Here is a 71,202-nt window from a genome sequence, read left to right as displayed (position 1 = left end):
TTGTGGAGGGGAACAAAGATTCCATTTGTCGTTTTTATTTAGGTTTGAGGTATGAGATTCAAGACATTGTTGATTATAAAGAATTTTACACTGTCAACCAATTGTTTCAGTTGCTATGCTTGCAGAAAAGGAATTGCAGGGGCGTGAATAGTAGAGCAAGAGCAAGGTCAGCACCACTTACACGCCACGCTCGACACCATCTTCGGGGCTGACTAAGCCAACCACTTTTTGGGCTCCTCGATGTCGACACATAATTTTCGTCTCCGTGCCGAGGACACACGCAGCAAGCCAGAAGGGTCCGCTCGATGGAGCAGATCCGCCTAGCTTCAGCGCAAGGGTGGTCGATCCTGCGCAATCCTGTCGAGACGTGCTAGTCAATTTGACCCTGTAATTGACAAGGAGAGAAAGCTCATCAGTAAGTAAGGGCGGAACGTGCCGATGTTGCCAGATAGTCCCGAATGTGTGGCTCTAAGAGCCGATATGAGAGGAGATCAACTAAATAGTCGATTCCAGCATATCTATAAGAATAAATCGATTAAAGCTCATAGGGTTGTATAAGAAGAATCGGTTATCATTCAGGATAAATATTATTTAAGCAAATATTAATCAATGGCAATAAGATATCAATGATGATCGGTTTATACTGAGCCAATGATTACAAGTAACCGAACTTCTTTTTATATAAAGAAACAATTCAACACCACTTTACCATTTAATAAAGATAAATCTAATGAGCATGTTAGATCTCGTCTATCACCATAACCAGTGGGGCATGAGGCAGAATCATGCAGGCCATAGAAACAACAATAGACTCGACGACCCTAACTCATTACTAATATCAGTGGGGCATGAGGCAAAATCATGCAGGCCGTAATACAATAATAAGATCATGGGGCTAACATATCTTTCAACTTATCTCTACTTCAACGATCTCGTAATGTGAACTGTTCATGAAAGCACTCGATATCGGCTAAACAACCGATTCAGGCATAGCACACAGTTAAGGTCATGCCTTCTCAGGAACAAATCTACAAACTAACGATCCCCACTCCACGGTGCTAACAGTGGGGTGAGAGGCAGAATCCCATAGGCCGTGATAACAGGCCATGAAACGGTTCTCGCTAACCGATAGATCTACTCAAGATCGAACATGCCTTAACCGCATGCTATGCACGATTAAGATTGATATAAAATAGCCGATAAAGCATAACTCATCGTTTAAGGTGTAGATTAGGTCAACTTTAGATTAGGAAACGATGGGTTAAATAAGATATAAGCCCGATCTAGATCAATCTCAATTGGGTAGAGTGATATTGCTGTAATTAGATAAATAATGAAAGCAATACGCAATATCGATAACTTAATGAATCTACCAAAGACTGCCATCCTAAGGTAGAGCCGATAACTTGACCTTGATCTAATTTAAGCAGTGGGGTGTGAGGCAGAATCACATAGGCCATACTTGAATTAGACAAGAGTCAATAACTAGCCTATACCAGAGTCATAGTGGGGGTTGACCGGATCGATGCAGCCATACGAACAGAGGTGTAAACCATGACGGTACTTACAGACAGGCAGTGGAGGTCGACCGGATCGATGCAGCCATACTCGCTGAAGAACTCGCCGAGATTTATTCTACTCCTACTCCTAAGGGGTGGCCGGTGCTGAAAAAAGTAATTGACTTGTATTTGATTGATTGTTCCTTTACAATAGCCGGGGTTTGGTATTTATACCCGAAGCCTAAAAAGAATCTTACTCGAGTACGACTCAATACAATTTTTGGCATAATGAAAGCATTCCTAATTTAAGATAACTTGGACTCTAATCTTTCCCTTTTTGTAGAGTCTAGCATGTCTTGTCCCAGCACCGATTGTAGTCTCTATCGTTATCTACTGGCGCTATCTGAAGAAAGCCGATTCTAGTGCTGCGTCCGAATCAACTAGCTCCGATCTCTACGCAGCCGATTCCTTGATGACATGATTTTCGGGAGCTTCCAAATCCCTGCAACTCTTCTTCCAAATTCTGGTGTAAACACATGCCCCCCAATTTTGGAATAAAAGTAATTTTATTCCAAAATTATCATGTCTTCATCTTCGATGGGTCTACAGTCACGGGTAGAGAATCTTGATCTAGGGTCTACTGTTTGTCGCCGCCTATGTCAGCTCATGAGCCCATGCTTCACAACTTTTATGAGAGCATCATTGCTTCACGGGCACTTGGATTCATCCTTCCAGACCGGCTATAAAATGTCTACCTGCCCCTGGTGAGAGCAGCTTAACGATTCAGCTATGTTTCTCTTCTACCTGCCCTCTCGAACTCTGACTTCGCCGGACCCTCCATGGTCCATCTTTTTACTATGAAGATCTTGTGTGGCTAGAAGAATTCTTGTGTATAGGGTGATTGTGTCGCTCATTCTAGCGCCTTGTTGAGCAAGAGGATCAGCTATTGTGGCTAGAAGAAGTCTTGTGATACCACATGAGTCTTCTCTCCATGCTCGCAAAGCTGTTCTAGTGTTTGCAAGGGCTAAAATGTGTGGACACCTTCCCCTTGTTAGCTTCATCAAACGCATGCTGGGAGAGCCATAGGCTTCTTTCCCACAGTTCCTGATCACCGAGAAACTAGTTAGGCGTCTGCCAAGCGGGCGGTCTTTCCCCTTCTCCTAGTATAATTCCATTATCTGGCCGATGTGACCTGGTTCATGACGACCTTCGGTCTTGTGGGGGCCCGAACTCCCTTCAATCCAAAGAAGTCTTGGTGGGTTGATTTCTAGTTAATGTAAATTTTCGTATCCATCCCAGGACGTTTCATAATCTGGGGAAGCAATAAGTCCGAATATGTTTTCTCTTCGTTATCTCTCCCCTGAAATTCCGGAGTGCCGATCCGTTTCTGTATCTGTTTTCAGTTTTCATACCCTCGGCGAAATCCATCTCCTCGCCTCCTCGGGCTATATATGTGGGCCATGGCTGGGGTTCGGAAAACTACCCGTCTTGTCTCAAACCCTCTACGTCTTTAGCATAGTCCCTGCTTTTCTGTAGGTATGAAATCATGGAGAATAGCAAGAGGCCTGCTGAGGAAGTTCTTAACGGGTCCGCATCGTCGCGCCAGCGTCTTCATTGCCGGGAAGGTGCTACTCGGGATGTCTCCACCACCCCGGAGCACAGGGTCGACTTGGTTCAATCTTCGAGATCATCTTCAACACTGATTCGTCGCCAGCTTCCCAGTTGTCCGAGGAGGCAGATCGATAATGATGATATAATCGCTTCCATTGATCGGACTGATAAAGTTTAACCAACTATCTTTCCCTCATGGAGTCAGCTCTGGCCATGATTCAAATCCGATCATCTTCCGAGGCCGATATGAGGGAACGGTTGGCCAGGGTTGAAGCCAGAATCACCGGTAAGACGGCTACCACAATCTCCTTCGCTTTTCTTAACTTTGCCTTCAAGATCTTCTGATCAACCCTTTCTTTGAATTTTTTCAAATCTAACTGCTCAGTTGGAAAGCCTTCGATCAGCCGCAGATCACGCGGTGGGATTTGTCAATACCAAAGGCGCCGTTCCGGTAGTCCATTTACATGACATCCCAAACCATGTTAGGGAGGTTGCTCTCCATGGCGTTCGTCATGGTACTGCCACAATGTTGGCTACTGCACAAGCCCGCTGTGGTCACAATCTTCGGCTTCTTCCTCATGGTTTCCTGGATGTAGTGCCTCCCGAGGATCATGAGCGTTTGATTGAGGAATTCTTTAGCACCGCTATTTCTGTAGCTTTCAATACCTTGGCCGATGATGTAGTGAGCAAATTGTTTTTTGGCCCGTAGCTTGTAATAGATGATTTTTAGCAAACAATTCTCTCGTCTTCAATGATTTTCCTTTGTCTCGTATCTCATATTACATGTATCACTTCATCCATGTTTGCTTTCCCCCTATAGGCGATACGCATCGTACCGGCTTCTGTTCCATTGGGTTTATTTTTTGCACTAGAGGTGATACCTTTCTGATATCGGCTATTAGAGCTATTGACCGAATAAATCAACTACTTAAGTGTTAATCCAAATGCTAGGATAATATTTCTTTAGATATTTCCCATTGATTGCTCGACCGAACTCTTCTTCTCCTTCTAGTGTCTCCAAAATATAAGCATTACCGGGCGCACAACGTTTGATCCGATAAGGCCCTTCCCAATTGGATGACCATCTGTCGAACTTACTGTCCTTTGACCCGATCAATAATTTCACTTTCCACACCAAATCTCCTTCAAAAAATTGCTTATTCTTGACCCTTTTATTGTAATATTTTGCGACCCTCAGTTTATTGGCTTCAATATTTTCGAGAGCGCGCAGCCGAAGGCAACTTAAGTCTTCTAAGTCGTCCATCATAAGATTTTTGTAGGCTTCGGCTATCAAATCATTCTATAACATAACACGCCTCGATCTAGTCCAAACTTTCCAAGGAAGGACTGTGTTATGGCCATACACAAGCTCATAAGGTGATGTTTTAATTGATCCATGACATGCCATCCTGTATGCCCATAGTGCCTCATTAAGCGTCGAATGCCACTTCCTGGGCTGTTCCTCAATTTTCTTCTTGATCAACTTAATCATAATCTGATTGGACGCCTCTGCCTGACCATTAGCCTGAGCATAGTAAGGAGATGAATTTAGCAGCTTGATCCCCATACTAGTAGCAAAATCTCCGAATTCCTCTGATGTGAACATGGTCCCTTGATCGGTAATGATGGTTTGAGGAATCCCAAAATGATACACAATATGCTCCTTGACAAATCAATCATGTTTTTTGAAGTTACCATTTTCAAGGGGACTGCTTCAACCCACTTGGTGAAGTAATCTGTTGCTACCAATATGAACTTATGTCCTTTGCTCGAGGGTGGAAAGATCTGGCCAATTAAATCAATTCCCCAGCCCCGAAACGGCCATGGCTTGATTATTGGGTTCATGGCCGATGCAGGCGACTTCTGGATATTACCAAAACGTTGATAGTCTTGGCATCCCTTGTAATATTCAAAACAATTTTCTAATATTGTTGGCCAGAAATATCCAGTTCTGCGGATAATCCATTTCATCTTATAAGCCGATTGATGAGCTCCACATATCCCTTCATGCACTTCGCCCATCAACACCTTGGCCTCTTCTTGATTCAGACATTTGAGTAAGGCCCCATCGATCGTTTTGTAATACAGCTGATCATCCAGCAAACCGTATTTAGTCGATTTATACCTTAGCTTTCTGGTAACCTTTCGTGATGGATTTCTAAGGTAGTCGAGTATCTCAACTCTCCAATCATTATCCAAGGTTTCATTGCTCAAGATTTCTTGAATTACTCGATAACCTGATGCACTTTGAGCTAAACGGTTAGCTTCTTGATTTTGTGCCCTCGGAATGTGTTGAAATGAGACATGAGGAAACTCTTTGAGCAACCTCTGACACTCGTCATAATATCTCCTCAAAGTGTCTTCTTTGCACTCATATAGGCCGATCAACTGATTAATAATTAACAGTGAGTCTCCAAATATTTCAATTGCTTCGGCCTTTACCTCATGAAGAAGTTGAATCCCTCTTAGAACAGCCTCATATTCTGCTTGATTGTTGGTAACCATTGGCCCAGTTGGAAAGGCAAACTTAAAATTTGCCCCCCGAGGCGAAATAATAACAATACCAATGCCACCACCTTGCTTGCAAGATGATCCATCGAAGAATAACATCCAAGGTACCGGCTCTAAATAATTCATGCTTGGTTTATGATGTTGGGTGACAAAATCGGCTATTACCTATCCTTTGACTGCTTTAGCCGATTCGTACCTCAAGTCAAACTCTGATAACGCGAGAATCCATTTTCCCACTCTCCCATTTAGTATTGGCATCGATAACATGTGCTTGATTATATCAGCCTTGGAAACAACCGTACATTCGGCCGACAATAAGTAATGCCTCAACTTGGTGCAAGATAAATATAAGCACAAGCATAACTTTTCGGTGGGAGAATATCTTGTTTCTGGATCTAGAAGTCTCCTGCTTAGATAGAAAACCAATCGCTCCTTTCCTTCAAACTCTTGTATTAGGGCCAATCCAATTGTTTTGTCATTGGCCGATATGTACAGCTTGTAAGGCTTACCCTACTGAGGAGGAACTAGCATGGGTGGACGCTTCATATACTCTTTTATCTCTTCAAATGCCTTCTGTTGTACATCACCCCATCTGAATTCTTGATCGTTCTTTAATTTCAACAAGGGAGAACAGAAGAACCCTTTCCGACAAATTTGAAATAAACCTTCTGATGAAATTAATCTTGCCAAGCAAAGATTGCAACTCTGTCTTAGTAGTCGGGGGCACCGCATTGTCAATTGCTTTCATGCTCTTCTGACCGACCTCAATCCCTATCTCATGGACCATAAAATCCAAGAATTGCCCAGTTGATACCCCAAAGGCACACTTATTAGAATTCATCTTCAAACCATGTTTTCTCGTGCATTCTAGAGTCTCCCGCAAATTAGCTAGATGCTCTTTGTATCCTTTTGATTTTATCATTACATCATCAATGTAGATTTCAACAATCCTATCAATCAGCTTATGAAAAATATAATTCATTGCCCTTTGATAAGTGGCACCAGCATTCTTCAGACCGAAGGTCATCACAACCCACTCGAACAAGCCGATGGCGCCGAGGCACCTGAAAGCGGTCTTCGCTATGTCCTCTTTAGCCATGAAAATTTGGTTATACCCTGCATTGCCATCCATGAAGCTAATAACTTTGTGCCCAGCTGCTGCATCTACTAACATATCGGCTATCGGCATTGGATAACCATCCATGGGTGTGGCTTTGTTCAGATCCCTGAAATCAATGCAAACCCTTAATTTTCTATTCTTCTTGTATACAGGGACAACATTCGATATCCACTCTGCATATCGGCATGGTCGGATGAACTTCGCCTCTAGTAGCCTTTCAGTCTCTTTTTTAATATCATTAAGCACGTTCGGATTGAATCTCCTTGGAGCTTGCTTCAATGGCTGATATCCAGGTTTGATTGGCAACCGATACTCAATAATTGACCGGTCTAAACCAAGCATCTCGTAGTATTCCCAAGCAAAGCAGTCTTTAAATTCTTTCAATAAATTAATTAATTCTTGCTTATACTCCGGATCTAATTTAGCACTTACATACGTTGGCCTAGGTCTGTCTCCAGAACCAATATCCACTTCTTCCAATTCATCAGCCGATGTGAAACCGTGTCCTAGTTTACCATCTATACCATCTATTGGATTATCCATTAAAACAAATCTTCAAAGCTGACTGCTTGAATCGGCTGTGAGCTTTCACCATTGACTCTGAGTTCTGATGGCAATAGAAAAACCATTTGAATATTAGCCGATGGTTGCTTTCTATCGGCTATTTGCTTGGCACGCCATACTTGAGTTTTACCGGATGCCTAAGCCTGTCCCATCTCTTTATTCTTTAGGCGTGGCACCCTTCTCTTGTGGCTCCTTGTCAATCCCCCGGGGCACCAATGGCCTTCCTATCAGACATGTTCCCTCTAGTTGCTTCCTTCTTCATGATCAGCCCAGTCTCGGTCAATAACTCTTTTTTCCAGCCGATCATGAATACTTTTATTTTTTTAAGCGTCGATCCATGTTATCATGATGATATGCATCCTGGGTATGGATAGACCGGCGGTTGATTTGAGATTGCCTAAACTCCCAATATTGATTGCTGCATTCTAGACAGTTATATCTGGTAGGCAATTTTAAACCTTTGTTCCAGCAGTATCTGAAGAAAGGACAATTCCAGTATGATTCGGCTTGCTTCCTTTCATATCTTTATTCTTCCAGTTGACGCTGGTATTTTTGATTCTCTAACCATCGTTGATAATCTTTTTCCTTCTGCCACCGCCACTTATTCAACAAGATCTGAGATGTGACTCGCAGCTTTGTCGCTCCATCCTTTGATGTTTCCCCCTATTCATATCGGCTCTTCTGCTGATCACGATGTTTTTAACCTCTCTGTATTCATCAGCCGACATTTGCATCTTGGGATCAACTGTTCTAGCTTCTCTTGATCTGGCCGATGTTAGGACCTTAGTCTTTCCATTGAATGTCCCAACATCAACCATATTTTGATCTCCTAGGAAAGGATTATCATCAACTTTCATCTTCCGAGGAGTATCGAACTTGAGCCTCCCTTGTTGAATAGCCCTCTGTATGTGCTGCCAGAAAATTCTGCATTCATTGGTGGAATGAGAAGTAGCATTATGGAACTTGCAGAACTTCTTATTCTTCAACTGTTCAGGGGGCAACATAACATGATTGTCCCGCAATTTGATCTGGCCCTTCTCAAGTAAGAAGTCAAAGAGCTTGTCCAATTTTGTGACATCAAAGTCATAGCTCTCCTCAATTCCTCTTCCCCAAGGATTTGGCACCATTACTGTCTTCTTGCCCCAATTCCATTCAACTGCAGCAACCTCCTCTTCTTCATCTTCATAGCCATCATCTACTGAGTATGGATCATAAGCTTCGGCTATGGTGGTACTCTTCTAGAATCGGGTATCTCTACTCATACTCTGGAGTTGGCTATTGAACGCTGCTACTCGTTGAGCCAATTGACCCAAGTTGTCAAATTCTTGTCCTAGCAGTTTTTCTTTCCACATTGGCAGCATTCCTTGGACAGCTAAAGCAGCTAGCTGATCATCGGCCAAGCTCAATGAGAAGCACAAATTCCTAGTCTCTCAGAATCTCTAAAGAAACTTAGTGCTTGATTCATTAGTCCTCTGTCTCATGGTTGTCAAATCGGTTATCTTCTTTTCTCCAGTCCCAGTGTAAAAATATGTATGAAACTTCTTCTCTAGGTCAGCCCAATTAGCAATGGAGTTGACTGGTAGTGACAAGAACCAAGTGAAGGCTAGCTCTGACAGGGATAAGGAGAAGAAACGAACTCGATGGGCATCCTCAACTGATGCTTCGCCCAATTATGTAAGATATCGACTGACATGTTCTATTATGCTTGTACCGTCTTGACTAGTGAACTCGGCGAACTCTGGAAGCCTGTAATTCTGGATATGGGTGTTTGTACGAAAAGGTCAGCCCTTTTGGCTTCAGACCGAACTGATTCTTCATCATCTCGGTCACCTTCAACAACAACTCGTCAGCTTACGGATTTGGATTTCTCGGTACTTGCAGACCCATCTGTGGATTGAAATTCCACGTACCTTGATATCCTAGATTTGGCATCATGTGGAGGGTATTATAATCCGTGCCATAGTGATAACCTTGTGGAATCTCAATCTGTTGGGTCCTTTGCCGGCTTGTCGCTTGAAGTATCTGATTATAGACATAAGGATCTATATCTCTACGGATCCTCTAAATTGATAGTGCTATTTTTTGAGCCGACGACAGTATGTGACCTGATATGCCAAAATTGATCATTTGGTTCTGACTTTGCCCCGCTGGCTGTTGCACATGCTGTATTGACAGTCCAGGATTGTACTATATCTGATTCGTAGCAGTACCTAGAGTTTGTTCGGATGAACCTTGAAGTGTCTGGACGTCACCATTACCAGCTGGCAGTGTTTTCCTAAACGCTAAACGGTAAACAGTCGGTCACCTACCGTTTAGCTATTATTCGGGCTAAACGGTCAATTAAACGGGCTAAACGGTCAATTAAACGGGGTAAACGGACGATTAAACGGAAACGGACGGAAACGGCGCACCACCGTGTAGCGTGTACACGGCGTGTACACGGGCTACACGGCCGTGTAGGCGAACAGTGCCAGCTGGTGCTACTTTTTGATGACTGGTACCGACTTGATTAGTCCCTTGAGTCGACGGATCTAGAATGTTGTAACAAGTCGATCCAACCTGACCAACTAGAATTCCATAAATCGCCTCTTTTATGGCATTGTGAAATGCGTCAACGAAAGCTTCATTGCGGCTTGATATGGCATCACAAATAGATTTGTCTATGGCTTCCGTAAAGAAATGCCTATCTTCAGCTTTGACTGTATCTGTTTGCTCGTGTAGTAGAACTCTTGGTAGTGGAAATTTCTGAATAATTGTGCTATCACGTGTTTTGGTGTAGGACAACAAACACTTCTTCTGAAATTCTTCCGTAGCTTTGTTGATGGTATCCTTATCTTCATTAGGTAGGTCTTCATAATGTACCATAAGGATGCTATCGTTGTTGTGAACCGCCATGCCGATTGTGGGTTCGAGTCCTACCGAGCGTGCCAAAAACGTGAGTCGACACAGAATTTTCGTCTCCGTGCTGAGGACACACGCAGTAAGCCGGAAGGGTCCGCTCGATGGAGCAGATCCGCCTAGCTTCAGCGCAAGGGTGGTCGATCCTGTGCAATCCTCCCGAGACGTGCCTGTCAATTTGACCCTGTAATTGATAAGGAGAGAAAGCTCATCAGTAATTAAGGGCAGAACGTGCCGGTGTTGCCAGACAGACCCGAATGTGCGGCTCTGAGAGCCGATATGAGAGAAGATTGACTAAATAGTCAATTCCAGCATATCCATAAGAATAAATTGATTAAAGTTTATGGGGTTGTATAAGAAGAATCGGTTATCATTCATGATAAATATTATTTAAGCAAATATTAATCAATGGCAATAAGATATCAATGATGATCGGTTTATACTAAGCCAATGATTACAAGTAACCGAACTCCTTTTTACATAAAGAAACAATTTAACACCACTTGACCATTTAATAAAGATAAATCTAATGAACATGTTAGATCTCGTCTATCGCCATAACCAGTGGGGCATGAGGCAGAATCATGTAGGCCATAGAAACAACAATAGACTCGACGACCCTAACTCATTACTAATATCAGTGGGGCATGAGGCAGAATCATGTAGGCCGTAATACAATAATAAGATCATGGGGCTAACATATCTTTCAACTTATCTCTACTTCAATGATCTCGTAATGTGAACTATTTGTGAAAGCACTCGATATCGACTAAACAACCGATTCAGGCATAGCACACAGTTAAGGTCATGCCTTCTCAAGAACAGATCTACCAACTAACGATCCCCACTCCACCATGCTAACAGTGGGGTGAGAGGCAGAATCCCACAGGTCGTGATAACGGGCCATGAAACGGTTCTCACTAACCGATAGATCTACTCAAGATCAAACATGCCTTAACCGCACGCTATGCACGATTAAGATTGATATAAAACAGCCGATAAAGCATAACTCATCGTTTAAGGTGTAGATTAGGTCAACTTTAGATTAGCAAACGATGGGTTAAATAAGATATAAGGCCGATCCAGATCAATCTCAATCGGGTAGAGTAATATTGCTGTAATTAGATAAACAATGAAAGCAATAAGCAATATCGGTAACTTAATGAATCTACCAAAGACTGCCATCCTAAGGTAGAGCCGATAACTTGACCTTGATCTAATTCAAGCAGTGGGGTGTGAGGCAGAATCACACAGCCCATACTTGAATTAAACAAGAGTTGATAACTAGCCTATACCAAAGTTGCAGTGGGGGTCGACCGGATCGATGCAGCCATATGAACAGAGGTGTAAACCATGACGGTACTTACAGACATGCAGTGGAGGTCGACCGGATCGATGCAGCCGTACTCGCTGAAGAACTCGCCGAGATTTACTCTACTCCTATTCCTAAGGGGTGGCCGGAGCCAAAAAAAGTAATTGACTTGTATTTGATTGATTGTTCCTTTACAATAGCCGGGGTTTGGTATTTATACCCGAAGCCTAAAAACGAACCTTACTTGAGTACGACTCAATACAATTTTTGGCATAATGAAAGCATTCCTAATTTAAGATAACTTGGATTCTAATCTTTCCCTTTTTGTAGAGTCCAGCATGTCTTGTCCCAGCGCCGATCGTAGCCTCTATTGTTATCTGCTGGCACTATCTGAAGAAAGCTGATTCTAGTCTGCGTCCGAATCAACTAGCTCTGATCTCTATGCAGCCGATTCCTTGATGACATGATTTTCAGGAGCTTCCAAATCCCTACAACTCTTCTTCCAACTTCTAGTGTAAACACTCCACCAGCGAGCAAGCGACCAGCAACCTCTGGAGTTACCGCTACACCTAAGGCACCTCCAGCACGACCTTCAGATTCAGGTAAAAATTCTTTGCAGGTGCCTACCAAGAGTGCCTCATCCGTTGCATCGATGGGATGCACTTCGGGCATTCAGTGCCACCGCTTCCACAGAATTAGCCATGTGTAGAAGGACTGCCCAAGTTAGTGGGCATACATTCCTACAGAAGATGGTTACATCAGCACCTCTGACATTGAGGATAAAGAAGACCAAGATACAGATGAGGAGGGCGGCGAAGTCCTTGGTGACGAGGCCACAACAGCCTATAGGAGCATCATTGTACAGCGGGTGCTAAGCTCACAAGTACAGCAACCTGAGAAGCTACAACGCCATAACTTGTTTCAGATTTTCTTCGTCATCAGCAACCGTCGAGCACGTGTCATTATTGATGGAGGTAGCTGCAATAATTTGGTGAGTTTTGATTTGCTCAAGAAGCTTGGCTTGACCACATGCCCACACCCACGTCCATACCATATTCAGTGGCAAAATGATTTTGGAAAAGCAAAGGTAACATAAACTTGCAGAGTTTCATTTTCCATTGGTTCTTATGCTGATTCTGTTGATTGTGATGTGGTACCTATGCAAGCATGTTCACTCTTATTGGGTCATCCTTGGGAACATGACAGTGATGCTACACACTATGGTAGAAGTAATAAATACACTTTTGTGCATAAAGGAAAGAAAATTACTTTGGTACCTTTGACCCCTGCTCAAATTGTACAAGCTGACAGAGAACGCGTTGCTAGTTTAAATGATGTTCAATCTAAAAATCAGCAAGTTGCAAATTCTATTCTCCCACTGAAAAAGGATAAGTCTACATCTATTTCTAAGGCCGAGGGGATTAAATTGAAGGGTGGTGTTATGCTTGCAATTAAATGTGACTTTGCTGAAATTTTTGATGATGATATTTGCTATGCTTTAGTATGCAAACGGGCTATGTTTTTGCTTGATGATATTGTTAGCTTGGTGCCTCCTGCTGTCACTAATCTTTTGTAGGAGTATGAGGACATTTTTCCAGCTAAGATACCCTCGGGGCTGCCACCTATGAGAGGGATAGAGCATCAAATCAATTTAATTCCGGGAGCAACCTTGCCCAACCATGCTGCCTATTGAACCAATCCTAAGGAGACTAAGGAAATTCAGTGGCAAGTCCAAGACCTTTTGGACCATGGGTATGTATGTGAAAGCCTTAGTCCTTATGATGTTCCTGTACTTTTGGTTCCTAAGATGGTTGGAACTTGGCGTATGTGTGTTGATTGTAGAGCCATCAATAATATTACTATTCGGTATCGTCATCCTATTCCTAGGCTAGACGACATGCTTGATGAGTTGTGTGGTTCTATAATTTTTACCAAGATTGACTTGCGATGTGGCTACCACCAAATTAGAATGAAACTTAGAGATGAATGGAAAACTGCGTTTAAAACCAAATTCAGGTTGTATGAATGGTTAGTAATGCCTTTTGGTTTGACAAATGCACCTAGCACTTTCATGCGCTTAATGAATGAGGTTTTAAGAGCTTTTATTTGTCGTTTTGTGGTAGTTTACTTTGATGATATATTGATTTACAGCAAGTCTTTTGTTGAACATATGGATCACTTACGTGTTGTTTTTAATGCTTTACATGATGCACGATTATTTGGTAACCTTGAGAAGTGCATCTTTTGCACGGATTGAGTTTCTTTTCTTGGCTATGTTGTAACTCCATAGGGAATTGAGGTGGATGAGATAAAAATTGAAGCCATAAAGAGCTAGCCGGTTCCCCAAACCATCACACAGGTGAGGAGTTTTCTTGGTCTTGTAGGATTCTACCGTCGCTTCGTTAAAGATTTCAGCACCATTGCTGCCCCATTGCATGAGTTGATGAAGAAAGGGGTGGTGTTTCATTGGGGAAAGGCACATGAGCAGTCCTTTGACACTTTGAAGGACAAGCTCACACACGCACCATTGCTACAACTTCCAAACTTTGGTAAGACTTTTTGATCTAGAATGTAATGCTAGTGGAGTTGGCATTGGGGTGTTTTGATGCAAGATGATAAACCTATTGCTTACTTTAGTGAAAAATTACATGGCCCTGTTCTGAATTATTCCACGTATGATAAGGAATTGTATGCACTTGTCCATTCTTTAGAGACGTAGCGTCATTATTTGTGGCATAAAGAATTTGTTATTTATTCTGATCATAAATCGCTTAAGTATCTTCGCTCTCAACATAATCTGAATCATAGGCATGCTAAATGGGTTGAATTTATTGAATCTTTTCCTTATATTATCAAACACAAGAAAGAAAAGGATAATGTGATTACTGATGCTTTGTCTAGATGATATACATTGCTGTCTCAACTTGATTGTCGGATTTTTGGGCTTGAATCAGTAAAACAACAATATGCGCTTGATCCTAATTTTAAGGACGTGTTGCTGAATTGTAGAGAGGGATGAACATGAAATAAGTTTATAATCAATGATAGGTTTTATTTAGAGCTAACCGCCTATGCATTCTAGTTGGCTCCGTTCGTCTTTTGTTGTTGTAGGAGACACATGGAGGCGGATTGATGGGACATTTTGGAACCAAGAAGATGGAGGAGGTGCTGTCCACACATTTCTTTTGGCCTAGGATGAGACGAGATGTAGAACGGTACGTGGCTCGGTGCACCACATGTTATAAAGCTAAGTCGCGGTTGAACCCACATGGTTTGTATATGCCTCTTCCTGTTCCTTCTACTCCTTAGGCTGATATATCTATGAATTTTGTGTTGGGTTTACCAAGGACTAAGAGGGGCAGGGATAGTATTTTTGTGGTGGTTGACCATATTTCTAAGATGGCACATTTTATTCCTTGTCATAAGAGCGACGATGTTGTTCATATTGCTGACCTTTTCTTTCAAGAAATCGTTCGCTTGCATGGTATGCCTTCTACTATTATTTTAGATCGTGATGCAAAATTCTTGAGTCATTTTTGGCGCACTTTGTGGAATAAATAGGGGACCAAGCTGCTGTTTTCTACAACATGTCTCCCCAAACTGATGGGCAAACTGAGGTAGTGAATCGAACATTGTCCATCATGTTGAGAGCAATTTTGAAGCACAATTTGAAGATGTGGGAAGAGTGTTTGCCGCATATGGAGTTTGCATATAATAGGGCGGAACATTCCACCACCAAGGTAAGTCCCTTTCAGGTAGTGTATGGTTTTAACCCCCACGCTCCTATTGATCTTTTACCTTTACCTACCACTGAAAAAACACATAGTGATGCTAGAGAGCGTGCTGATTTCATTCGTAAGTTGCACGAAACAATTAAAACAAATATTAAAAGAATGAATGAAAAGTATAGAATTGCTGGTAGTAAAGGTAGACAAGAAATTAAACTTGAACCGGGTGATTTGGTTTGGTTAAATTTGAGAAAAGATAGATTTCCTGAGCTACGTAAGTCTAAATTAATGCCAAGAGCAGCTGGTCCTTATAAGATAATTGAGAAAATAAATGATAATGCCTATAAACTTGAGTTGTCACCCGAGTTCGGGGTTAGTCCCACCCTTAACATTGCAGATTTGAAACCTTATTTGGGAGAAGAAGATGAGCTTGAGTCAAGGACAACTTAGTTTCAAGAGGGGGAGGATGATGAGGACATCACTCCTTCGGATGTACCCGCTGATCCTCCAACTGTTATGCAAGGTCCAATGACCCGAGCTCGAATGCATCAACTCAATTTAGAGGTGAGCTCGTTCTTAAGCGATCCTTTTCATACTTTTGAGAATAGATTGCTACCTAATGATGTTATATTAATTAGGAACATTGGAGAGGGTCATGAGGGACTTAGAGGAAGAGGTGGAGGCAATGATGACTAGCAAGGACGTCCAACAGAAATCGGAGACCCGGTCCAATATGATTTCGAGTCTGCCTCGGCCTCTAGGACCAGTATGCCTTAAACTAGTCACCCAGGACGCATCCGGACTCTGTTTTCGACGATCCACATATGGTTGGAAAGCTAATTTGATAAGGAAGCCAATCCAAGTGGTCTCATGTCAATAGCTCTTCAGAATCCATGGAAATTATCAAAACAAGTCAGCATCCAGAATCTGTCTACGTGTTGCGTCACCATATCTGGTCCAATGGGCCATGTATCATCTTTGAGCCCGTTAGGGGGGTGCGTCTAGGGTAGGCGATAACCCTAAGACCTTTATAATCATACGCCGCCACCGTCATTAGGTCTTGGGTTTTGCTTAGATTAATCTGTCAAGAACAGTTTCACTGTTTATTTGTTTGTGAGACCACAACATCGTGAGATTAATCATTCATCTGCAATTTGGTTGTGTTCTTTCTTGTTCTTGCTTGTGTTCTTCATTGCACAGGTAGAGATTAGCCTTCTTAGCGAGGTCAACCAGATCCGTGTCTCGGTTGATAACCAGAGGAGTTATGGTGCTTAGATTGCTGGGTTCAATCTTTCGATCTGAAGCAGGATCGGTGTATCATTCTCTGCCACAACGATAGTTACCTCTACTTGACGGAAGATTAGGATCCCTGTCCCCATTACCTTCTTTCCAAACATACTCTTTCTCTCCATCATGACCGGCCCAATTCTGATCACATGCATGCTTACCTAGCCGATCATGAACTCCTTCATTTTTATGTGCCGATCCATGTTATTAGATTGATAACTTAAATGTTCATGGATGGACCGGCGGTTAGCTTGAGATTGCCTGAACTCTAAATATTGATTACTGCAATCTGGGCAATTACGTCTTATGGGTAATTTCAAGCCTTCGTTCCAGCAGTGTCAGAAGAAAGGACAATTCCAATGTAACTCTGCCTGTTCTCTTTCGTACTTTTCTTCCTTGCACCGACATTCATATTCTTCTTCTTTAAGCCAGTGCTGGTAGTCCTCCTTCTGGCATCTCCACTTGTTTAATAAGATCCTGGAAGTTACATGAGGACGCACATCACCAGCTCTGGATGTCTCACCTGGTTCATATCGGCCCTTTTGTTGATCGCGCTGTTTCTTAGCTTCTTCATACTCATTAACCGATATTTGAACCTTGGGGTCGACCAACACATCTTCCCTAGCCTTAGTCGATGTCAAAACCTTTGTCTTTCCTTTAGCCAACTAAAACTCTATCATATGCACCCCTAGGAAAGGATGCTTATCTATGTCCATTGTTGGTTTTTTGGTTGGCTCAAACTTGATCTTTCCTTGCTCGATGGCCTTCTGAATGTGAAAGTAGAAGATTTTGCACTCATTGGTACTATGGTTAGTAGCATTATGAAACTTGCAGTACTTCTTCCCTTTAAGTTCTTTAGCTGAAGGGATCACATGATTTGTAGGTAATCTCAACTGCTTCTTTTCTAGCAGCAAGTCAAAGATCTTATCAGTCTTCTTGACATTGAAGTCATAGGTATTTTCTAATTCCTTCACCTATGGACAAGATACAGGAGCCTTTCCCCATGTCCACTTGGTGATCGCAACTTCTAGATCATCCCTATCAGAATCTGCATCATAGGGGTCAATCATAGCAGCAGTACCCTTCAAATACTTCTCTTTGCATAGGGCCTAATGCTGATTCTCAAAGGCATACACTCTCTGGACTAAATGGGCCAAACTTTCAAACTCCTAGCCATGAAACTTCTCTTTGATTAATGGAGACATCACTTAAAGGGCCAATTCAGCCAATTGGCCATCAGACAGATTCAACGAGTAGCAATGGCTCCTTACTTCTCTGAATCTTTGAATGAACTCAGAGCCTAACTCATTGTTCCTCTGTCTCATGCTTGTCAAGTCTGTAATTTTCTTCTCACCTGTCCCACTATAAAAGTATGCGTGGAACTTGTTCTCTAGATCGGCCCATCCAGTGATTGAGTTTGGTTCTAATGATGAAAACTAACTGAAGGTTGGTCCAGACAGGGACAAGGGGAAGAATCTAACTTTATGTGCCTCCTCAATAGATGCTTCTCCGAGCTGAACGAGATAGCGACTGATATGTTCCATGGTTGTCATCTCATCTGGGACTCCATAGCGTGGTGAAAGTTGCACAATATCATACCAGGCCAGGTATGGGCGCTGGTTAAAGCCAACCTGTCCTTTAGGCTTCAGACCAAACTGGCTCTGCATCATAGCAGTGCTCCAATTGATAAATTCATTAGCATCCATGCCAGCGACTTCCTATCTCGGCTGCCCATGAGCCTGAGCCTGAGCCTGAGATCCATGTACTTGAGCTTGTTGACCTTGAGCCGGAGGCTGCTGGAGTTGTTGTGCATTATAATTATAAGGATTCTAATACCCAGGGTGTGGCATGAGCTCGTATGTGCTAGCATTAGAAACCAGGTGATATCCCTCTAGGTAGTCGATCCGAGCATTGTGAGTTACATACTCTTGTAATCGGCTATTGAAGTAATTAGGATCAACATTCTTGATGCTCCTCTATACTAATGGAGCAATTTTTTGGGCCGACTGAGGTGTTTGATAGGAAGTACTGAATCTTCCTTGAGCTGGCCGTTGTGCAACCTACTGAGTAGCCGGAGAGGTTGGCTGCTGGACTAAATAGGCTTGGTTTTGTCTAGTAGGTTGTTGATTCATCCACGTGATAGGGGCACTTGGCGATTGCTGTGCTGGTGGCTGCCCCCTGTCACCTAACCTTGCTCCCCTACCATTGGTAGGGCTTGACCTTGCCCCCCTGCGGTTGGCTGAGTTTGAAAATCTAGGGCTTGCCCTCCTTGAAGCTGCTGCGTTGGTGCCGATTTGAACTGTCCATCGTTCGACTACTGACTAGAGCCGGGTACATTGCTTCCCATAGCCAAAGGATTAAAGTTGTTGAAATACAATGACCCTACATGATCAACCGGTGCCCCAAAGAAAACTTCTTTCATGACGTTGCCAATCGTATTGGCTAGCACCTGATTGTGATTCGTGAAGGCTCCATGAATGGTCTTGTGGACCATCTGGGCGGCAATTCTGGCTTTAGCTTCTTCATTTGGATCGCTCTGCCCATGCAGGAGGACCCTTGGCAATGGAGTCTTCTGAACGACTGAATCACGCGTCCTACTGTAAGACAGCAGTCATTTTTCTCTGAATTCTTCTGCTGCCTTCTCAATGAGTACCTTCTAGTCATCAGGCAGGTCTTCCAGGTTGACTTTGAGGATCGTCTGATTATCCATGTTGACGATCATGGTCCCACCAGGCGTGCCAATCTATGTCGACAACGAAAAGTGAACGGGTCGATCCCCACCATTGGCACGTGAGCAAGCCGAGAGAAACCGCGTGGAGCAGATCTCGAGCTCTCCCTGGACCTAGGAGGTCATCGGACCAGATGGTCGTGATCGAGGGCGTGCCCGTCAATTTGACCCTACAATTGACAAGGAGAGAAAATTGATTAGCAATTTAAGGTGGAACATGCCGGTGTTTGTCCAGATAGTTCCAAATGTACGGCTAAGTAGCCGATGAAATAAGGGTATCGACTAGAGAGTCGATATCCAGCATATTCATGATGCATGATAAGGAAGAACGAATAAATTGGCAATTATCTTTTACTCAGGTATATAGATCTTGACTAGCCGATGAGCATGAAAACATGTAAAAGATGTAAGGATAGGCTTGTAAGCATTCATGTGAGAAACATACTAGCTTTTAAATAAGATGAAAACAAAAAAAAGCATGTAAATAGCCAGTGCATTCTCAACAGATCGAGTCAGCTGATGCAGCATTGATAGCGGAGTCATACCGGATACTGGCAATCAATGAACCTATCTCTTAATAGAGCGTGACTTCAAACACCCGCCATGTACGATCAGGATTGAGATAGATTAGTCATCAAACTGGATCTAACGTCAAGAATCAAATTCGACCATAAAGATGTTTAGCTGACGATAGATCAGAACAACGAGACTAATAAATCTCAATCTAGATCAGGCAATTAGTGATATTGTATCAAACAGTAAACTATTTAACATAATATCGATAACTTTGATTAATACTAGCGTTTACAAGAGATCAGTCGTCTGTTGCAGCCTTGTAAAGATTGATATGAATCGATAACTAATCTATACCGTGATTTGTAAGAGATCAGTCGTCTGTTGCAGCCTTACAAACAACAATATAGATCGATAACTAACTTATACCGTGACTTACAAGAGATCAGTCGTCTGTTGTAGCCTTGCAAGTAACAATACAAGTCGTGACGGATACTCACAAACAAGCCGGAGGTCAGGTCATCCGATGCAGCCCTGCTTGCCCAAAGAACTCGTCGAAATCTATTCTACTCCTACTCTTAAGGGGTGGCGTAAGCTGAAAAGTAAAGGTACTTGTTTGGTTGATCGATGAGAGATGTCTATTACAACAGCCAGGGTCCAATATTTATACCCGAGGCTTGACTATGAGTCCTGGTCGAACAAGACCGATCTCAAACTTGGAAAAGAAAATAAAGTTTCCTAAATTACGATAACTTGGACCTCAATCTTTCCCTTCTATGAAGTCCGACGTATCCTCTCGCTTTCTGTCTTGTCGCGCTTGTCAATGGGGCCCATTCCCCTGATATGATGGCGTCATCTTACTTATTTGACGACAACTTTGGTTAGCCGATCTTGTTTAATATTTCGGCTTTCCTTTGACAAATTTAGACCTCGGGGTCCTTTTCTCTTGAACCAAATTTTGATGTCAACAACACACACTTCATACCTTTAGCTCATCCATTTACTGCTCTCACGGTGGCCAAGTTATTCCTCTCCAATGTATACCGTCTCCATGGCCTGCCGACGTCCATTGTGTCTGACCGCGACAGAGTGTTCACTAGTTAGCTGTGACAAGAGCTCTTTCGTTTGGCTGGTACCACCCTCAAGATGTCCTCAGCTTATCATCCGCAAACGGATGGGCAGACAAAACGCGTGAACCAATGCATGGAAACGTTCTTGCAATGTTTTGTTAGTGCTTGTTTAGCTAAGTGGCTCGATTGGATCTACCTCGCCGAGTCTTCGCTGAGTTATTCCCCGTTCTATGTTCTGTATGGTCATCATCCTCAGCATTTCAGGATCTCTGAGGACAATGCAGCTCACTCTGTTCCTTTGGATGATTGGATGAAGGAGAAAGCCATGATAAACACACTAATTCAGCAGCATCTAGCTCGGTCTCAGAAGCGAATGAAGGCATAGGCGGACAAATTTCACTCTGAGCGCCAATTTGCAGTGGGCGACTGGGTGTATCTAAAGTTGCAGCCATATGTCCAGGCATCCCTGGCGCCACGCGCTAACCAAAAGCTCGCCTTCAAATTCTTTGGCCCCTTTCAGGTCATCTCCCGCGTGGGCGACGTCACGTACAAGCTCAGGCTCCCGGAGGACTCCGCGATCCACCCCGTCTTCCATGTGTCCCAGCTCAAGACGGCGGTACCTACATCTCGCTCTGTGGCTATCCTGCCCCCACACTCTCGACGGGCTATAGATTCATGTGAAGATCTTGCAGCGGCGCGTCCACACCTTCGACCACGACGTCGTGCCGCAGGTGCTCGTCCAGTGGTCTAACCTCCCGCGCTCGCTGGCCACCTAGGCGGACACTAAAGCGCTACGACAACGGTTCCCGCACGCCCCTGCTTGGGGACAAGCAGGTCTTCGTCGGAGAGGGGATGTCAGCATCGCCAAGGGGCCAGAACACGACGTGGTCACCAGCCAGGCGGACGTGGCGGGACCGGACCGTGACGCGATCACCGTGAACCAGGATGAACCAGGACTCAGGAGAAGCGACCGAGCAAAGCGCGCCAATGTGCGAATCGGTGGACACGAATGGGTGTGAACCATAGGCTAGACACAGCTGCGCCTGTGGATTCACGCCGAGACCGAGGCCTTGTATAAATACTGATCGAGAGATGAGGAAGGACAACAACTGTTATCACAAACAGATCAATACTAAGCCTTCCTCTGCCCTCTATCTTGCGTGTCTATGCTTCCTGCTCCTTTCTTCTTCTCCAATTATCCTCCAATTCTTCCCAATTTCTTCTCCTACGAACTTGCAGTTCGTTTGTTGATTTTAGCCAGGACTTATCAACTAGCCAACAGTATTTTTCTCTCACACCAAATCAGTATTAACCAGATTTATCAGTCAAAAATTAACCAGCGAATAGACCGTTAACATGCTCGTAGCTCGTATCAAAACCTGGTGGGCGGCGGCGCTAATAATCAAAGCCCCAGGACGTACACACGTCTCGGCACGAGTGAGCCACCCAGCGTCAAGTGGCACTGTCAAAGACTGCCACTACTACGCACGAGTGAGCCACCCAGCGTCAAGTGGCACTGTCAAAGACTGCCACTACTACGGGGTGTTTGATTCCTACAGAAAAATTTTTAGTTCCTGTTCCATCAGATATTTAATACATGCATGAAGTATTAAATATAGACGAAAAAAATAACTAATTGCATAGATTGTGGCTAATTTGCGAGACGAATTTTTTAAGCCTAATTAGTCCATGATTTGACAATGTGGTGCTACAGTAAATATGTGCTAATGGCGGATTAATTAGGCTTAATAAATTCGTCTCGTAAATTAGTCTCCATCTATGTAATTAGGGGGTGTTTGGTTTCCTGGACTAAATTTTAGTCCATGTCACATCGGACGTTCGGATGCTATTTAGGAGAACTAAATATGAGTTAATTATAAAACTAATTACATAGATGGAGGCTAATTTACGAGACGAATTTATTAAGCCTAATTAATCCACCATCAGCACATATTTACTGTAGCACAACATTGTCAAATCATGGACTAATTAGGCTTACAAAATTCGTCTCGCAAATTAGCCACAATCTGTACAATTAGTTATTTTTTTCGTCTATATTTAATACTTCATGCATGTGTCCAAACATCCGATGAGACAGGGACTAAAATTTTCCTGTATGAACCAAACACCCCCTTAGTTTTATAATTAACTCATATTTAGTTCTCTTAAATAGCATCTGAACATTCAATGTGACATGAACTAAAATTTAGTCCATAGAACCAAACACCCCGATCCTCGTGCACGTTAGCCACGTACCATCATATCGGTCGGGGTGGTGGCCATGACGATTGACGACAAGGGAGTTTCTTGGCGCGGAGTTCATGGACTAGCAGCGTGCAGCGCCCGACCTGCTCCACACCTCGCGTGCGACGGTCGCGTCAAGTTTACATCTACGTTCTAGTGATTTGGGATTTTGATTATCGATAAACACAAGTGTTATGAGTAATATCTATTTTATAACGGGATTTATATATGAGTTAGTTACAAGTTGCTTGCATTGGCTATGGCTACAAGTATTTTTGCCCCCCAAAATTTGGATTGATGCTTGGAGTACTGTGCAAATAATATTCGTGGAGACTAATTAGTGACAAATACTATAGAGCGAATGTAGGTTCAGGTTTGACGCTTAGAGATATTTATTTATTGTAGTGTGTATTAGGGGTTTTGTTTTTTCCTTTGGTCCATTGCTATACAAAGCTTATTATCGCTAGGTCTAAAATCCTTTTCATTGTCGGTTTTGCCTTTCCACGATGAAAATGGCCAAGGGTAATAAATTTCACCCCCTTCGGTTTTCAAACCGACGGTGAAAATGATGATCACCACCGGCTCTTTTATATCAACCGGCGATGTTGACTAGAAAAAAAATAACAAAAAATGTAGCTACTAGCAGGCTGAGCCCTCTTTCAGCTTGCTGCTGACTCCATAGCAGCAACATCATACGTCATCACTTGCTGAATCTGCATCGCCGTCTTCTCACCTTGGCCTGCCGCCACCGCCAGGTCTAGGAGAGTGGGAGAGAGACTAATATATGAGAGGGATAGTAAGATAGAGAGGATGCGGAACTTACCTCATGCCCGTGGTGGTGTGCTGGAAGAGGGGTGTTGCCGCCAAGACGCCAGCACCGATAAAGAGAGGGTGTGACCACGTGCTGGGGCGCCGCCGCCATGGTGCGCCGAGGAAGGGGTGCCTATTATATAAGTACTACTCCACAATCCATAATATATTTGTATAATTTTTACTATTTATCATACCGATTTAGAGGTTAGCAATTACTTCCTCCGTTTACCGAAGAATATAATTCTAGCACAATACCAGCTTAAAGTATCTCCAGTTTGACTAATCATATATAAAGCTATTAATATTTATGATATCAAATAAATAACATTAAATCTATCGCAAGATATATTTTTTATAATATGCATATCTAGTGTCGTAATATTAATATATTTACCTATATATTTATCAAACTTTAATTACTTTAACAAAGAATATATAGAATTGATTTTTTGACTGAGGTATAAAAAAAAACCGTCGATGAGTAGCGTAGTAAATCCAAAGGTGCCCTTACTACCACCCCATAAACGCAAGAGGCGGCAGGCAGGATAGACGAATGAAACCGGATGTGCCCTGCCGTGCCAAAGATCCCTTTCCTTCTTTCTCTCTCCTCACCGTGCCCGCTGCTGAGCAGAGCTGACTTTTGCTCCGCCTGCCTGCACTTGCCTTGCCCCCAGCCTCATATTTCTCCTTCTCCCCCCTCCTCCTTCCTGTAGCTGTAGCTGTAGCTTTCACCCCGCTCCCGTAGTCCCTCCACGGCACCGCGCCTCCCTCCCCCTAATCTCCTCCGCTCCCTCCCGAATTGGGCCAATAGCCTGCTTCCAGTTGCGGCGTCGGTCAGGGAAGAGGCCTCGCTCCCGTCCCGTCCCGGCCCGCAGATCGGGGGAGGAGCTCCCTGCTCCCCCCTCGCCGGCTCGGCCGCTTCCCCGCCGCCGGTCTCTCTCCCGCGGAGGCGTCAGCGTCGCCGATGAGCTGCTTCGTCTGCTTCGGGTCGGCGGCGCAGGACGGGGAGGCCAGGAAGCCCCCCGCCGCTGGCGCCGGCAATGACGCCCCGCCGGATCGCGCGGTGGCACGCGTCGGATCAGGTACGCTACGGCGGCTGGACCTGGACCTGGATCTCGGACCCGTCCCTCCCTCGCTCCGCTCTGCTCTCTCGGCTAGTCTAGGCTTGCTCCCCGTTGCTTGCTAGGCTAGGCTAGGCTAGGCTAGTCTACCTGCGCGTGCGCGTACGGCGTGCCACGAGCTCCGTGGGTAGAATCAGCTGCGATCGTTCCGGTGAGACACTAGTGGCGGCTGTGGATCGGGGGAACCCTGCCTTGTGCTTCGTTTGTTTGGTCGGGGAAACCACGGGAACCGGTGCTGGTGGTGTTGGGTTCTCATTTCCTTTGTGCCTCTTGGCATTTAACTCTACCTCCAGCGTTACTGCGTTACCAGTGCGCGTCGTCCGTGAAGGGTGTCTGAAACCGCGTTGGGCTGTCTGGATACAGACATATGGTGTCCGGACTCCGAAGTAGTAGGGTCTTGTTTAGATTACCTCCAAATTCTAAGTTTTTTCACTCTCTCCGTCACATCAATTTTTGGACGCATGTATGGAGCATTAAATGTAGGTAAAAAAAATAACTAATCGCACAGTTTGATTGTAAATCACGAGATGAATCTTTTGAGCCTAGTTAGTCCATGATCGGACAAAGTTTGTCAGATACAAACGAAACGTGCTACAGTATCTAGATTGCAAAAAATTGCAATCTAAACAAGGCCTGGGAGTATTTGTTTTCTGGGTATGGGTGCCACGAATCTCAGTACCTATTCAATATCGGTGACCTGGTACAAACTCATGGATACGTTGCTGCAGCCCTTGGAATTTGTTAATAGTCGATAGGATCTAGGTATTCTACTGTTTAGACTATTGGGATGTGCTTGGACTCTACACAAGAGTATTTTTTCCCCCACCTAGGCAGCTCCCTTCCTGGCTGTGTGTGTGCTGTGCAAATTGTGTAGTGATTTGGTGGTTTCATATTGAGAAATGCTGGATGGGTTATGGTGGTGGCCTTCTGCAGTGTAGGTAAAAGATCAGGGATGGGGGTGTATTATATAATAGCTATATAGGTTGTACTTGCTCCGCCTTGACATTTGATCCGTGTGATCTTGATGTCAAGCTTAGCTATTGATTCATGAACTGAACTTTCTTTTCTTGGGCCGACGCCATAGCTTCTTACACAACATTTTTGCTGCTGTGGGGAAGAGGAACATACGAGGATAAAACACCTATTTTTATGAGTCTATTTATACAACCAAATGTATCCTTCAAAGTGCAATGGACCATCTAGAATCGTAGGGGATGTGTTTGGACCCTACACCAAAGTTTTTTCCCCACCTAGACAGCTCTCAATGTGTGTGATGTGCAATTTGTCTGCAGTGATTTGGTGGTTTTATATTGTAAAATGTTGGATGGGTTATGGTGTCCTTCAGCACTGTACAAAAGAGATCAGTGATGGGGGTTTATAGTCATAGGTAGTACTTCCTTGCCCATTACATCCTTGTGATGATGCCTCGACCGAACTTTCTTGGGTTGGCTGCATAGCTTCTTACACGGTTTTATTGTTGCTGCAGGGATGAGGAACATACTAGGATAAAACAACTGCTATTATGAGTCTATGTACAAGTAAATGTATCCTTAAAAGTTAAAAGTGAAATGCACCATCTAAAGTTGCAGGGGATATTATATTCGTATTTTGCCTTTGTTCCACGCTAGGCTATTACTTAAGCGCTGAAGCGGTTAGGGGCCACGATAGAGGCAAAGCGTCGCCCTGTCGCCTTATGCGCATGCCGCCACCCACTCGATTGCGCCATCTCCCACTCGATGCTGCTCCTATCCCACTCGATTCTGCCTTCTCCTGCTCGATTCCGCTGCTGCTCGCTTGATTTCTTCCATCCTCACTTGCCAATCGCTCAATCTGGAATGCGACGGTGTTGGCGGTTGGTCTGAGGGCGCAGGACAGTGATGGAAGTGAAAGAAATTGGAGAGGTTGCGGTTGGCGGCAGCGCATCTGGAGAAGACAGAGACTCAGAGAGGGAAGCAAGAGTAAGGGTGGGGGCAGGGGCGGAGGCAGAGGCAGAACAACAGCTCTGGAGAATGAGTGAGCGAGTGAGTGAGTGAGGGATGCCTCTGGATCGTGATGTATATGCAGGCGAGGGGCACATGGGCTGCCTGGTGGACTGAGCCAGCCCACTTCTTACTCCTTCCTTCCTTCCTTCTTTTCCTTTTCTTTTTTCCTATTCTTCCTCCTTCATGCTGATGTCTTGCATTTCCTTACCTTAGTATGGCCTCGCCTCGCCTCACCCCTCACTCACCAAAGTGGTATTGAGTCGCCATGGCTCGCTTTACCGCCTTGATAACCATGGTTCCACATTTCTATTGATATAGTTCTACTTTTCTGAGTTATGCACCTTTTTTAAATGTTGAATTGTTGAACGTAACTGCTACTGATCCAATGTATGTTTTCTTTCTTCTTGCTTAGATAAATCAAGATCACAGGGTGGACCAGACTCTAAGAAGGATCTAATCATCCATAGGGATGGGAATAGTCAAAATATTGCAGCACAGACTTTCACTTTTCGTGAACTTGCTGCAGCCACTAAGAACTTCAGGCAAGATTGCCTTTTAGGGGAGGGAGGTTTTGGTCGTGTATATAAAGGACGCTTGGAGAATGGGCAGGTAAGTCTCTCTGAAAGATGCATTGACATTTTGTCTGTAAAGCTAAACCCTCTCAAATTTGACTCCTGAATTGAAACAGCAAGTGAAATGTTGGTAGACAATGCTAACATAACGATTATACTTACGCCCTGGATTAGTCCTGGATACTAACAGAGTTTTACTTCCAGGCTGTTGCTGTGAAGCAACTTGATCGTAATGGTCTCCAAGGAAATAGGGAATTTCTGGTTGAGGTTCTCATGCTCAGTCTCTTACATCACACTAACCTGGTCAGTCTAATTGGATACTGTGCTGATGGTGACCAACGCCTTCTTGTTTATGAGTTTATGCCATTGGGATCACTAGAAGATCATCTGCATGGTTTGTGTATCTCCTCTTTGTCATCTAGTCTTCCGAATATTCCATGAGTGCCTGTAGCAATGTAATGAAGCATAGTGGCATGCTTCATCTGACTGTTAAATCTATTTTATACATAGCATGACTATAACTGTGTGCTTAGGTTGATAGATCGTAATTCTTGGTTCAGCTTGAAATGACCTGCATATATGTTGTACTACTAATGGGCCTATCGTTTAAGGTTGGGGTGCTAAATTTTTATATCGTGTGCCTGCCCATGTAATTCTTTTATACGCTATCTATAAATTAAAAAAAAAAAAACTCGACTGGAGGGAGAAACGTCCCCCTGATTTTGTTCTTAAGAAGTTTGTGCCAGCCTTCGAACCTGAACTGGTGATGGGGCGGGGGGTGGAAGGTGGGGTGTGGGGGTTCATCAACCCCCAGACTTCATCGGTCTAACTCAGGAGAAGTTGGCTTTTCATACGCTAAAATGCAGGGCCGTCCCAACAATTTCTAGGGCCCTTGGGCAAACAAGACAATGAAGTTCCAGCAATCTAATATTTTAATATCACGAGATTGAACTATATAGTACTACTGGTAATAAGAGTTAACTCGCAAATTATAGTTTGTTAAAAAACGACAATACATCAAAGAAGCTTAAAGAACGGTGAAATCCATGAAATGACTTAAAATTTAAAACAAATTATGGGCAGCCTGCTGCCTGTGGCATGTCCATAAGTTCCTTGATGAATTAAATAATTAAACTAATAGATCAACAATTCGCTGCACTATCGCTTGATGCCTGTATGTATTGGATTGCAAGGTAAAAAAGAAACTGAAGTTTTCAGATCGAACAAACAATAAATACTGATGAACTGAAACCATAATCACTTACCGCAGATAGTCGGGGACAGGGATGAAGGGACTGCAGCGCAGCTGGGTTAGTGGGCGCCTGCTGGGATCACGGGATTCCAGATTACGGAAATCGGGATTTCAGGATTTGGGAACGCCGGAACAGCCGCCGCGGCGCAACAGCACGCATGCTTTGACGCGGAGTCGCGAATAGGAAAGGGTTGCCGCGCAGAGCCGCAGACTGAACTGGACGTGACCGTATGGAGCCAAATACATGTACTACATATACGTATACTCATGGGCCCCTAGTGCCATGGGCCCCCGGGCGTCGCACTGCCTGCCCTCCCCCATGGGACGGGCCTGCTAAAATGAATCTGTTGATGTTTGCCTGGGACTTCTGTTTGTATTTAGCCAGACCTTTGGATAAAGCTTGCTACGAACATAAAAAGTGTTAAACCATATGTAGACAGTTTCTTCTGACTAGAGTTGATATTCTTTTCTTTCTTTCTTTCTTTCCTTTTTTTGCTCTTCCAATTCTTTGCAGTCAGCTCACGGTCTTGTACTGAATAGTATTTATTTGTTTATTTGTATAGATCTTCCACCAGATAAAGAACCTCTTGACTGGAACACAAGGATGAAGATAGCTGCAGGTGCAGCTAAGGGCTTAGAGTACCTTCATGACAAGGCAAGCCCTCCAGTTATTTACCGAGATTTTAAGTCATCAAACATTCTTCTTGGAGAAGGATTTCATCCGAAGCTATCAGACTTTGGCCTTGCAAAACTTGGTCCAGTTGGTGACAAGACCCATGTTTCAACACGTGTGATGGGTACATATGGCTACTGTGCCCCAGAATATGCAATGACTGGGCAGCTGACAGTTAAATCGGATGTTTATAGCTTTGGTGTCGTGTTCCTTGAACTCATCACAGGGCGTAAAGCAATTGACAACACCAAGGTCCAGGGGGAGCAAAACCTAGTGGCATGGGTATGTTTCTATCTTATTTCATCGCATGTAGCCTTTTTTTATGTCAGTAAAGCACCTATGTGTGCTTATAAATGAATGCCTCATAGTTCTTCCAACTCATCTGAAACTGCTATCTGATAGATTGATACTGCCACAGCCTTTAAAACAGAAACGTCTGTTTGTAGACAGTTTTATCTGGACAACTAATACACTTCATCTAATCTGCAGGCTCGTCCACTGTTCAAGGACCGAAGGAAATTCCCTAAAATGGCTGATCCAATGCTTCAGGGCCGCTTCCCTATGAGGGGTCTATATCAGGCCTTGGCTGTTGCTGCCATGTGCTTGCAAGAGCAAGCTGCTACACGCCCTCACATCGGGGATGTCGTCACTGCTCTCTCATATCTCGCTTCTCAGGCATATGACCCAAATGCCCCTGTTCAACACAGCCGGAGCAATTCATCAACCCCCAGGGCCAGAAACCCTGCTGGATGGAACGAAGACCAGCGCAGTGTGCGCTCGCCTAATAATCATCATTCTCCAGACCCGCGGAGGAGGGATGCGGCCAGGGCATCCAAGTATGGAGCAGAGGTTAGCAGGACTAGCTCTACCAGCGACTCTGGCCGACGATCAGGCCTGGATGACATGGACCTGACCGGGTCGCAAGTGGGAAGTCCAGCTCAGACCGGAAGAAGAAGAGAAGCTCCAAGGGCCACTGACAGACAGCGCGCTGTTGCGGAGGCCAGGGTGTGGGGGGAGAATTCAAGGGACCGAACAAATGGCCATGGTAGCTTCGACAGCACACATGAGTGAAGCCGTCAGGTTCCATTCCAGGCATCATTCCAGACCCGCCATGGGTTGAGTTCACTCATCAGCTCCAGTCGGATCCCCGATCTTGGGACATGGCGCCGGTGCTACTTGGTCCCGAGTGTCTGTGAATAAGGCTTTTCTTGCCCTCCTGTGGCAAATGCAATTCTCCTGGTGTCCATTCCTTGCGAATGTGACATGCGTCATGCTTTCAGGGAGCCTCAGGAGGAGCCTGTAGGATTCAGTCAGAGGTAGACAGGTGAGTGAAGAGAGGTGGGGCGCGGAGTCACATTGCCACATTGGTGAGTTGTTTTTGTTTTGGCGGCTAAATGCTGAGTATGTTCAACTGCATGTATCCTCTTTGTCGCCCTGTTCGCTTGGTTTATAAGCCGTACTTTTTCTGTCAACGAATAGTATTTTTCTCTCACAACAAATCAGTCAACAGTACTTTTAGCCATGGCTTATCAGCCAAGCGAGCAGGGCAACATGTGTATGTGTATGTGTATGTGTATGTGTATGTGTATGTGTATGTGTATGTGTATGTGTAAGAGCAATTGTGTCAGGTTTGGCTACCTGAGAGGCCTTTGAAGCTGCTGCTGCTGCTGCTGGCCAGCTGCTTCTTCCTCCCCCCTTTGGGAGTTCAGAGCTGAAATGTAGGATAGGCGATGTTGTTGAGTAGTACAGCAACTGTTTTATGTTAGAGTTGCCGCTTCCCAGAACAGTTGCAATGTCTGTATGACCATGTTGTGATCCTTGCGCGGCGCGCCAATCCGTGCTGACGACTGCTCTGCACGCGTCGAGCCGCTCGGCCGCCCGGGGCGGCGGCTGGCCGGCCGGCCGGCGGCAGATTGGCATTGGTGGCCGCACGGTTTGCTGAAGCCGCCGGCGTGGCACACCTGGGTGGGCAGGTGGCGCTGGTACGGCGGCGATTCAGCGCTGACCATACCAGATCGGCATCTGAACAATTGGAAACGAAGACGATGAAGAACAGAAGAAAAGAGGCCAATTTGATGATGATCACGGCAGCGGCAGGTAGCCATTTCGCCAAGATCCGAAATCACTGGCTGGTGCGCGGGACCAGGGCCCACATGTCAGGTTATGTTTGACTCGCCTACCCTACCCACCCATCGCGGCGGCTGGCCGTGAGGGGCCCGGCGCGTGTGGGTCCCTCCTCCCCGGGTCGTGTGAGAGAGTAACGTGGAAGAAAATTAGTAGTACACACACTAGTACATGGACCCTGGGTCAGCAATGGGCCGTGTAGGTCCACCGCGGGGGTAGGTGGCACCCCAGTCCCACACCAGCGCGATTCGCGCCGGTTTGCACCTCGTTTCGTTCGTCAATCATCGGCAGGATGCCCTAACAGGGTAGCGCGGGCGAATCTGCTGTTACGTTACGTTCGGTTCTGCTCGGGAGGAGACGACTGCCTTTTTTGTTTGCTGGTAGTGGTAGCCAGCCACTACCACTACTGTGGACGGGCTTTTTATGCAGGAGAAGATAGATTTCTTCTGTAGATTCGGCTACGGTTAAAATAGTCCTTTAGGTTGCTGGGGTGAATTGAAACGCATACTACTGTGGTCCACCTCACCTAGCAGGGGAAGGGGAGTTCGGAGTTACCTTCGAAATCTTTAGAGCTCAAATCTTTAACATGCTGTGTCAGACATCCTTGCCATCAGTCAGTCAGCTCATAGCACTCGGTCACTGCATTCATCTGAATCTTTTGTTCACAACAAACTGCTAGCGCTAAGGATGACGCTTCTTCCTCCTGGTTCTTCACGTGCACGGCCAGGGATCTTTAATGGGTTGTTTGGTTTCGAAAAATGCTCGTTACCAATATGCCTTGTTTGAGGAACGGAATGGGTCAAGTCGCCGCCTTGTTCCTCGCGTGCGCATAATTAGTACAAACATAGAGATGGTGTCGTCCCTTCAAAATTCACAGTATCTAGCTCATGATGGACTAGTATGCTCTGTCCCTCGCACCAGGCACTAATAGAGGTCCAAAGAAAGTGCATATCCTCTGTTACATTTGGACTAAGGTCTGTGTGGCCTGCATTCTGATTCATAAACCTGATGTTTTTGGTGCTTGTGTGTCCAGGTAGAAGATGGCTCTCACGAGAATTGGTCTCGCCGGCCTCGCAGTCATGGGACAGAACCTTGCCCTCAACATCGCGGAGAAAGGGTTCCCATCTCGGTCTACAACAGGATGACCTCCAAGGTTGATGAGACCGTGCAACGTGCCAAGGTGGAAGGAAACCTCCCCGTATTTGGTTTCCATGACCCCGTGTCCTTTGTGAGCTCCATCCAGAAGCCCCGTGTCGTCATCATGCTCGTCAAGGCTGGGGCGCTGGTGGACCAGACCATTGCTACGCTCGCGGCGCACCTTGAGCACGGAGACTGTATCATTGATGGTGGCAATGAATGGTATGAGAACACGGAGAGGAGGGTGCCCGCAATGGCCCGTCCTTGATGCCCGGAGGCTCCTTCGAGGCATACAAGTACATCAAAGATATTCTTCTCAAGGTGGCTGCTCAGGTACCTGATAGTGGCCCATGCGTCACATATATTGGAAAAGGTGGATCAGGCAACTTTGTCAAGATGGTTCACAATGGAATTGAATATGGTGACATGCAACTTATCGCTGAGGCATATGATGTTCTCAAGTTGGTCGGTAAGCTCACAAACAGCGAACTGCAGCAGGTGTTCTCTGAGTGGAACAAGGGTGAGCTCCTCAGTTTCTTGATTGAGATCACGGCCGACATCTTTGGTATCAAGGATGAGCAGGGTGAAGGCTACCTGGTAGACAAGGTCCTGGACAAGACTGGGATGAAGGGAACTGGGAAATGGACAGTCCAGCAGGCTGCTGAACTTTCTGTAGCTGCTCCTACAATTGAGGCATCCTTGGACTCCAGGTTCCTCAGCGGTCTGAAGGACGAGCGGGTGGAGGCTTCCAAAATCTTCCAGGGTGACTGCTCCACTGGCCTGCCGGTGGACAAGGCACAGCTGATCGAAGATGTGAGGCAAGCTCTCTATGCCTCCAAGATCTGCAGTTACGCACAGGCATGAACATCATCAAGGCCAATAGCTCAGAGAAAGGATGGGGCCTCAACCTTGGTGAGCTAGCGAGGATCTGGAAGGGAGGGTGCATCATCCGTGCCATCTTCCTCGACTGCATCAAGAAGGCTTACGATAGGAACTCCAACCTTGCCAACCTCCTTGTTGACCCTGAGTTTGCCCAGGAGATCATGGACAGGCAAGCTGCCTGGCGCAGGGTTGTCTGCCTAGCCATCAACAATGGTGTTAGCACCCCAGGCATGTCTGCAAGTCTGGCCTACTTCGACTCATACCGCAGGGACAGGCTTCCTGCCAACCTGGTGCAGGCACAGAGGGACTACTTCGGGGCTCACACCTATGAGAGGGTTGACATGCCTGGTTCTTTCCGGACTGAGTGGTTCAAGATCGCGCGCAACTCCAAGATCTGAGTTGCTGCTCTGCTGACGGCACTTACAACACGATAGAACATGATTTCGTGTTTACATATGCTGCCGAGTAATCAATCATATACTGCTTGCAGGGGAGGAACTGTGGTTTAATTTTATTTTCCATGCGCAGTGCTTAATTTAGGTCAGGAAGTCCAAAGTTGCTCCCATTGTTTTCTTGTAAGAGCTAAGCAGTACCAGATGAAGAACATTATATTTGCCGGAAATTTGCTGTTTATCTTTGTAATAACATGAATAGAAGCATTTTGACATGCTTGTGTTTAGTTCTCTGTCTGTTGGCCAATCAATATATTTTCCTGTGCCTTGACAAAAATTCTCTCCTGTAGTAGTTTTTCTCTTCTCCGTTTGCAGCGCTGAACTGTTGGCTAATTTTCCCAGGCCCTGCACATCCAAACTAGGCCTGATGGGCAACTTTGCAAAAGCTCAGCATTAGTGTCATTTCACGAATGTTCACACTCCCCGTTTATAAGAAAGACGAATGCTCCGAGTTGTATTGTTGCTCATGCCAAATTGGATGCACTGTTGATTTTTCAGATGCATTTGTCAAATGTCGGCATTTATATTTGCAAACTGAACAATACATTACGTAATCACAGCAAGCATCTCCGAATCGGCATGCTCGTTCCCAACCCTCTCTTTGATGCATTAACAATTCAACAGCCAGCATCACAATGGAGGTGAGAGGGAACATATGTGCAGCACTAGCACTGAACATTACTGATTCGTGATGCTATTATACTATACAAATCATACACTGGTTCACTGGGCACTGAATCCTGTGTCATTCGACAAACCAGGCTGCTTCGACAATACGAGATTACCTTTGAGGTCCATCTGATACTGCAATCTGCTGTAGTCCATGACGATTCTGCAGGAGCTCCAGTCTTCTGCATGCATGCTGACGCCAAGATAGTATATATGGTCACGCACGCTGTTTCCAATTACTGACCTGAACACCGAAAAATGCAAAAACAAATATGGAAAGCACCCATAAGTTAAAGGGAAAATTTGAAGCCTGCCATTATAATTGGAGATGGACAAAAGTAAATGCTAACAATGAATCTGTTGTGTTCTTTCATCTGAGAGAGATAGAGGACCTGCAGCATGTAGGGTCTTCACCAGAATCGTCGCAGATCTTTTCTACAGAGTACACTAGGGTTCCTAATCCAACATTATGGACCCAGACCTGAATAAATAAACAATAAAGTATATGAGTCTAGGGGAGCATACAAACAAGGAATGCCACATATCTGTAGAAGTAGCAAAGTACAATACCTCTCTTGGGAAGTGATGGTAGGTCTTCTGTGGGAAGAATGCGAAGTACGGTGGCAGGTGAGGCACGATATCGTGGGCATGAGTAACTCGAATTGCTTGAGGCAAGTATGTCTTGAAATAAGAAGCAAACGCAGCATTGCCAATACGGGGCTGCCCAAACGTCATCAATTTTACGCCATCCAAACCGTAGTTCACCTAAAAGAACATAGACATTTATTTTTGGGTGTAGAAGCTAAACAAGAAGGAAGAAAATTATGGAGAAATATTCTCTTCTTTTTAGGAAACATGGCACTCCCAACATTTTATTTAAAGCTATATTTATGGTAAAATCCTAACTGTTCAGACATGTGGAAGATTATCCGAAACTCAAAACAAGCTTTAGATTGCTAAATGAAAGACGAAGCATTATCCCTACAACAGGCTAACTCAATGCCTGCAAATATTGCCACCGAGCATAAATTTATGAAGAATGAAGAGAAGCTTAAATAGCATATGCTTCGGGCAAGGTTCAGTACTCACAACAAGATCGAGCGCACAAAATGAAGCAATAGCTCCACCCATTGAATGCCCCGTGATCATGATTGGAATATCTCCGTAAGCTTCCCTAGTCTTTTGAATACCACTGACTACTCCATCACGTAGTGTCGTGTTGTGGTAAGCAGCATAAAACCCTCGGTGCACCTATAACCAGGCAGAACAATAGTATGAATTGGGTTTGCCACGAATGCTGTTTAAATATAATCCTTAAACATACTCACCATTGCTTCAGGCATGCCAGGGTAGTCAAGATCCAGTTGTTTCCATAACAAGTCCTCTATCCAATTCTGGATGCTGAGAAATTGGACAAACAATATAGTTGGGGTAACAGAAGTACATTTTACACATTGCACACAGATATGACAAGCTGTCAACTAAAGGTCAAAGTACTTCTAAAAGATAAATGTATACGAATGAACCATAGTAGTACATAATTGGTTGATTAATGGAGATTTGAAATGGCAGAGTTCTGAGTTGAGATGAGAATAGCATGTTTAAGAACTAAGCAAAACAGGATATGAGCTCAGTACCTGTTCTCTTGAGTTCCTCTAAAAACAACAACGACGGCATTTATATCACTGGCAAAACCAACATATGCCTGTTTATATTCATTAAAAACAGGATGAGTATACTATAAGACCGGGAGATAATGGTATGAGTAAAGCAAGTAGAGAAGAACCTGCAAGCAGTTCTCGACATCTACAATGATCTCTATCATCTCGAACCCCTAGGCCATCCAATAAAATTCCATCATCTATCTCCAACATTGCATGGGGTGGGGCAACAAAACTCAGAATGCACATGAGTGGTAGTGAAGGTTTACCTTGATCAAGTCACCGCATCTGGCACATGTCCAAGTAAACAATTCTGTCAAATCAGCAGTATAGATCTGCAAAATACCGTAATGTTTAACTCCAAAACACAAACACAATAAAGAAAAGGCACAACCCTAAATAACTGTGGCATATTTCTGTATGAATTTTGAGGAAACAGTCTAAGAAGTTGAATATTGAGGAAGAAGTAGGGGGGGGGGGGGGGAGGTAAATGAACTTACTGCAGCAGTATACTCCACAAGTATCTGGGCAAGAGTCGAGTTGTATATGGTAGTGGAAGGGTTCTGTTTGGTCGTAAGTTCTATTTGACAAAAGCAAAGTGTTACAGCAAAGTTTCATTGAGAAATTACTGTGGAGTAATATGGAACACGATGAATACGTGGAGACAAACTAACTAGCAGAAAGAAAAAGTATGTAACATGGAAAAATGAAGGAAAAGTATAACTGCACAGAATTTTTTTTTTATTGAAGTGGGCATATGTTGATGTCTTTGAACCAAATCTGTACGCAACTGTTGCTTGTTAGAGTGAAACTGACTATGAGTAGGCTACAGAACCATGCCGACAAGTCACGGCTCCACTGGCGGAGCCAAGGGGGGGCTGGCAGGGGCCATGCCCCCCCCCCCCCAAATGTTTCACAACAAAAAAAAATTAGTAGTATGATTTAATATTTTTTATTTATATTAAGAGGGAGATTATATAAAATTCTTGTCATATATACCTATTAATATCTTCTAGATAATATAATCATACAAAACACAACTAGATAATAAAATTATCGCAATGAAAAAGACCGAGCCGCCCCCCCCCTAAGTATAATTCTTGACGGCCGGCCCCCCTGAGTATAAATCTTGGCTCCGCCGCTGCACGGCTCCAACGTTGTTTTTCAACCTTGAAGAATCTAAATGCAAGGACAATGCAGATTTTATTATACTACTAAAAGGAAACCTGAAGAATCGAAATGCAAGGACAAGGCAAATTTTATACTACAAAAAACGTACTGTAGCTGTGTAAAAGCATTGGCAGAACATGTGTCTGCATAGTAAGTAGCATGATAATCTGCGCTGATTTATTTAATCAACCTTTGAAATCTAAACGCCTTTCCAGATTGTTAAGAGACTTCTGAGAAACAGACGCACTAACAGTATCTCATCTGTTCTTTGCATATGGTTCCCTTCCACAGATATACTCCCAAGTCCCATCCTCACAGCAAATCCAACCAAATGAAGGGCAACAAGCACCTCTAAATGCTGGCGACCAATAAACAGAAAAGGTGGAGTGACTGGTCTCACCTCTCCCGGAGCAAACAGCGAGGAAGCACAGCAGAAGCGCGGCCGTGAGCAACCCGCGGCGCCCCATCCCCTGAATGAAAGGATGAAGCCACAACAGAGGACAGTGCAGGAAAGCAGCTGAGATTTGGGGGCGCACCACACTGGGGTTCACCTTTCCGGAGACGCCCGAATCGGCGGCGCCCAGCCCGCCCAGGCCGAAATTCCGCCGCGCGCGATCGCGGGGCGAGAGAGATCGGTGGATTTGGTGAATCCAAACTTGCGCGGAATCTTATTCTGACACAAGCAAGCGAGAGCAAGCAATCCGAGCCGGTCTGAGGCACGGGAACAGTCGGGAAGGGAGGGCGAGCGAAATCAATACTAGTATGGTGCTATGATATGATATGATTATATAAGAAATAAAATAAATTAGGACTGGTGATAAATTAAGGGAGCGAAGCGAGACAGAGCACGAAACCACGATCGGTGGTGGTGTTTTTATACAGAGAAGACAGGGGAGGGAGGAAGAACAGTCGAACACTGGGTTGGTATGACGAGGATGGATGCCCCGCTGAAGCTTATCGGGATTTCGATCCGGGTACGTCTCGATCGGAGACTGACCCACGACGAGGAAAGGCTGTACCAGTAGTAGATCTTGCTGTTCACCATTGATCGGTCTGTCTCCTGCACAGCACTGCACTACCGCCAGGCCAACGAGTGTTCTTACGGTATATTTTAATGTTCTCAAAATTTCAAATGAATGTCATTTAGATACTAATTCTTTAAATACTTCCTCCGATCCTAATTACAAGACGTTTTGACTTTCCTAGACATGTAGATTTTGCTCTATACTTAGATATGCACTGTTTCTAAACAATGTATCTAGAAAAATCAGAACATCTTATAGTTTAGTTAGAAACGAAGGACCTAATAGGACCTAATATTTTTAGGCCACTAGGATTATCTTGCTCCCGTTCGTTTTGCTGAAAAAAACGGGTTATAAAAGAAGTGAACAGGGCCCTTAAGGTGTTATCTTAGTCTTCAAACTTGCCACGGTGTATCCTCTGGGTCAAAATGAGTTCCGACTTGCTATTAGCTCCCTGATATGAATGCTACAGTGGTCGAACCCAATTCCACGCGCTTTGTTTCTACCATGGCGACCATCCAGCTAGCGAGCATAGCTTCAACCTTGCGTGCCTTCGCTGCTGAGTATTAAGGACATTGTGTCCTTTGATGTGGAGGAAGATAAAGAGCATGGAGATCAGGAGTGTCTAAGATTATACCCGCATCTTCATGTGATAGGACTTGTTTGGATTTAGATGACGCAATGTGACGCCTTCGATGACTTAAAAATAACAATTTTAACTTAGATTACATCTTACAATATAAGGACATAAATACATTTTAAGAGTTTAAAGATCCAAATAACACCGCATAAAAAGTTAGTGACCGCCCTTGCATTTTACAAAACCACACAATTATTTCTCAAGAGGTAGCAAGGCAGAGGACATTGATTAATTCCATATTACCTCTAGAATGTCTAGCTCAAAAAATGGTAGATCTAATATAGTTATTTGGTAGTTTGTATTATAAATCTTAATAAAAAAATAATTTAGCGCTATACTAGAATCACATCATTTGTAGGTGTGAGAGAGTAATAAGATTAAGAAAATATAATAGGAAAACGTTAAGAGTAGGTGAGCAAGCGTGCGATGATGGGAACTTTGAGGTGAACGAGGTGAGCGTTAGCCATCAGCCTCACCCAGTGGCCTGCCTCGCCAAGACACCAAACAGATTATTCCGTTTGAATTTCCCTCCTTTCTGAAAATCATTCCGTTTTAATTCTGTTTGAGCATGCATATGCAAAGCAATGCAACGCAACGCAACCGTGCACGTCTATCTATCAGTTTGTTGGGGGTGGTTATGCATTAGCTCGACGTAACTTGATCATGTGGCAACCACCACAAATTTCAGAACCGATCGATACCTTTTCCTTTCCCTAACGTTCTGAAAACGAGGCCTCAGCTTTGATTTGATCTGTCTTCAGGTTAACGGTACATTAGCTTTTAAATTTGTCGCTACATGTTTTTATTTGTATTTTCTCCGATACATACACTATGCTAATATAGCTCATCTTACTACTCCAGTACTCCGTCAAAGTTAACATGCTTCTGGAATCTGGACAGAGAGGCCGACGCCTTGGTTTGGGCTGGTTTAGCCTACAAGCCTGTTGGCTGGTTTGGTATGAGAGAAAAATATCGTTTGTTGGCTGATAAGCCATGGCTTATAAGCCAAATACGATCAAATGAACAGTGCAGCTACACGCATGTACACGTAAGTCAATTGTATAGCTTGAAGCAATTGGATCGTTACACTCATTTCGTATTATAAATACGGAGTATATATTAATAGTTTTGTTCAAGTTTTTGCAAAATTTTCTCTTATGCCACGTTGATGAGTTCCACGCAGAGGATGACAATAATGAGAAAATAATAGTAATTGCGATGCCTTGATACCGTTGGACACACGAAACGGTGCCGTGTTAGGCCAGTCTCACTGTAGGTTTTATGGAGGTTTCATGCATATTAAATATGGTGCCACGTTAGTAGAAATAGAACTTTTGCATGTTTCAAAGAAAAGATAGAAGGGAAACGTTTCATGGGACGAAAGGAGTGAGCGTTGTTTCCAAAACGTTGCGAATCGGATGAAACTCCCAGGGAGCCTTCGTGTTCTAGATATACGGCCCATGGGCCTACCCCTAGTGGCTCCCCTTGTGGTCTATATATGTACACTGACTATGTCTATTGATGGTTAATCCAAGTATTATACAACCCTAATACTCTTTCATGGCATCAGAGTATACTGTAAGAGTGTTTGGTGCCTCGGCCTTCTGGCGTCAACATTGTCACTATGCTTGGACATTTCCCTTACGCCGATCTACAGCAGCAGGTCATGCTCAAGGAGCCCTCCGCTCGCGTCGCCTGGAAAGCCCTCGACGACGAATTCCTAGGGCAGCGTGAATCACGCGCCCTCCTCCTCTCCGCCGAGTTCCGCAACTTCAAGCAGGACGCCCTCAACTTCACCTCTCTCGCAGTGCACCAGACACTCTTACAGTATACTCTGATGCTAACTGGGCAGGATGTCCAGACACTCGCCGCTCGACTTCTGGCTTTGCTGTATTCCTTGGCGACAATCTTATTTCATGGTCTGCCAAGCGTCAGGCAACAGTGTCTCGTTCGAGTGCAGAAGTCGAGCGGCGAGTGTCTGGACATCCTGCCTAGTCAGCATCAGAGTATACTGTAAGAGTGTCTGGTGCACTGCCGTCGGTTGGAGACGATGGCGAGCGCCCTCGCTGAGTTCGGCGATCCCGTCGGCGACCGGACGCTGGTGATGACGCTGATCCGCGGCCTCAATGGCACCTTCCGCCATATGATGTCGCATCTGAAACTCCAGCGCCCCTTCCCCAACTTCAAGCAGGGCGCCCTCAACTTCACCTCTCTCGCAGTGCACCAGACGCTCTTACAGTATACTCTGATGCTGACTGGGCAGGATGTCCAGACACTCGCCGCTCGACTTCTGCACTCGAACGAGACACTGTTGCCTGACGCTTGGCAGACCATGAAATAAGATTGTCGCCAAGGAATACAGCAAAGCCAGAAGTCGAGCGGCGAGTGTCTGGACATCCTGCCCAGTCAGCATCAGAGTATACTGTAAGAGTGTCTGGTGCACTGCGAGAGAGGTGAAGTTGAGGGCGCCCTGCTTGAAGTTGCGGAACTCGGCGGAGAGGAGGAGGGCGCGTGATTCACGCTGCCCTAGGAATTCGTCGTCGAGGGCTTTCCAGGCGACGCGAGCGGAGGGCTCCTTGAGCATGACCTGCTGCTGTAGATCGGCGTAAGGGAAATGTCCAAGCATAGTGACAATGTTGACGCCAGAAGGCCGAGGCACCAAACACTCTTACAGTATACTCTGATGCTGACTGGGCAGGATGTCCAGAAGTCGAGCGGCGAGTGTCTGGACATCCTGCCCAGTCAGCATCAGAGTATACTGTAAGAGTGTTTGGTGCCTCGGCCTTCTGGCGTCAACATTGTCACTATGCTTGGACATTTCCCTTACGCCGATCTACAGCAGCAGGTCATGCTCAAGGAGCCCTCCGCTCGCATCGCCTGGAAAGCCCTCGACGACGAATTCCTAGGGCAGCGTGAATCACGCGCCCTCCTCCTCTCCGCCGAGTTCCGCAACTTCAAGCAGGGCGCCCTCAACTTCACCTCTCTCGCAGTGCACCAGACACTCTTACAGTATACTCTGATGCTGACTGGGCAGGATGTCCAGACACTCGCCGCTCGACTTCTGGCTTTGCTGTATTCCTTGGCGACAATCTTATTTCATGGTCTGCCAAGCGTCAGGCAACAGTGTCTCGTTCGAGTGCAGAAGCTGAGTACCGTGGTGTGGCAAATGGTGTCGCCGAGGCTTGTTGGCTGCGTCAGTTACTCGGTGAGCTTCGCTGTCCTCTCCGCAGAGCCACCATCGTCTATTGTGACAACGTCAGTGCTGTTTATCTCTCCACCAATCCAGTTCAGCACCAGCGTACCAAACATGTTGAGATTGATCTTCACTTTGTTCGTGAGCGAGTTGCCCTTGGAGAAGTTCGTGTGCTGCATGTCCCTACCTCTTCGCAGTATGCTGACATCTTCACCAAGGGACTTCCGACATCAGTGTTTACAGAGTTTAGGTCCAGTCTTAATGTTCGCGGTGCTCCCAGTTCCGACTGTGGGGGTGTGTTAGACAGTAGATATACGGCCCATGGGCCTGCCCCTAGTGGCTCCCCTTGTGGTCTATATATGTACACTGACTATGTCTATTGATGGTTAATCCAAGTATTATACAACCCTAATACTCTTTCACGTTTCATCCCATTCCTGACTTCTTCCTGAGGCCGCTGCCGGAGGTGATGGCAGCCGCGAGCGCGAGGGGAAGCCGGACGTGGACGAGGCCGCCTCTGCTGGAGGGGATGGCGGCCGCGAGCGCGAGCGCGAGGCCGGGTGTGGACGCCGCCGGCCGCGGACACGAGCGCCTGCGCGAGCTCCGACGAGCGGGGCTCTGCCGGCCGCATGCGCAAGCGTGAGCTCCGCCGGCCGCGGATGCAGGCACGGGTGCGAGCGGTGTGGACGAAGATGGCGACGCCGCTGGTGCGCATGGTGTGGAACTCGGGATGCCCCGGCCGCTGCCGGTGATCTTGCAGAGCAGCCCCGGCGTGACGAGCACGAAGAAGAGCGTCGCGATGCATCCTCCATCTATATATATTTTATATATCTGCATCGTCGCCGCCCGGCGGCCAGCCGTCCGACGCGGCTACTATGTCAAAGCACGTGCGTTTACTTGACCTGAACCAAATAGAAGTGACCGCTTTCGTCGGTGAGTGGAGGCCGGAGCCTGCCGGCGGCGTGGAAGAGAGGAAGAGAGAGACACCGGTGGGACCCACGAAATACTAAAATAATCCATAAAACTGTGCTATGAAACTATGCAATGAGAGAGACTCTTTTCATATCACGGCCGCGTTCGGCTTACCTCATATTCGGCTTGTTTGACTTTTTTTTTTAGCTGGAATAGTGTTTTTTTTCTCACACCAATTCAGTCGGAACAGTATTTTCAGTCAGTTTCAGTCAAAATTCTGTCAGCCGGGCCTTAATTTCACGTCTAGGAAACCGAAAAGTGAAACCTTGCATTGGGACTGGCCTTATTATCATTGCAGTGGTCTTTTGACATGGTCCGACCGATCGAGCGCATCCGCATGCAGTTACAACTTTTAACTGAGTTTTGACATGGGATCGGTCCCAGGTGCTGTTACGCTACGTCGCTACCGACGTGGGACTGATGCCACCTTGGTTTTTCTCTTCTGTTTCTTCTTTATTACGTATATATTAATTTGTCGCTAAAAATAAAACACTGGCATGGGCATGGAATTTCATTTTTTTTAGGAGAAAGGGCATGGAAATTCATGTCACATGGACATAGGTTCTTGGTGGGGATCGCTGGACCTAGAAGAGCAGTCCGAGGGAAAGGTGGTAGGGCTCCAAAGATCTGGTCCCAAATTTGCCTACCTACAGGCCAGAGAGCACATCAGCCTTTCACAGACAGTGGGTACGGCGGAGAAGAAGACTGGCACGAGCCTGTTCGGTTGGCTGGTTCGTATCGTTGCTGGTTCGTAAAGAAGTACTGCTGACTGGTTTGTGTGAGAGAAAAATACTGTTCCGGCTGAAAATTTACGATCGTTTACGACAAGCCACAGCCAAACGAACAGGCTGGCGGAAGGGGACGTGTCCGGAGCACGCGGTCGAGGGCGTTTTTGCGGAAGGGTATTTTCATCTTTCGTCGGTTTTAACTGTCTTTAACTGGGTTGGAACATCTACTGGGATTATCTAGTTCCCATTAGCTGAGAGATCTTTTAGCCGCTAATGGAATGAACTGTTTAGATCCAGCCTAACTAAAATTTAGCCGGTGGATCAAACAGGTCTAATTACATATAGAAAATGATATGCTAAATCGTCGCTAAAAACAAAACACTGATATGGGAATGGAAATTCCTGTTACGTGGACATAAGTTCTTGGTGGGCTGGACCGTTGGACCTAGAAGAGCAGCCCGAGGGAAAAGTGGTCGGGCTCCAAAGATCCGATCCCCTACAGGCCAGAGAGCCCATCAGCCTTTCACAGGCAGACAGTGGCAACGGCCCAGCGTGTCCAGTGTGGTGGGCCAGCTCAGAACAGCCTTCGCACCACCGCATCGGCCCATTAGAGACATGGACCGCTGGCTGAAAGTGACGTCTGAAATTCGAAGAGCTTTTTACCCTTGTAGTCCCGAAAAAAATGCATCTTTTTTATATGACCGTTTTTTTTAACTTACATGTATGGTCCGGAACCAAAATTTATTTCCTTATATGGCCTTCCGTCTATTTTGGCACTTTATGATGTTAAATCAAGGGTAAAATGGGTATTTTACCCCTGGTAAAAAAAATACAGGTCCTGCAATTTGTTCTTTCATGAATTTGAGATAATGCTCCATGTATTGAAATTATAGGGAATCAAGACACAAATACATTGTGATCTGAAGTCATGGTGAACTGAACTTTCATTCATATCAAAAAATTCAGCAAATGCAGTCTTGTTAAAAAACATCATTGTTCTCAAATCTAATACAAGATCATGAAAATGACTCTAATCAAACGCATCACCACCAAATCGAAAATAAGCCTGCGGCTGCCGCTGATGCATGGAACGCATCAAAATAAGCCTGCGGTTGTCGCTGATGCAAGCTCGTTGCTGCTCCTATTTGGACGTGCGGCTGCACTTGCCGTCCACGCGGGGCCTCCCTTGCTGCACTGTACAGGCTCACCACCACCGCCTAAGCTCCCTTCCCGGCGAGGCCCCCGATACGGCCTCATCTCCGGACAAACTCGCCACAGCCGCCCGCACTCGCTGCTCTTCTACGCGCAGATCCGATGCGGGATGGCGCCGGGCTGCTCGCCGTCGCTGGAGGTGCTGCCCGCGGGAGGGGCCGCCTGGTGCCTCGCCGGACCAGCCCCGGCCGCGCGTGCTCCACCAGCTGAGCGGCGGCGCCTCCGCCTACACCACAACGCCCAAGGGTGGGAGTGGGTCCGGGCGGAGTTGGATCAGGCGGGAGAGATCCCGACGGCGGCGCCCTCCCCATTCGCTCGCTCGCTCGGTCTCGGTCGGGAGTTTTGCCTCGGTCTCAGAATAAACAGAAGGGCAATTTAGACATTTCGCATATCTATAAGTGGGGAAACAAACAGAATGACCAAATAGAGTTGACAGAAGACCATAGAAGGAATGAAAGTTTGGTTTGAAGCCATTCAGGTAAGTTCAAAAAAAAAAAAAGAGGCCATACAAGGAAGATACATTTTTTTCAGGGCCGTACAGGTAAAAAGCTAAAATTCGAATTATCGGATGGTTTGCTTAGACGTAGCATGAGATGAGCTGACAGGACTTTGACATAAACTTTGTCATGACATGAAGAGGACCTGTTCCTTCGGTCCTCTTTTATATGATTTCAACAACAAAAGAAGCGTGCACATAGAATGCATTCGACCTCACCTACTCTATTCCTAGAGGCACATCGAAAAAATTAAGCACATCTTAGAAAATACGAGACAACTTAAAATCTAGATAAACAAATTCCATCTTAAATAACGACCTTGTTTACTTCTAGTAAAGCTATACGCTACTAACCACTCACACAATGAAATACTGAGGGCATTGCAACCATAACCATAGCTCACACCTTTAACAGAACCGATCATCCTCAACCTAACTAGCTAACCAAATCAACACTTTTCATCAAGTTAGCAACAAATGCTTTGGAGATGCAACATAATAAATTAGTGCGACTTGGCTTAGGTTGACCTCTTCTATTGGTGGACTTGACTCTCATTTTCAGTAGTCAACATTTTTTGTTTTTATAGAAAAAACATTTAAATGAATCAGATTATTACTCGTCATGCGACACTTTACTAAAACTCCCCAAAATAGCTCGCGACTAATATTCTCGGAGTATATTTATATATGAAATATCCTAAAATGGACTTGCAAATAAAAACCACGACCGATATTATTCCACTTAAGCACCGTAATGAATGATCACGATTTTTAATTGCAATTGGGAACAATATGATTTTTTTTTTGCACAAAACTCCCTGGAAAAAGTATAACAGATTGCGAAATAGTGCTTCCCCGCACTCTTCCCCATGGCTGATGCTCCCTTCTCGTCCGGCGACGGCGATGGCAGCTCCCGTCGCGGCGAGTGGGCTCCCATTCCTCCTCCTGCTCTCCCTCCCCTTCCCAGCCGGGTTCCGCGCCGCTGCGCCCCCGTTCCTACAAGTCTCTCATCATGGATATCATCATATCAAGGTGGCTAACCTGCCACGGCGCTACCACCTCAGAGAAGGGGGGGGGGGGGGGGGGGGGGGGGGGGGGGGGGGGGGGGTAAACAAGGAGGAAGAAAGTGTTCGTATGGATTGCTGCGGATTAGAGGATCACAAGGTGGAGGGATATGGGGATTAGATCGGAGGGCGAGTTCGTGGACCATTGGTTTCCCCAGGTGATGCTACGTTTGGCTGCTTTGGACTACTTTATTTGTCCCCACCTCAATGCTCGAACCATGATTTTTCTGCTCCAATATTTTTCTCTCTTATATATAAAATAGATCTGTGTTTATCACGACACATAAGTAATTGTTGACTCTTGCATCATCGGATCATGCTAGTATAAGTTTTTGTTTCCTTCCTTTTGACACTAAAGTAGCACAGACTGAACCTCAAAAAAAGATGTAGCACAGACTGATCATGCAATTCATGAACCGAGACGAACTACACACACTCACCCCTTCAAAATTGTACACAAAATCCTAGGCTCAAAAGGTTTTGTGAAGATGCGATGGATTTTGGTGCCTTAAGTTCTCTTCCCTGATTTGACAGAATATTGGACACAAATAGATCTTGCAGAAGGCAACTCAAATACGAAATCAACAAATTTGAGTAGTCAATTTAGCAATAACTTTCGGATCAGGTTACAGATCAACCTTTTGCAGTAGGCACATTATTGATAATAATAGAATGCTTTACAACTCAGCATAATTTATTTATTTCATAATTTGAACTTGACTAAAATCAATATCGATGCCTAGCTCGGTGCTCATCTCCTATTCACCCCAGCACACCTCAGAAGATGATCCTCCCTACCTTGAAGCTCGAAGGCATGGCCCCATCCTAGCAGTAAGGGTTGTAGACGACGCAGCGCCTGCGCCGGGGAGGTGTGCACAGCATCAGCAGCAGCAAGGCGAGGACGACGGTGACAAGCAGCCCCAGAAAGTTGAACTCTGGCTCATCATCTTCCTGGCTGCAACACAGCTTGCCCATGTTAGCTGTTACAAAGGGAGGAGCGATGAGTTTTTGGTAGGATGGGGATGAAGGAGGCGAGGGGGGCAATTAAAGACTTCTTGGCTGTGGAATTTCTTTATGTCAACGACTGTGGATGGAAGGTCTTTCTATTCAATGGTATGTCTGATATGAATCTTCTTTGCTTTCGGGCTTTGTTTTGTGGCTGTGTGGGGCTAGTTGTTGAGGCATCACTGTCCACTTTTCCATGTTGTAGTTTAGTTTTCTTCTTCGTCCTTCTGGTTGAAGATGAGACAACTCACTCAACCAATCAATTCCACACCAACTAGTACCACTACCACCCAATCAGGATAAAGTTTGTTACAGGGCTACAGGCACATCAGTAGGAATGTTATATGATCTAACTGGCATCAGCTTACTGCTTTTTCTTTCAGTATATCCTGGTCAAATTCATATTCTTCTGACCTGCACTTTCATTATCAAGTGTTAATTTGATTATATTGGTACCACAATCAACATTGGTAGCATGTGCTGATACTGGCGGAAGTTTAAGGCCATGATGTCTTCAATAATTTGCTTTCTTTTTCCAGTGTTGCGCGTATGGTTTTATTCCCCAAATTTGCTTCATTCACAGGACACAGTCAGATCTATCAATAGCAAATTATATTGTGGCTGGTGGGCCGTCAACATCAACTTGAATTCTGGTAAGCACATCATTTGTACTTTAATTAAGAGACCTACCCAGCTGTTTCGACTGTATCATATCATGTCTTTTTTTGCGAACTGTATCATATCATACTCTCCCTCCATTCCAAATTGTAAGTCTAGATACATAGTAAAAACTATGGATGTAGAAAAGCCAAACCGACTTATAATTTGGAACAGAGGGAGTAGAATACTAACTACAATCAAGTACCCTTCCTCATGTTGATAATGACTTTAAAAAATGTCTACCCAACTCTTGATGCATCATTTTGCTATTAGCATTTGTATATAATTTTTTGAATAAAGACAAGACAACCTGTCTAGAAAAGGACATGCTGACTTCGTTTGTTGTTCTATATGTCCTTGATTTTGAATAATGCAACAAACTCATCAAAAACTACCTACCAACTACATTGAAACCACATGGTCAGTATAGATTTGCCTAAAATGGTATTTTTAGACAGATACCTTAATGCTGTATTACACAGAATGACAGTCACTCTATCAATTCTGTAAGTATGCAGCAGTAAGAAGCACATATAGAACACACATGCATGCACAACCTCTTTGACTAAAAGGAACAGAGCATGTTGAACATTCAATGACGCATACATGTTATCTGGTATGGTACATCATTTTCAGTTCAAAAAGAAAGATGCACTTAGAGCAGCAGCCTTTTCATCATTGTTCTCCTTCTCTGGGCTCAAAAAGACGACGCACTTAGAGCAGCATCCTTTTCATTATCGCTCTTCTTCTCTGGGATATCCGAGTCAAAGAGGTTGTGCAAACCAATGGGTTCTTTCCCATCTGATTCCCCTGCACATGGGACAAATGGTTTTTATGCCAGTACTTAGTTCGGTACATGATGGTAACTCTAGAGCAGAATTATATAATTGCTTGCATGTAGGGAGTGATGGTGTCAGCAACAAAACAATTGTAAATTAAGGATAGCAGCAGAAGACTTATTACTTTGGCCTGATCAATTAGCGTGAGTTCATGCCAAAATAAAAGAAATGTGTGGTTTAATATGTAGAATGGCACAGTTAACAGTAAGAAAATTCAACCTACCATCCTCGTCTCTCAAAGGTGCAATGGATTTCCCCTCATCTGGCTCTTTGGAGACACTCTCGTCTTCCTCCTCAACCGTGTTCTCGCCTACTGTGTCCACCCTCCCCTCCACTTTGAATTCCTCAATAACTTTGGTTAGCACCTGCTCAACAGCAGTAGCATCTGGCAGATCTGCCTCATTGGTTACCTCATTATCTTCAGAAGGTTCAGACTGTCCTGCTGCCTCCTCCTCAGCTTTTGTTGCACCATCAGCTTCGGTCATGGCCTCCTCATCTTCAGAAACAGTAGGCTCTGCCAGCTCTTCCTCATTTTCCACCTCCTCATTGTCCTCAGAAGGCTCAGGTTTCTCTTCTACCTCCTTCTCCTCTTCCTCCTCCTCCTCTTGGGCAGCCTGTAAGCTGAGAATTTCGTTGTCCTTGGTCGTCGGGGAAGCTGCAGAGGCAACACTATCGTCATCCTTGGTCGCAGGGGTAGCCACAAAGTTAATACTGTGACCATCCTTGGTCACAGGGGCCAATGGTTTTGCGAAGGTGGCACTGCCATCCTCCTCAGTCACCATGGCAACCATGTCGTGGTCCTTGGTTGCTGGGGCAGCTGCAGAGGTAACACTCTCATCATCCTTGGTCACAGGGGAAACTGGTACTGCAAATGTGACACTTCCATCCTCCTCGGTCACCATGGCAACCATGTTGCTGGTTGTGGGGGCACTTGCGAAGGTAACACTTTCATCGTCCTTGGCCTCGGCGTCATCTGGTATTGCGAAGGTGATGCTGCCATCCTCCTCTGTCACCATGGCAACCGGGAAGGTGACACTGTCATCCTCCTTGTTCTCCTCAACATTGCCGTTCTCGGTCGACGCAGCCTCATCATTCTCCTCGGTTGCCATGTCTCTATTGTCACCCCCATTTTCCTTCTCAACGGCTGCCTTAGTCGATATTTTGAGCACACCATCCTTCTTGATATCTTCTTCTTTCTCCTCGGTAATGACATTCACATCCTCAGTTGATGACATGCCAGCCTTCTGATCGGCGACCACTGCTTTGTCCTTGACGACCTCATCTTTCTTCTCCTTGGCAGCCTTATTGGTCAATGCTTGTTTGCCCTTTTCAACGGTGACCACTTCTCTAGCATCCGTGACGACTGCTTCATCCTTCTTGATCTCGACCTGTTTCTCCTCCCCGATGGCATTCGCCTTCGAGATCGCGTTGCCCTCCTTCTCAGTGACAGCTTCTTTGTTGTCCTTCACGACCTGTTCGGCCTTGTTGTTGATCCCTTCCTCTTTCTTCTCCCCAATGGCTTTCTCTTTCAATCTGGCTGCCTTGTCCTTCGTCTCAGCGATCACCTCGCCATTGGCCTTCGCAGCGGCGGTGGAGGCATTGTTGGATGGCTGAAGCACACGAGACGATGGCTGGGTGGCGTCGACGACGCTGGATTTCCTCTTGAATCGGTTGCATCTGCTGCTGCCAGAGTTGCCGGTGGCCACCGCTTCTTTGGAGCCACCGCAGCCCATGGTGGCTCAAAGGAGGAGAGGAGAGAGAGCGTCGGAGATGCAAAATGCAACGAGAGTACGAGGAACCAATATGGGGGGGTCTGGGATTTGAGGCAAGGAGAAGTCGCAGGAGATTAATTAGGGTCTTGTATGCCACGTGCATGCATGAATGGACAAGTCTCGTGGGGAAAACGCATGCATGCATGATGTGACAAATTTAGGGAAACCGTAACCAAACAAAAGTTTTTGTTGAAGGGGTTGCGACAGGTGTGCTAGTTGTCTAATTGCAGCGCATCATTGCTGTAAAATTTGCTTCGTTTATAGATTTTTTTTATAAAAAAAACTAACTTTGTGCCTGCTGGCTGTGATCATTGGGCTCGGCTGGCCGGTCCGTTGCTATCCTTGCTGATCCAAGAAGGAAGGGAACTATTCAGGTGCTTCATTGTCTCCCCTCCCCTACTACTACTAATATGCTGACAGCTTTGATACAAATGTTGACCGGGTAGAGGCAACACCACCATGTTTTTGTAGATCACACAATACCGGCGACAACTGAGGCGCAGTTAGTCATGTAGTGAACCAAGCTTAAGAGTGCAAAACACTTCCCTAGAATGCAACACTAATTAAAGACCAGTGGTTGAGGCAGAGACCAGAGGATGAGATGAGATGGAGCTGCTATTGAACGGCAGGTGCATGCACAGCTGCCAGTCCTGAATCTTGATCGCCGGTCTATAAAATCCTCCTCCACCTTGAGCTAGCACTGCATCACATCAGTCCATACACTCACCTGCACTGGTTCACACTCTTCAAAATTTTGTGGCCTGGGCTGAGTTTTTGTGCAGCTGTGGACTGTGTGGTTAGGCAGCTTCCTGTCTTCGTGGGCGGTCGAGATGGGTCCTCATGGACCTGGAGGCCCAGGGTGGGGCCCACCTGGAGGAGGCCCTGCAGGCTGGGGGCCGCTGCCTGGTGGACCGCCTGGTGGACCTGGTTTCTGGGGACCTGGCTTTGGAGGCTTCATGGGATCTTGGTGAGCTGAATATTTAACTACTGTAGCTAATACCATTCCAATCCTTGCATTTGTAGACCGAACAGAACTGTCCAATCAGATGCTGCTCAATGCTTTAGTGTATACTCCCTCCATCCCAAATTGTAAGTCATTCCAAGAATCTTGGAGAGTCAAACTTTTTCAAGTTTGACTAAAATTATAGAGAGAAATACAAAGATTGATGACATCAAATAGGTATAATATAAAAATATAACTAATGAAGAATCTAATGATACTTACTTGGTATGATAAATATTATTATTTTGTTATATAAATTTGGTCAAACTTGAAAAACTTTGACTCTCCAAGATTCTTGGAATGACTTACAATTTGGGATGGAGGGAGTATTATATAAGATTCTCAGCATCTCTCGTTTAGTTTTTTTTGGCTCGTGTTAGCCTGAAAAATTTTAGGACCCTGATGGGCTTATGGTTCTTGTACTGCTGTGCAGCTTCTACGTTCTCTGCTGCTGCTGCTTGCTGCAGGACTGCTGCCCGCCGTTCCTCGGACACCCCGGCCCCGGCGGGCCGCCGCCCTTCTGAATTCTGATGCCGATTCCTGATCAGATCCTCCACGTGAAATAACGTATAGCTTGCAGTAGTGCTGTACCCCGTGGCCCTCTGCAGAGCCCATCAGGTTGAATGTATTTCCGTTTGCAGGCCGCTGTGCGTGCCCATCCTTTGTATGCTCCCTACTTTTCGCTGTACTCCGTATTATATATGATGAAGACTGTTGAAAATCCAATCAGGCTGGCTCTTACTACATCTTGGTATCTTGACACGAACTAAACGGTCGCGATTCGTGACTTTCTTGGATTTTCAATACACTGAGTGCCTCTATTAGACTCTAGTTAATTAACTACACAAAATCAATAACTGGAACTAAACCAGGTGTAAATAGTCACACAACAGATCAATACCGATTCAGGACAACTGTAAAAGAAAAGCTTCGGCGGATGGAAGAATCCCAGGTTAGTCTACAAGGCAGCAGGCATCTTTTGGGTGGGTTCTATACAACGCGAAAAAACTGTTCTATACATACAGGCAACTGGTAGTTTAGCACTGCTGTTATGTGCAAAACCATATGTTCTGAACTAATAATGCTAATAAATTCATCTCTCCAACATTTTAGAGTGCAACTGCCGTTCGATTCTCTTGCCACATATGAAGCATCCCATCTGCTGAACTTTTTTTAGATTAGAGTTCGGAACTCATAGGCGGAGCAGGTAACCGAGTGAGGTACCAAGAAGCGCCACGTACACCACAAAGAGCAAGGGGAAACCCACTTGACTCCTTGGGGTTCCCTTCTTTCTTAGGAATACCTGGACAAACCATGCATCATATTAGAGATAATATACCAATTTGTAATAACTAAAGTCTAAATCAAAGCAAATTCAATGATCGTAAAAGAGCAGTTCGACAGTGAGAAGTTTGCAACACCCATTAGGTTAATATGATAGTTCAGAGTATCTTCAGTACTCAGTTTCAAACATGGATAAGATATCAGGTGACTATCAGTCGATCCTCCAGATCTAAACGCATAAATTGGGAAATGAATGCATCAATAAATTTTGGTTGTCAGATTCTATCAGGGGACTTTTTTTTTGTTTGGATATATGGGGACCATTTAGTAAATGAAATTCCGGATGGATGGCTCCCTCCAGCATCTGGTACAAATGCCTCCAGCAGAAACATGGCACGGAGAATCTACCAGAACCAGTTAACGGCATGATGCATTGCAGTGCGGATCTGACTAGAAAATGCAACCTCTTTCATTCATTGTGACTATAAATGTGTTAGTTTGCACCTACCAATTTCAGGCCAAACAATAACAGGTGGGAATTGGGAAGGGGGTTGTGGCTAAAAGGCGTTTAGCTTTTTCATGCTTCTTATTTATCAGCCAAGCTAAAAACCCTATGCTTGAATACTCTTTCTTTTAAGCAAGTATATATAGTTGTTCTACATTTTCCAGATGGCAATATAAATATCGATGAAGTTCAAGACAAACCATTTCTTGCTGTAGCTTATCCCGCTCCTGGGTGGTACTTCTGCTCTCTTCTCTTAGCCTTATTATCATCTTTTCAGCCTACGAAACAGAAACATATTAGAGTATCTTCACCATTTAAAATCTAATCCTGATACTTGTTTAAGTAATGGAAAGTATCCCATGGTGTTCAGCTTACCTCTTCCAATTTTGATTCAAGATTGTTGAGCTTTGACTTCATATTCTGAACATCTTCTGTTACCTGGTACATATGTAAAAGGAGAAAATGAACACATTGCTGTACGAAAAGAAAAACAACAAAACATCCCCATGCAAGTTGGGAGTTTTATGTATATACGTTGACTTGAAGGCTGTGATTCTGTGAAAGAAATAAATCAGAACTGTAGAGCCAAGATGAGGGCCACAATTCCAAGTTCAATCCAGTTTTCTAAGTAACTCTTCACCATTGTATTTCATAACTGTATTTTTAAATAAAGATTCAGTAGAAAACAGGTGGTTTTTTGCCAAAATCTAACCAGTATTAAGGCTTGGTTCTGCTTGGGGTGTATGTAACTCTGTTGGGCTAGAAGCTGGGTTGTGACTAGTGTATCAAAAACATGTTTAACAGCTCTACTGACCATTCGCTTATATTAAGCTAAAATAAGGAAAATGGGCATATGGTGTACTAGATAATGGAAGCTTACATGAGATAATTGATGGTTCTGCACATTGAAAAGTCCTCGGCCATTTAGCATAACAGCTTCTTTAGGAGTAGTTTCCGCCAGTGGAGGAGATTCCTTAAAAACTGCAATGCTTTGTTTCAAAGGAGGAGGAGATTCCTTAAAAACTGGAACGCTTTGTTTCAGAGGAGGAGATTCCTTAAAAAGTGCAACACTTTGTTTCGAAGGAGGGGATTCAATGGAAATAGCAGGGGCATGTTCAATTGTAACAGTAGGGGCATGTTCAACTGTAATAGCAGAGGGGTCTTTTTGAGCGGAAGGAGATTCTGCCAATACAGCTGGTGCTTCATTCAGTGGCACAGGAATTTCTCTCAGGCCTGGAGTCTCTTCGACAGGTGAAGGTATTCCAGTCACAATTGCTGGAGCTTGTGCCAGAGGGGCAGGAACTTCTTTTGCAACATCTGGCACTTCGTTCTCTATATTTGGCATCTCTTTCAGTACAGGAATTCCAACAGCTGGCTCAGTGTCATGAATTCCATTAGTCGGTTGCTCTTCGAGGGATTGGTATGCACTAACAAGAACAACTCTTAATTTGCTTTCCTCAATGTATCTGCCAGTTTCTTTGGAGAACTGATACGAAAGAATTAGTGAGCATCACAGTTACAACAAATGACATGAAAAGAACACTATGCAACTAAAGGTTATATCTAGGTGCTTACAAAAGCAGGAACGAGTTCCTCGTCAGATGTACCATAAGGAACAACTGTGGTCTGTACCAAAAACTTGTCTTTTAATTGCATGTCTGGTGGAGCAGTTCGGAGTGCTTGCATGGTAACTACATATATAAGTAAAAAGCAAGCACAAATAGAATAAGAGGAAAGAATAATGTAGCCAATATAAGAAAGAAAACTGACAAGGTATACAAAAGACAGAAAAGTTTAATAACTATTGCCCTTGTACCAATAGCAAGCACAAGTGTTTATTTAATGGGCAGTGAAAGTAAAGAAGGAATCCACTTGTAATGCACATCAAACAAGAGTCAGAATTACTACCTCCGGTCTGAAACTTATCACTTTAGCTTCATGCACACTGATACCGAACCAGGACTCCACGAGGATGTTAAGAATTACTGAATTGCCTTTTTTTTTTACTTGACAATATTATTGTGCTTCCACCTCTCAAACGCCAATACCAGTAACCACATAGTGAAATTTGGTGGAAAATGTTGCCTTGAAAACCCAAACTGACTCGCCAAAATGACATTGGACAAGATGGCTATGACATGTCTCTTTTAACTTCTAACCCCCAAGTAAGCACAATTCTTAGAAGTAGGTTCAAATGATATCAGAGTACTACCAACATGGTTCTACTTCAATAAACACAACCATTATCAATGACAGTGAGCGTAGATGCATACCTGTGAATTCACATGTTTTCCTCGGAAGGATAACTCCGGTATTAGGTCGAACACAGTATCTTTTAGGAGATGTTGTTTTAACCTAGCCAATTTGAGGAAAAAGGAATGGATAATTGGATATTCAATATTTCAATGTCTAGACATCACATATGAGCCATTAGCATGATTGGAGAAAGACTTGAGTAGAAAATAGGACTTGTTTAAGATGCTAAGTCAAAGTTGTTGACAAACCTTGAAAGCAACATATTCGTTGGACTTGTTGATTAGGTGGACAACACATGAACTTTGTTTCTTCACCTCAACTGTAAACAACACAGAACAGGAAAAAGGGGGGTCAGATTTACATTTAAAAATAAAGACAACAAATACAGAGTCCAGGGTTTGAAATGAAATGACAAAACTAGTGAAAACAAAATAATGCATTTGAAAGCATGATTAGAAGTCCAGAACGAAGATGTAGCAATGCAGAAATGTTAAAAAAAAAGGATGCTGAGTTCAGTACAATAACCAAGCTGACCAGCCGAACAATTTAAGGTTTCAACATGGTAGGTTGGATATCTGTGAGAGACAGTTAGATTTTTCCTGTGAAAATCACAAAGTCCACTTGATTGCACAGATATTTGACTAGTGTGTTACCTGCATTCACACAGAGACCAGAGCAAAAATAGCGATGGGAAAAACTCAAGTACACTTTCTTATAGGAAGGTCACTAAATATAACATTTCACTGCAGGTCTCCCAACTATTACTTTAAGCATACTCATTGTCTCTTTTTTATTTTCTTCCCGAGAACACTCATAAGACCATTTTTCACTTAATAGTGTAACCCGACCTTTTTGAGACAAAATCAGTTACAGCCATGATTGTACTCAGTCCAGGTCCGGCCGAAGCGCACCACAACACATTTGCAGTCTATGGATGCCAAATAATTTATCAAGTCAAGTTCATAAAGCTTAAAACCTTTCCCTCTCATCAAGGTCCTTCTCTCTCAACACAACTAATATCAGTAGTGTTGTGAGCCATTCATGGGCGATGTATATAGTCATTAGTGGGTGCGGCCGCACCCACGCAAAAACAGAAAAACAGTGATTATAGCTAAATTTTCACCATATTCGCACCCTCAAAATAAAAGTCTATGCCCCCACGAGGGGAGCGCACCCCCCTAGAATTTTCTCTAGCTCCACCACTGGAGCCATTAGTGCACTTTCATTTATGTTAACAAGAGCCAACAGCCAAGCAGATCCTTCCCTCCGTCCCTGCTTCCGTAACACGCTGACACACGCCCCATCAGCAGCAGCCACCGGACTTTACAACCACTCGCACCACAAAATCTACCTGTCTGTGACCAAACGAAGAGAATGGAAGCAACCAACTAAGTAGTAGGCTGGAAGAAAAGTTACGGCCTCTACACTCGACACTGCCACACATTACTGACAAAGTAGAAGGTTGAAAAAGGCTAGGCTTATTGCCTCGATTGGATACCGAGAGAGGGATTCTGCGAGGTGGTCCTCTAAAGCTCATGGAACCGTTACAACTGTAGTCTGAGAAAGCAAAGGTGGGGGGAAATAAAAAAAAATGGACGAAACCGTTTGCTTCCCGAATTCACAAGGGGTTTAGCTTGGCTCCTACTCCATCGAGTACATCGCAGGTTCGGAAGCCGATCCCCAAAACCAAACGCAACAGTAGTAGTTCACTTGTGGGCTACTCTCTGCGCCTATCCTCAATTCAACGCACGCGACAGGAAACCAACAAATCGGCAAAAGTTAACTCGAATCATCAGACAGCGTCATGCATAGACCTTGGCACGAGACACACACATACAGACGATCCGCAACGGGGGGAAAAAAACGTGAGCTACGCCAACGAAACACGGAATCGAAGCAGATAAGCACGCCCCCGACAAACAAGCGCGGCGCCGGCGTCACGGGCTCGTGCGTTTCATCGGCGTCGGCGGATGAGGCCAGGCCAGGCGAGCGGAGCGGGGAAGGGGAAGCGGGCGGGGACTTACAGGTGAACTGGAGCTCGCGCGGGTGGATCTCGACGAGGTCCTGGTCCATCGCCGCCGGCCGCAGGGGTGTCGGCCGCGAGTAGACGCACCGGGTACACAACAACAGGCACAAGGGCTGCCCACCACCAGTAATCCGCTGGCGAGGTGTGGCGAGGCGCGAGCGAGGCCGAGGCCGAGCCGGCGGGTGGTGCGCGATGAATCAGCAGCCTGTCCCGGTCACGAAGGCTCGGCGTCGCGCGCGACAGGGACCGCCCCCCTCCCAATAGTGGTAGCAGCAGCAGGGGGAGGCGTCGGAGTGAAGACGACGGGAGGACAGGAGCAGGGAGGAAGAGGGATGACGGTCGCTCTCGCCCCCAGCGCCGATTTTGACGAAGTGGGACGGCCGGACGGGGTTTGGGAGGGAGTTGGGGACTTAGATGTCATCCAAATTCTAATTTTTTTCACTCTCCATCACATCAATTTTTAATCGTTTGCACGGAGTATTAAATATAGATAAAAAAATAACTAATTATACAGTTTAGTTCGAAATCACGAGAGGAATCTTTTGAGCCTAGTTGGTCCATAATTGGACAATATTTATTAAATAAGACGAAAATACTATTATTCATTGGGTTGAATTTTTTTCACAATCTAAACGAGGCCTTGGGTGAGAATGGGAGTAGACTAGCGGAGGGAGGGCCTCGGGGGACGCGGAGCGGGCAGCGACGTCTCCCAGGCGAGGTGCGTGTGGGGCCTGCCTTTTGGCGGTGCGGGGTCCAGCCGGCAGACCTTTTTTTTGCATATTGGTCCCTACACAGTACACACACCCCACACCCACCCTTTCCATTTGCTCACGACGGAAACGGCAGTGGTCCTCGTTCGTAAATCGACGATAAGGTCGGGGCACTTGAGTGAAAAAGTTGTACCGAGCCCTGCCGTCGACGCGAGCCATGCGAACGCGACACAAGCGGCGTGGGTTTCTGAAGCGGAGGCTGACAGGCGGGTCCCGCCGCCTTCGGTGCCGTGTCGGCTGGCTCGAGCGGACGCCGGGAGCGGGAATTCGTGATCGTCAAACGCAAACGGTACGGTGGGTCCAGTGGGGCGGCGCCACCTGGAGGCTGTGACGCGCCGGGTTGGCTGAGGCGGGCGGGTCAGCGTCAGCCCGGATGCGGTGGGAGCGCACCTGCACGTCTGCACCCCACCTGGCCGTACGTACACTGTACCAAGGAGAGGTGGCCAGAGCCCAGAGGGGAGACACCGTGACAGGGGCCAACGTGGCTGCAGGGCGCATACCATCATCGTCTGTCCCAAATTTTTTGTTTTTCAGCTTTTTTTTTTAGATTTTTACAAATACGTCCACGTCAGTATTTTAAAAAAGAATAGACCCGGACCTCGGCACATCGATAATTGGCGCCGAGATCTTAGGTCATTTTCTGCGTGTCGTTGCTGTGGCTGCTTACGTGGCGTGGACGTGGCATGAGCTCGACGCCGTGGATCTTGACATCGAGCTCGGCGTCGTAGATTTTGACGTCGAGCTATGAAAATTGACAATTTTTAATTTTTACCGTGACTTAGATATTGAGAAATGTGGCTAACTCTAGATTTTTTTACAGTGACTTGTTATTTGATCACTTAAAATAATTTAGAAATACTTAAGATAAAAAAATGATCTAGGATTTATGTTCATGAACTAGCCTAACGATACTTCTAAGTGTTGGATTAACAGTTAACTCCTTTTTCATGATGTTGTTTTGATCAGGGGTAAAACTATAGTTTCTTTTCTAGATATGAAGTTTGACCTTTAATAGAAGTTGTAGTTTGAGTTGCGTACAATAAACTTTGCTTTTGGACCTAAACCTAAATCAGTCTTTAATATGGCTGAATTGTGACGCTGTTTTAGCCCCTCTAAATCTTTCTAATTCCCTTATCGCGCGGTAGTGAATTGACACATTTGCGATATTTTATCTTCCAAATTTGTATAGCAACTCAATTTGATACCGTACTACGAGTTTGAATACTCTTTGAGGAGATGACAACAAAAAAGTCTCGTCAAGTTTGACTTAGCCACAGTAAAAAAAATAGACTTAGCCACGGTCATAAATTCTAGACTTAGCCATATTTTCACGTGCTTACAGGTCATGACGTGCTTACAGGCGAGGTGTGTTGCGTCCGTGCTTGCATGCCTACACATGCATGTACGGTTCATTGCCGCACCGATGCATCTCCGGTTAGCAATGCAATAGACGCATAGAGTCGAGCCATGTATCACCCCGTCGTACTATAGGAGCTGAGCTCTGTACTGTGTCGTCCGGACGTGCTGTAGGCTCCATTTGGTCAGGCAATTTTTTTTATCTTAAGTATTTTTAGATTGTTTTAAGTGATCAAACAGCAAGTCACTGTAAAAACTCTAGTGTTAGCCACATTAATCAATATCCAAATCATGGTAAAAATTAAAATTTATCAATTTTCATAACTCGGCGCCGTAGCAATTGGCATTAACATATCTATAAGAATATTACAAATACATTTATCATTCATTCTTACATAAAATCCATACATTATAAAACACAAGTCACTAATAGTTTTCAAAGTGGTAGTACTAACTCCAGTGTTATGAAACACCATATCCTCAGCAAATGGTCGAGCTCCCTTCTTTAGCCTTTGCAAAGGTGGATCAGTGGTACAGACTCGTAGCGGTGTACACTGCACACAACAGCCTGCAAGCCTCATCTTCACCTTGTATAGCAGTCCCCTACAATGACACATGATAAGATGCACAGGAGAACTGGATCAAGAGTTCAGAACCAACTAAATATGCTTGGTGAACAATATCATTTGTTCTAGAAAAAATATCAATTATTACACCAATAAATAGAGACAAGTAATTCCACTGTCCAGTAATCAGGTACTTCACAGCTTACAGTCCAATCTATCTCAAAAAAAAAAGCTTACACTCTAATCCCTATCAAGAGCCGTATATAGAGAATTAAAAATGAAGAATTCCTGGGACAAATGATATAGAGGGGCTCATAGCCAGGTTTGGCAATCTGTTCACACCAAAGAAACAGCAGAAGAAAAATGTAGTATGATAAATACTTGTCAGAAAAAAGCATGACATAAACAATAAAACACTAAATGAAAAGTATGTATTACGAAAATTTAAATACAAACACAGATAACTTGAAACGGATTGATTAAAAAACATTGTAATTGCAATTCTAGATAATTATTGGATACTCTGCTAGTTAGACTGGATTCTTGGTTCTTAGACTGGATACTTGTGTTCAACTGCAACTACAATATTATCTACAGAAATACTTAAGTACGAAAGATTGGGGAGTTTTTTCCCTCGTAAAGAAGCATCGTGCGGAAGTTGGTAAAGAGTAAGAAACATACAATCTGGAGAACCACAGAAACAAGGAGAATTTTGCTAGAAACAGTTTAGGTCCGAAGGTAGAATGCTGCACATATAATTGAATCGAAATTCCTACTGCTAACTAATGGTAAATAACGCCTGCATATATATATATATAATGCTACAGAATAACTTATTTTGTAGCCGGCTACTGAATAGCCTCTCCTACATATATATAGGGAGAGGCTATTCAGTAGCCGGCTACAAAATAAGTTATTCTGTAGCCACCTCCATTTACTATAATTTTATATACTAATTTACCATAATGTCAATACATATTTACGATAGTTGGGTTACTATAACACATGTGGATATTTACCATAACGTTATATTAAACCACTTAGTAAGGAGTTACTATAATCTCGTAAATTAACATAGTAATTATCATAACTCAAAAGTGGCTACAGAATAAGTTATTCTGTAGCCAGCTACAGGATAGTAGTTCTATATATATATATATATATATATATATATATATATATATATATATATATATATATGTGTGTGTGTGTGTGTGTGTAAAATACCATCATGCATCATCTATATGTGCAGTGAGATCATGAATTTCCAGTACAAAATAAGATCCTACATGACAATTAATCCAACGAAAACAACAACAAGATCAAATAAGATCCTAAAACAAATGTCAGAGCACATTGCATCCCAACCAGTTCAGCACCTAGTTTTTACTGAATATACTATCAATTATCTGAAATTTACAGTTTGAGCACCAAATCAACGTTAATAAAATTAATCCACCAAGCTTATTCATCCCTTCCGGATATAAGTGAAGGTGGTCACTTACCAGAAATAACTGAAGATGTATGACACCTCAATTCCAGAAAATAACATCGTAGAAACTAAGAGAACACATGTATGCTGCTGCCGCTGCCACTCCTAATGAAGAAACTAAGAGAACACAAGACACCCCTCAGGCCTCTAGATCTGCAAGGATCAATTCGGCACCTAGTTTATTTAACTCATCACAAGTTGCAAGTGACTCTACTACATATAGAAGTGGAGAAAAAAAAGACACGACGGAGGAAGACAAAGAGAGGACTTTCACCGTGCAGAGGGCTCAGCAGAGATGGATCTGCAAAGACGACGATGCCTCCTCGCTGGGCTGCGACCTCCGCGCGTCGACCTTTGGCCGCTGGTGCTGTGACCTCCACGCACCGCCTATGGCCTAGGCCGGTGACTCCCCAGCCATCTCCGCCTCGCCAACATGGAAAGGTCGCCAACTAGGAAGCACGAGAGGTGCGGCGGGAGCGGCACCGGCGACGGGAGGCATCAGGCGAGAGAGAAGAAAGGAAGAGAGGAAAAGGAAAGGAAGGAAGAGAGAAAGGAAAAGGACCCACCTGTAAGGCCGGCTCGGCGCCAGGATCTATGGCGCCAAACTCGGCGCCAAGATCTACGGCGCCAAGATCCACGGTGCCGAGCTGGCTGCCATGTCACCCCCGCGCTCTATTTTGATGCCGACGTGGCCCTCCGACCTAGGCGTCAAACCCTTTGGCGTCGAGACGTGTAAGCTCGGCGCTATCAACGATGTCGCCGAGCTAAGAGTCCAGATTTTAAAAACATACCTCCATGTGCATATTTGTGAAAAAAATTTGGTCGTCTGTCCATCGCAAAAATAAGCGCCATGCGAACAGGTCCCAAAACCCAAATTAAACTCCGTGTTATCGTTGCCCTATATAAACAGGCTTAAAGAATTCAAGTGAGGGGTTTAAAAGAGAGAGAGAGAGAGAGTGATGATGAGGGACTGGGCATGTATATTAGCTGTGGCTTTGTGTTGGTGATGTTAAACGAGTGTTGTAGTAAGAGCAAGGATAATAAGCCCGTCGGCAGCGAGCTGCGAGCGAGGTGCATACAAGTGGCAGCTAGACTAGTATACTTGACAAATGGATCGTAAGGAATAAATAGCAGTTGCAAAGAAACGCACGTGGTTAGGGGAGAGGAAGAAAAAAAGCATATTTTTCTTTTTGCGTGTGCTTACAGCCGATTGTTAACTAACAGCTCACTTCCTTCTCTCTTCAATTCTCTCACCTCCACATAGGATTTTGATGACATGGATGAACCGTGCACCTGCTTGCTCCGGTGGTGATCTTTGTTTTATTGTTTTGAGATTACTATACAATGCCCGTGCGTCGCTACGGGTGACAAAACTATGTTAATCTAATTTATTGCTCCCATGTATAAGAATGGTTTTCGAAATAATGTTGGCATCAATAGTGAAGTTAAAAGAGACACATGATCTATTAATTTGCTACGGGTGACAAAACTATGTTAATCCAATTTATTGCTTCCATAAAAAGGGTTTTCGAAACAATATTGGCGTCAATGATGAAGTTAAAGAGAGACATGATCTGTTAATTTGGATCGCTGGTATAAGTGAAAATGAAATGTTAATAAAACTATATAAGGCATGTATATCCACAAAATGCAGCCTTGTCGAAATCCGCCAAAATGAACATCGATCAAACTCTATGACAGTTCGCGCACCGCTTTGCGGCAACAGCAATAGCACTAATCAACATTTCACGAAACGCGTTGTCGGGGACCAATACTAGGGTACCCGAAGAAGAGAAGCTAATGGCCATCAACATCGATTCATTCGAGCAGTCAAGAGCACGACTACAGCTCCAACCGACCCCAGGTACGCGGGCTCCACCTCACCCGACCCCGAGGCCACGGGCTCCGCCTCGCCCGACCTCAAGGTCGCGGGCTCCGTCTCGTCCGACCCTTGGGTTTGTGCTCCGCCTTGCCCGACCCCTGAGTGCGGGCTCTGTCTCACCCGACCCTTTGGGTGCGGGCTCCGTCTCGCCCGACATGGTCCCATACCGCCGCCAACCACTCTAGGTCTAGACGTATGTCCAAAAACCACTGTCTCCATACAACAGAATTTCATTGGCTACAACAAATCAGAACAACATGCGTATGCATAGACAAATAACAACGATTAGTGCCTGAACAATAATTATAACATATTACATACATTATAACATATTACATACATCCAGGCCTTATTTAGTTCCTCCAAACTCCTGAAAGTACGATATACAAAAATAAGATTCTCCGTCACATCAAACTTGCGGTACATGTATATAGTACTAAATGTAGATGAAATCAAAAACTAATTGCACAATTTGCTTTAACTTTACGAGACGAATCTTTTGAGCCTAATTAGTCAATATTTAAACAATAATTCACAAATACAAACGAAATTATACGGTAGAGAATTTTCGCTATGCAAAGTTTTACTGGGCACACTTTGCCCAACTAAACACCGCCCCGCCCCAGTTGAAAGCACACTTTTTTCCGTGTAGTGTCAGGCGTCCTCTCAATCTTAGCCATTTTCAGATCAGCATATATCCATCTTGACCATAGTATAGCTTCATTTTTGTTTTGTTTTGGGTGCTATATATTTTTTAGCATCAATGGCAGGAGCTCTGTCTTTTCATTTAGTAGTGAGAAGTAGTATGACCTTGTTTAGATTCCATCAAAGTTCTAAGTTTTTTCACTTTCTCTTCATTACATCAATTTTTGGACGTATGCATGGAGCATTAAATGTAGATAAAAAAATAACTAATTACATAGTTTGGTTGTAAATCACGAGACGAATCTTTTAAGCCTAGTTAGTCCATCATCAGACAAAGTTTGTCAAATACAAACAAAACATTGCTACAGTGTTCAGATTGCAAAAAATTTACGATCTAAACCAGGCCTGTGTTAGAAAAACAAGTGGCTGAATGATCAGGCTACAGGCAAGTAAAAGAAAAGAAGGGAAGGGAAAATACATAGCCCTCTTCTTAGAGCGCTGGAAGGGATCACTCCTCCCAGGCTTGCTGTTTTGTGTGCTATGACAAGCTCCTTTCAAACCATTAGCTCATGCATGGCATGCCTCCCAACAAGTTCTCGTTACTGTGCTGGAGCAGATGTAAGAGATGGAGGCGCACACCAAGTCCAGATGGAGAAGGGGACCAGAGCACGGTAGCCTACAAAAGTCAGAAATTTGTGAAAACAAAAGTCAGAAATTTGCATCTTCAGACAAGACAATGGAGAGAGGGACAGAGATTTGAGGAGCTCAGTTTCCAAACAATGGCTGCAACCAAGAAACGAATGCAAAAGCATAAAAAATTAACACGGTATTTGCATCCAAAATCTGACACCACCATAAGAAGACAATAGTTAGCCCAAATCAAGGGAGAGGGAAGGGGATTAAGGTCGGAGATCTGTTCTTGTTTCTTGGGCTCAAGCTCAACTGTTCAATCCCAAATCGGACACCCACCATAAAAGGCAAAAAACAAGCAAGAGATTAGAGGCCAGGTGAGGAGGAGAACCTGGATTTGGACTCACCTGCGCGAGAGCAGCAAATCGAGCGTGGGGGGGGGGGGGGGGGGGGGAGGAGAGAGAGTGCGGCGGTGAGATTAACAAGGGACGGCGAGAAACAGGCCAGCCTTTCCTGTTTTTCGCTGCATACTCGCGCTCGGCTGAACAATAATCTGCTCAACACGGGGGCGGGGTTCGAGCGCCTCGTGGTGCCGACCGGACGGAACAGGGACGCGGCGGGGCGAAAGCAGGGGGCGGCGGGGGATGGAGGAGTGGCGAGGCAGCTGGGGAGGGGCGGCGGCGGCGGCGGCGGGAGCAGACCGCGGTGGAGGCTTCTGTTTTCTTTTCTTGCTATAGGAGCGACGGCTGGGCGTGGGCGTGCAGGGGAGAGAGGGCGTGGGGCGGTGGGGGCCACATGTCGGCGCAAAATTGAAGGGTGAAGCTTGAGCGCCCGGCTTCACCACGGGGAAGTGAACGGGTCCGGTTTACTCTTTTTTGGGAGTTGCCACTAAAGTTTTCCAGATGGGCCGGGCACGATGGGCCGGCCCAGGCACGGCCCGAGAAAGCACGGTCCAAGCACGGCCCGGCCAGGCAGCCTGCGTGCCCGTGTCTGGCACGGCCCGCCCCCGTGCCCGTGCCTGGGCTGCCAATTCGGCCCATGGGCCAGCACGGGCACGGCACGGTAAAGTGGCCTGGCCCGCTAACGGCCCGCTATCTAGGGAACTCAGCCGTCCGATCCCCCCTGATGGATTATGGCCGTTGGATCCAGGGCAACGGCGCCGCCGCGTATATAAGCCGACCGGCCTCCCCCGCTCCCCACCCACACAAACCCTAAATCATTTCATCCTCTCGCTGGCCAACGTTCTCCCTCCTCTCCTCTCTGGCTCTCGCCCTCTCCGACGACGGTGGCGAAGGGCAACGGCCCCTCCCAAGGGCGACGGCGACTCGCCGTCGTCCCCGCGGACCCCGCCTCCTCTTCTCGTCCTCCGGCAGCCGCAACTCAGGAGCTCCGACGATGCAGGTAACATCCCCTTCTGCTCTTCTTCTTCTTTCTCTCACTGTCACTGACTCACTCCCTCTTCTGCAGATCCACGGATCCGCTGCTGCTAGGAGCTCCGGCTCCGCCGTCTTCGTCGCCGGCGATGTCTAGGTAAGACACCCTAACCCTAGCTCCGAAGCCTAACCCTAACCCTAGCTCCGATCTGCTCCGTTCTTGATTTCTTTTCTTGAATCTTGAGTTCTTGACTGATGTTCATGTTCTTCCTTTCTTCTTCTTTTGGCAGACGTTTGAGGTCAGGGCAAGTGAGGATGCCGTCCCGGCCTCCCTCTATCTCTGAGGACACGGTGGAGGCTAGTGCCACTGCCATGGCTGATGAGATGGAGAGGGTCCACGACCTCCCTGGTGATGACGACGACGACGACATGGGCGACGAAGAGGTAGAAGAGCTCTTTCGACCGTGGAGCTGTACCTGGTGGAACATTGGGCTGTTGCTGAAAAAGTCTTTAAGTTTCTTGAACTGTTCTATGATGCTACTGTTGCCTTGTCTGGTGTTTACTATCCTACATCCTCACTTATGCTTCATTATCTGGTTAAGATTGCTATACACCTGAATAAGTATGCTAATGACATTCACCTGAGGAATGTGGTTCAACCTATGGTAGACAAATATAATAAGTATTGGAGGGACATACTTTTGCTCTATTCTTTTGCATTCATCTTGGACCCTAGAGCTAAAATGAAGGGTTTTTCAAAAGTGCTACGGAGGTTGATGAACCTTACCAGTACAGACTACATTGCTTACCAGGTTGGCACTAGAGCTAGGCTTACTGATGTTTACAATAAGTATGAGGAGAAATATGGAGCTGTTAGGTTGAGGACTGTCCCTCAAAACCTAACTGGTAAGAAAGGTCTGTTTGGGATGAAATATATGATTATGATTCTAGTTCTTCTGGTGGGGATACTTCACTGCTGCATTCTACTCTTAATCTGTCTAGAGATACATCTGCTACTGCTTTGCTGCATGCTGCTACTTCTACAGCTTCTAATGCTTCTGAACTTGTCTCATACTTAGACTGTGATACTGTTAGCCAGTTGGATGATTCATTTGACATCTTGAGATGGTGGCATGAGCACAAACTGACATATCCAGTGCTGTCCATCATAGCAAAGGATGTTTTAACTGTTTCTGTCTCTACCATATCTTCAGAATCTACCTTTAGTATGACTGGCATGATCATCGAGGAGCGGCGGAGGAGGCTGAAGCCGGAGACGGTGGAGTGGCTCACCTGCATCAAGGACTGGGAGTTGGTGGAGGCAAGGCTGCAGCACAATGTGGAGGACAAGGAGCTTGAAGAAGCATTTGAAGACCTCTATCTTGATTAGTGCTCCCGCCGCCAAGGTAAATCATACCCCTAAGTCCCTAACTTCCTCTTCTTCTTTTGCTAACTGATTAATAATCCTAATGCTAACTCTATTCTTCTTTTGCAGCTGGCCAGCTGGAAGCTTTGAAGCATTAGTCTTCATCTTTATTACTTTAGTCTTTACATTTAGATGGAACTTGGGTCTGTAATATGAGAACTTGGACAATGATGTAAAAACATTAAACATTTGAACTTTGGAGCTAGGCCGTATTCTTTTTCTGACTAGGGTTTCTCACAAGGGTGAGTTTTACGTAGCAGGTTTTTAGTGAGGCAGCCATTGCACATGCTCCCATATTCCTATTTTCTTAACTCTTGTGCGTTTGCTCTGTTTTTGTTTCTCCAGTTCTTTTTATGGTAATTTTGATTACAAATTGTGCTTGTTACTTCAATCTTGAACTGATGAAGTGCTTTGGTTAAAATGTGTTTAGTGCCTGGGCCGGCACGGGCACTGGCGTGCCACCGTGTCTACTGGCACGGCACGGCACGGTTTACACTTGATAGTGCCGTGCCTGGGCTGCCACTTCGGCACGGTGGCACTATCAGGCACGACACGGTGGGCCGCCGTGCCGCATAGTGTCGTGCCTCGCCGTGCCGTGCCTGGCCATGCCCGTGCCGTGCCGGGCAGCCCGTTTGGAAAACTTTAGTCGCCACAGATGAAACAAGTTCCTCCTCCTAAACTTTAGTCGCTGTCCTATCAGATGTTTGATATATGCATAGAGTATAAAATATAGACTAATTATAAAACTAATTACACAGTTTACGATTAATTTACGAGACGAATCTTTTAAGCCTAATTAGTCCATAATTTGACAGTGTGGTTGTACAGTAAACATGTGCTAATGACGGATTAATTAGGCTTAATAAATTCGTCTCGTGGAGTACTGACGGATTATGTAATTTATTTTTTTATTAGTATCCGAACACCCCATGCGATACCCTCATGTGACACCTCCTAAATTTTAGTCACCGAATCCAAACACCCTATTAGTATGTGTAAGGTGAGCACCTAGGAGCTGTTTGATTAAGCCACCTGTGGGCACTTTTGTCTACAAGGCAGTCGCTTGAAGCCGTTGATTTTGATCGTCCGGCGGCCGAGATCGATGCATCAGCAAGGTAGGCCATCAACCAAAGGATCGAGCCCCTAGTGCAACTGTGCAAGGGTTGCAAATTGCACGCTTGTAGGGCAGCGGTGCAGCTCACCTAGCAAGTACCCCGTATAAACGGCGGCACACTAGGAAAGTAGGAAGAGAAAGGCTTGACAGCTACCACATCTTTCTGCGTCGAGCAAGCCATAGCAGAAGGAAGGAAGAAACATATATTTGTCCTCTCGTATGAACAATATATCGTCTCTCTCTCTCTAATTTAATCCAATGATCTAATGACATGGGCTCATGATTAAAAGTTGCTTAAGTTGTAGTAAAGCATTTCTTTTGCCAAAAGCAAGTACTAGATATTATTGTTGATTCGATCGCCTTTGCATGTAAACAACTGTTCTGCAATGTAGGGGTTTAGTAGGTCCTTTCTGTGTGGAACGCGCATGTACCCTATATATACTTATTTGACTATCGTGCTCATAATACATACCACATTTACAAAAAAAAAAAAAAATGATCCAACAGACGCTTTCAGACTTTGGATGTGTAAAAGTGTGTATATATAAAAGAGTAGAGCCCCCGCCCTTTTAGTTCAGCTAATAAAGAAACTAAAAGGAAATCCGAATGTGCAACCACTTAAAGTACTAGCTAACAGTGCTGCTAAAGTTAAGATTCGGTTTAGATTCTCAAGCAATAAATCAGTTAATGTTTTACCGACCACCTATATAGTAATAATTAGATGTTACCTGGGTTCTCTCGGCTAATACTCCATTTTGGAAGGGACGAGCGAGCTAATAAATGGATTTAAATAGAGAGAATTTCTTATTTGACACCGAAGAAATGACCCGTTCCTTTCTTGGCCCTCGAAAAATTTTCGTTCCCTATTTGACATCGAGTTCAACTTTTGTTCCTTCCGTGACACTCCGTCGCGTTTTCCATCCGGCCACCGTTAACTGCGCTGTGAAAAGACAATTTTGCCCCTGTGGGCCCCACCACCCTTCTCCCTCCTCTCCTCCAGGCCGCCATGTCCTCCCCCAGTCCGCGGCCGCGCCACCTGAGGAGAAGGCCGCCGGCCGTCCCCGCCACCCATGGGCCCGTCGAGCCCAACCACGGGCAGCCGTCGACGCTCGCTGGATCCGCCGCCGGGGTGCATCCTCCACCGTCGAGCCGAATCCGGCTTCCCCACCAACAGATCCAGCCGCTGCCGCGCCCGTGCCCGCCCTCGATTTGCCGCCGGCGAGCTCGCCAGATCCGTGGGTGGATTCGCGCGCCCCGAGGCCGGATCCGCGCGCCCCGAGGCCAGATCCGCGAGCCCCGAGGCCAGATCTCACCGGACTCCACCATCGTCGTCGCGGCCGCCTGCTCCACCGCGCCACCGTCGTCGCCGCTTCTAGTCCACCGCCGGTAGCCCGAGGCCGGATCCGCGCGCCCCGAGGCCAGATCCGTGAGCCCCGAGGCTGGATCTACTGGATCCGCGCGCCCCGAGGCCGGATCCGCGAGCCCCGAGGCCGGATCTCGCCGGACTCCACCGTCGTCGTCACGGCCGCCTGCTCCACCGCGCCACCGTCGTCGCCGCTTCTAGTCCACCGCCGGTCGCCATCGAGGAGAGGGAGGAGCGCGGAAGGGAGAGGCGCCACCGCGCCTAGGGAAGGGAGGCGCGCCGCCGCGCCTAGGGAAGGGAGGAGCGCCGCCGCGC

The 71,202-nt window shown here is 45.3% G+C and overlaps 4 protein-coding genes and 1 pseudogene across 4 annotated transcripts; 2 read left to right on the top strand and 3 right to left on the bottom strand.

The window, feature by feature from the left end:
- The first annotated feature begins 24,553 nt into the window (after window positions 1-24,553).
- On the top strand, window positions 24,554-31,310 carry LOC136457095 (receptor-like cytoplasmic kinase 185). The gene is made up of 5 exons (XM_066457136.1): window positions 24,554-24,980; window positions 27,414-27,610; window positions 27,778-27,967; window positions 29,389-29,780; window positions 29,988-31,310. The coding sequence occupies exons 1-5, from the start codon at window positions 24,863-24,865 to the stop codon at window positions 30,567-30,569; spliced, it is 1,479 nt and encodes a 492-aa protein (XP_066313233.1). The 5' UTR covers window positions 24,554-24,862; the 3' UTR covers window positions 30,570-31,310.
- A 729-nt stretch (window positions 31,311-32,039) lies between these two features.
- LOC136459816 (6-phosphogluconate dehydrogenase, decarboxylating 1-like) lies at window positions 32,040-34,039 on the top strand (annotated as a pseudogene).
- Window positions 34,040-34,231: 192 nt separating this feature from the next.
- Window positions 34,232-38,506, bottom strand: LOC136457094 (probable feruloyl esterase A). Its single transcript, XM_066457135.1, has 10 exons — window positions 37,994-38,506; window positions 36,924-37,003; window positions 36,693-36,758; window positions 36,549-36,596; window positions 36,400-36,467; window positions 36,091-36,163; window positions 35,852-36,013; window positions 35,333-35,527; window positions 35,155-35,243; window positions 34,232-35,006 (listed from the first exon to the last, which is right to left on the bottom strand). Exons 1-10 carry the CDS (start codon window positions 38,058-38,060, stop codon window positions 34,817-34,819), a joined length of 1,038 nt encoding a protein of 345 aa, XP_066313232.1. The 5' UTR covers window positions 38,061-38,506; the 3' UTR covers window positions 34,232-34,816.
- Window positions 38,507-48,597: 10,091 nt separating this feature from the next.
- LOC136457091 (uncharacterized) lies at window positions 48,598-51,164 on the bottom strand. The gene is made up of 2 exons (XM_066457133.1): window positions 49,648-51,164; window positions 48,598-49,395 (listed from the first exon to the last, which is right to left on the bottom strand). Exons 1-2 carry the CDS (start codon window positions 51,155-51,157, stop codon window positions 49,283-49,285), a joined length of 1,623 nt encoding a protein of 540 aa, XP_066313230.1. The 5' UTR covers window positions 51,158-51,164; the 3' UTR covers window positions 48,598-49,282.
- A 2,213-nt stretch (window positions 51,165-53,377) lies between these two features.
- Window positions 53,378-58,607, bottom strand: LOC136457092 (vesicle-associated protein 2-2-like). The gene is made up of 8 exons (XM_066457134.1): window positions 58,269-58,607; window positions 56,493-56,563; window positions 56,262-56,343; window positions 55,564-55,679; window positions 54,869-55,474; window positions 54,364-54,426; window positions 54,189-54,266; window positions 53,378-53,502 (listed from the first exon to the last, which is right to left on the bottom strand). Exons 1-8 carry the CDS (start codon window positions 58,315-58,317, stop codon window positions 53,392-53,394), a joined length of 1,176 nt encoding a protein of 391 aa, XP_066313231.1. The 5' UTR covers window positions 58,318-58,607; the 3' UTR covers window positions 53,378-53,391.
- Window positions 58,608-71,202: the final 12,595 nt, after the last annotated feature.

Source organism: Miscanthus floridulus, chromosome 6, assembly GCF_019320115.1.
Source record: "Miscanthus floridulus cultivar M001 chromosome 6, ASM1932011v1, whole genome shotgun sequence".
NCBI lineage: Eukaryota > Viridiplantae > Streptophyta > Magnoliopsida > Poales > Poaceae > Miscanthus > Miscanthus floridulus.
The sequence above is the reverse complement of the archived record's forward strand: the minus strand, read 5'-3'. Positions and strand labels throughout refer to the sequence as shown.

Bases quoted from the DNA above. Each gene is read 5' to 3' on its own strand.
- LOC136457095 (XM_066457136.1), top strand. From the start codon at position 24,863: ATGAGCTGCTTCGTCTGCTTCGGGTCGGCGGCGCAGGACGGGGAGGCC. The intron at 27,968-29,388 runs GTTTGTGTATCT...TTATTTGTATAG, and splicing joins ACTAGAAGATCATCTGCATG to ATCTTCCACCAGATAAAGAA. The intron at 29,781-29,987 runs GTATGTTTCTAT...TCTAATCTGCAG, and splicing joins AGCAAAACCTAGTGGCATGG to GCTCGTCCACTGTTCAAGGA.
- LOC136457092 (XM_066457134.1), bottom strand. From the start codon at position 58,317: ATGGACCAGGACCTCGTCGAGATCCACCCGCGCGAGCTCCAGTTCACC. The intron at 56,564-58,268 runs GTAAGTCCCCGC...TGTTGTTTACAG, and splicing joins GCGCGAGCTCCAGTTCACCT to TTGAGGTGAAGAAACAAAGT. The intron at 56,344-56,492 runs GTTTGTCAACAA...CAAATTGGCTAG, and splicing joins ACGAATATGTTGCTTTCAAG to GTTAAAACAACATCTCCTAA.
- LOC136457091 (XM_066457133.1), bottom strand. From the start codon at position 51,157: ATGGGCTGCGGTGGCTCCAAAGAAGCGGTGGCCACCGGCAACTCTGGC. The intron at 49,396-49,647 runs GTAGGTTGAATT...TCCCATGTGCAG, and splicing joins ACCTTTGAGAGACGAGGATG to GGGAATCAGATGGGAAAGAA.
- LOC136457094 (XM_066457135.1), bottom strand. From the start codon at position 38,060: ATGGGGCGCCGCGGGTTGCTCACGGCCGCGCTTCTGCTGTGCTTCCTC. The intron at 36,014-36,090 runs GTGAGTATGTTT...GCCTGGTTATAG, and splicing joins CTGGCATGCCTGAAGCAATG to GTGCACCGAGGGTTTTATGC. The intron at 35,244-35,332 runs GTATTGTACTTT...TTATTTATTCAG, and splicing joins ACCATCACTTCCCAAGAGAG to GTCTGGGTCCATAATGTTGG.